The sequence below is a fragment of the Eurosta solidaginis genome, chromosome 4, assembly GCF_040869045.1.
Source record: "Eurosta solidaginis isolate ZX-2024a chromosome 4, ASM4086904v1, whole genome shotgun sequence".
Lineage (NCBI taxonomy): Eukaryota > Metazoa > Arthropoda > Insecta > Diptera > Tephritidae > Eurosta > Eurosta solidaginis.
The window spans coordinates 277287475-277343753 of record NC_090322.1 but is presented as its reverse complement, the minus strand read 5'-3'; the positions used below and the strand labels follow the sequence as shown (position 1 = coordinate 277343753).

General features: G+C 40.4%; 2 protein-coding genes and 1 pseudogene across 3 annotated transcripts; 1 reads left to right on the top strand and 2 right to left on the bottom strand.

The window, feature by feature from the left end:
• Positions 1 to 7953: 7953 nt before the first annotated feature.
• On the top strand, positions 7954 to 37861 carry nod (no distributive disjunction). 2 transcript variants are annotated; one of them, XM_067778446.1, is made up of 11 exons: positions 7954 to 14314; positions 14381 to 14566; positions 14640 to 14823; positions 14893 to 15264; positions 15323 to 15477; positions 34458 to 34669; positions 34741 to 34935; positions 35005 to 35332; positions 35395 to 36011; positions 37491 to 37575; positions 37642 to 37861. In XM_067778446.1, the coding sequence occupies exons 1-11, from the start codon at positions 14186 to 14188 to the stop codon at positions 37660 to 37662; spliced, it is 2484 nt and encodes an 827-aa protein (XP_067634547.1). In that variant the 5' UTR covers positions 7954 to 14185; the 3' UTR covers positions 37663 to 37861. The 2 variants fall into 2 exon arrangements, with proteins under 2 accessions (XP_067634547.1, XP_067634548.1); XM_067778447.1 differs by having other exon boundaries at positions 14191 to 14326.
• Positions 23026 to 24378, bottom strand: LOC137247497 (uncharacterized; annotated as a pseudogene).
• LOC137247496 (myosin-1-like) lies at positions 30097 to 49169 on the bottom strand. The gene is made up of 2 exons (XM_067778449.1): positions 48423 to 49169; positions 30097 to 33566 (listed from the first exon to the last, which is right to left on the bottom strand). The coding sequence occupies exon 2, from the start codon at positions 33451 to 33453 to the stop codon at positions 31036 to 31038; it is 2418 nt and encodes an 805-aa protein (XP_067634550.1). The 5' UTR covers positions 33454 to 33566; positions 48423 to 49169; the 3' UTR covers positions 30097 to 31035.
• Between the last annotated feature and the right edge of the window lie 7110 nt (positions 49170 to 56279).

Genomic DNA, 56279 nt, shown 5'->3' with positions numbered 1-56279 from the left:
CGGAGTTTATTTATTTATTTAACACTTTTCTCACATGTCTCTTGAGCTTTTTTCATTGCCTTAATTCTTTCAGCAAATGCTGTTTCTACCGCCTTCAGTACTTGCTTAATTTCATCTTCATTTTTATTCAGAGAAATATCGAACTCGTTTCTATATTCAACTAGCCTTTCGCCATTTTGTTTCACAACCATTTGCATATCTTTAAGGATGCCATCAACGTTACTTATGTACTGCAAACAATCATCGCACATAAACCTAAGCATCGGAACCTCAAGCTGGAGACATTGGTGCTTTATCGGTAACCGTATCGGTAACCTTTTAACAGCTGATTCGACCAACCTTATGAGAATCAATGCAATCGATTATTGGTGCCGCTAAGGTCGTAACCGTATCGTAGCCAACCAATTGGGTTTTGGTTTACCGTCGTAACGATAAACAGCTGATTACGTTAGGGATACGGATACAGCGATACGACTAAAGCCGGAGTCATTGGTGCCGTATGTCGTATCGCTGTATCCGTATCCCTAACGTAATCAGCTGTTTATCGTTACGACGGTAAACCAAACCCCAATTGGTTGGCTACGATACGGTTACGACCTAGAGGCACCAATAATCGATTGCATTGATTCTCATAAGGTTGGTCGAATCAGCTGTTAAAAGGTTACCGATACGGTTACCGATAAAGCACCAATGTCTCCAGCTTAAAGCTGGAGTCATTGGTGCCGTATGTCGTATCGCTGTATCCGTATCCCTAACGTAATCAGCTGTTTATCGTTACGATGGTAAACCAAACCCCAATTGGTTGGCTACGATACGGTTACGACCTTAGTGGCACCAATAATCGATTGCATTGATTCTCATAAGATTGGTCGAATCAGCTGTTATAAGGTTACATATACGGTTACCGATAAAGCACCAATGTCTCCAGCTATACGGCACCAATGACTCCAGCTTCACTCAGATTATCTATGCTGTATTCATGGTTCAATTATATGGTTGGCTCATCTCATCAGCTGATTTTATTTATTTCATTGCATAGCCGATTAGATTGTTAAAAGGAGATGGCAAACTCAAAATGAAACCAACACATTGGCAACATTTTCTTACACATACAAAAACTGCTAAGTTTTAAAGCCCCGACACATAAGCACTTTTTCATATAGATGAGCTTAACACAAGCTTATGCATTATGAGTAGATCGCACGCATTTTTATAGAGAACGAAAGAATGAGCGACACTGGCGCCATCTGATATTTATTTTTATTAGCATATATATTCATCCTGACACAACAATTTTGAAAAATTATTTAACAGTGCCAGTTACGTGTGATACAATAAGGTATTCTGATAATTAAAAATACTTAACATAAAAAAGGGGAGAAGTAAGAAAAATGAGAAATAGGGATACATTATAAAATGAAACACAAAGGGAGAAAAAAAATGAGGTATAAATATTTTGAAAAAATGAAATATAATATGTAAAAGTTCACATTCAATAATATAGAAGGTAATAAAATAGAGTTGTAGTGGTTAACAATCATTTTAAAAACTAAACACTTTATTTGTAAATTGTATTAGTAATAGTCCTTAAACTAACTGGAAGTGAGTTCCAAAGAAGTACCGCGTAGATAAAAATTGACGTTCAGATGTCAGAGTTTTGTGTCTAGTGTAAATAAGCAGTGCCGACCTTGACGATTGAAGAAACTGAAGCCTCTGGTATAAATAGTTTGGTTCCTGCGTATGAATAACCTTATGTATGAACAACACTGTTCTGAATTTTAACAAATTTTCAAAAGAAATATTTAACAACTTTACCGCATACGCAGGCACATGGTCAAGTCGTTTTAGCCTAAATACGTATCTGGCAATGTTGGTATAAACAACATTAAGCTTAGTTTTGCATACAGAGTCGCAATTTGCATAAATCTCACAGCCATACAGTAGCGTAGGTATTATTAAGGGCGAATTAATGGTGACTTATAACCATAAAGCCATAACCAGATAAATCAGCTGATCGAACCTACCTTATGGAAAGGAATGTAATCGATTAATGGTGCCATACTATAACGCTAACGCCATAGCCAATCAATTGGTTTTTGGTTTCTCGCCATATCCATAACCTAAAAATATTTGAGTTGGTGAATTTAATAATTTTTTTTAGATTTTCTTCATTGTTTTGGATACGTTATGACTAAGATACTTATTTTTTGTGGAACATGTTTGGAATTTTTTGCGTTTTCATCATTTTTATGAAATTTTCACGATTTTTAGGTTAAGGCACCATTAATCGACCACATTGAGATGGTTATGGATATGGGTATGGTTACGACTATGGCGTTAGGGTTAAGGAAGTTTAATTTGGCCGGAGTCATTGGTGCCGTATGTCGTATCGTTGTATCCGTATCCCTAACGTAATCAGCTGTTTATCGTTACGACCGTAAACCAAAACCCAATTGGTTGGCTACGATACGGTTACGACCTTAGCGGCACCAATAATCGATTGAATTGATTCTCATAAGGTTGGTCGAATCAGCTGTTAAAAGGTTACCGATACGGTTACCGATAAAGCACCAATGTCTCCAGCTTTAAGTACGCTTTTGCAAGAAGAAGTCTAATGTGTAAAGGAGTGAAATACTGTGTTAGCCATAGTGTACGAAGCATTCCATACACTTTACCTACTCTACTAATGATATGATTATTCCATGTCAGAGTTTGATTAAATACCAAACCAAGGTTTTTCACTGAGTCAACATATTCAATAACTGCACCGTTTAGCATTACCTTGTCTAAGTTTCGTGTATCGAAGGCTTTTCTGCGAATGACAATACATTTAGATTTGGCAGGATTAATTGGTAAGCCATTTGCAGATGCCCATGCACTTACATTCGTCAATTCAGAGTTAATATCATGAATACACATGCCAACACGACCAAGAGGACAGCACACATATAGTTGAACATCATCAGCATAAATATGAACATTACAATATCTTAGCGAATTGGGTAAGTCATTAACATACAACACAAACAACAAAGGGCCAAAGTAGCCATCTCCCAAATTTTGTTACAAGCAAAGCATAAGAAGAAGAATGTGACATTTGTTTTGGTTAAGGGTGTTAACACACTTTGCAAGTGAAATTATTTTTCCCACTGGTTGGTAAATTTTCTAACATTCTTCGCAGGTAAAAACTGTAATATAACAAATGAATACGACACAAAATATATTAGCAAGTATCTTTGTTGTAAGGGGATAATGTTTACACCAGTGCTTCGCGAAATTTTGTATGTGAATGGGCAAGGCGTAATAAACTTCAATTGCTACGTCTGGTGTTCCTTCATATTTACAAACGCAACATCTTGGTTGATTGTGGCGATGTTTTTGGAATGCATAAGCTTGTGTTAAACTCATCTATATGAAAAATGTCATTGTGGCACCGCCTTTATGTTTCCATTCCATACCATTCGCACCAACACCAGTACACAGATTTTGACAATTTGAACAGACATATTTTGTTGCTTTATAGATGAGCCAACCATATAGTTGAACCATGGCTGTATTGGTCCAAGCCAGCGCATTTGCTAGTTAAATGGAAATATTTCCCTCACACGCCTTGACAGCGGATTTTTGCCACTTCTGTCCGACTGGTGTCTTTGCACCTGTCACATCTTGCTTCCATCCTTCCTCACCAGCTACATCAATTGCTTCCTTATACCTGTGCTTATTTTCAATTAGTACACTAGTTTTTAAGCAAGATAATTTCTATATAACAATTTATTTAATAATTTAACAAAATTTTCGCAAGAGCATCCAAAATTTACGTCTTTCTCTTTTCAGAGTTGCCTACTTTTTCTCTTTCTGCGTCGTGCTCCTCTTGATTTTCCCTACAAATTGGCCGGACGGGACCTACTTGTTTTATGCCGACTCCGAACGGCATCTGCAATGCAGATGAGTTTTCACTGAGAGCTTTCATGGCAGAAATACACTCGGAGCGCTTGCCAAACACTGCCGAGGGGCGGTCCCGCCTAGAAAAATTTTCTTCTAATTGAAAAACCTTATTTCTAACATTTTTATGTTGCTACGGTGTGGCAGGCGGAGCACGCTACCATCACACCACGGTGGCCGCCGTATGTGCAGTTAAAAAAATAAGAGGAACAACTAAAAAAAAGGAAAATGTAAAATAAAATTTTATGGATCGTCTGCCGTAAGTTTTCATAGCTTCCAGCAAAGCGGTGCCGCTGAAAACGGTGAGTATACCGGGCCTTTAGCGATCATAATAAAGCGACACCGCTTTCCTAGGGAACCAAGCCTTTACTGAATGCCCTTGGTCCTTTTACTTTTTTTCATTTGGTCCCAAACGAAAATATAGAGTGGCAGCCGTCTTCATGGAATGTCATATTCCAAGGCGAATTCAATAAGGTGGTGATATTCCAACAGCTGATTGCTTCTTCTTGATAATTTTTCCTACAACGCCTGGTACTACAATATGTTAGTTAATCGAAATCAATGAAAATTTTCTTTTGACTTGACATTCTTCTTTGACAAATTTCTGCACTGGAGTCGAAAGTGTCGTTGACACATCCAGGCTACGGTGCGTGCTTTCTAAGACGCAAACAGATATTAGCTTTCTGCGGAGACCGAATGGTACCTGGACTAGCACAGAAGGGAGACTCTAGAGCTGCTCCTGGACACACATTTCCCGGGAAATATGACCAACGCACCGGAAGTACCTGCAGCAAACCAAGCTGTGAATATACCCATCACTGAGGAGAGGGTGAGGTGGGCAGTCAAAAGTTTTAAACCTTTTAAGGCTGCTGGACCAGACGGGATTGTACCCGCTCAACTTATCTACTCTTTGGAGTTATCAGCCAACTGGCTGCGGCACATATATACCGCTTGTTTGCTATGAACTATATTCCGTGTGCATGGAGGAGCGCCACAGTCATATTCATTCCTAAGGCAGGCAAAGCCTCTCACTACTAGCCGAAGGACTACAGACCTATCAGCCTTTCATCCTTCGTACTCAAGACCCTAGGGAGAATAGTTAGCGATTTTCTCACTACAAGCATTGATAGGAATCTCATTTCGGGCTATCAATACGCGTACACCAAAGGTAAATCTGCAGAGACTGCGCTACACAGCCTAGTCTCTACTATAGAAACATCCTTGTTCGAAAAGGATTATTGTATTGTGGCCTTCCTAGGCATTGAAGGAGCATTAAACAATATAAGTCCAGACGCCGTTAACAATGCTTTAACTGATCTGGACGTAAATAGACCCCTAGTGGGACTGATTGATCAACTGCTAAGGGGAAGGAAAGTGCTTTCCTCACTGGGGAAGGTTGATATAACACGATTTTTCGCAAGGTTGGTGTCCTTTCCCCTTTACTATGCAACCTAACGGTAAACTCGCTATTAAGAGATACTAGTTGGGGGAGCGGGAAAGTCGTGGCATATGCTGATGACCTAGCGATTGTCTACAGAGGCTAGTTCCCTCAAACTTTATGCAACTTGATGCAGGTAGCATTTCGAGAGGTTTCCCTGTGGGCTTCCCGATGTCGACTCAGCGTCAACTCCGATAAAGTAGAGCTTGTCTTATATACCAAATGATACAAAATACCATCGTTGAACCTACCAGAACTAAATGGGGTGCGCCTAAGCCTGGCAGATAAAGCCAAATTTCAAGGCGTAGTTTTAGACAAAAAGCTGAACTGGAAGGACAACGTTATTCAGCGACAAAAGAAAGCGTACATTGCATTATATACGTGTAAAAGAGCCATTGGCAAAAAATGGGAACTCACCCCCAACATATGCAGATGGATTTATACCGCGATTATCAGACCCATACTGCTGTATGGGGTAGTCGTATGATGGCCAGCCTTGAGCAAAGCGTCAAACCTAAACTTGTTGGGTAAAGTCCACAGATCCAGCATGATAAGCATAAGCGGGGCTCTAAGAACAACGCCTAGCGATGCTCTTCAGGTCATTCTTGACATCCTTCCATTGGATCTGGCTGGTCATCGAGCAGCGGCAACGCCAGCCCTGCGTCTAAGGGAGTTGTCGTGTTGGAACAACAAGACCACAGGACACTCAAGTATACTAAACAAATACAGTTTTCTCCCTCCTAGCACGGATCGCTGTGCGACCACAACAGTTGCGGAAACCAACTTTAAGATAAACATACCCAGCAGGGATGACTGGACGGAGTCGGATAAGTGCCTTGCTATGAGCAACAGCATTTCCATATACACGGACGGCTCCAAGCTAAACGTTAGAGTTGGAGGTGGAGTATACTCAAGGGACCTTGACCTCCAGCTCTCATTCAGGCTACCCGACCACTGCAGTGTATTCCAGGCAGAAGTTGCAGCCATAATGGAAGCCGCAGCTAGGATAGGGACATACAATGTCGGCAAAGAAATTGTTATCTTATCTACAATTTCCACACTTGTGGGGCACTAACGGGTCATTGCCTCATAGGTAGGCATGCAGAAAGGTTAGGAGTGCCTTATCGTCGTTGCTGTAGGAGTTGTAAAGAGGATGAGGAGAAGGAAAAGGTGGTTCACCTCATTTGCAACTGCCCAGCACTAAGCGGAGCACGGCAGCGCTTTCTGGGAGCTCCATTTCTTGATATCTGAGTCAGGTTGTGGAGCATGACGTCAAAGACCTGGTAGCTTTCATAAGGTCCTCAAAATGGTTCGAAGAGGAAAGGTAACTGTGTTTTTTCGTGCTATCACAACGGGCCTAGTACTACTGGCCTAAGTGTGCCCTCGGGCAGCCACCCTAACCTAACCTAACCCTAACCTGACATTCTTCTGCACGGCGAATTGGTTGACCAAGGCGAATACATACCAGGTGGTGGCAAAGCGAATTAAACCAATTCACCGTGCAGAAAAAGTCAAGTCAAAAGAAAATTTTCATTGGTTTCGATTAACTGACATATGTAGTATCAGGCGATGTATGGAAAATTATCAAGAAGAAGCAATCAGCTGTTGGGATAACACCATGGTTCAACTATATACAGGTTGGCTCATCTGTAAAGCAACGAAATATGTCTGTTCAAATTGTCAAAATCTCTGTATTGGTGTTGGTGCGAATGGTATGGAATGAAAACATAAAACTTAGCAGTTTTTGGATGTGTGTGGTGCCAATGTGTTGGTTTCATTTTGAGTTTGCCATCTCCTTTTGACAATCCCTTCGACCATGCAATGACATAAATAAAATCAGCTGATGAGATGAGCCAACCTGTACATAATTGAACCATGGATAACACTACCTTACTGAATTCGCATTGGCCTTGGTCATATTCTGTGAATTGAAGAATGGCAGAACGATACAAGGTGGAAGCATGGTGACATACCTACAAACCATGGTACAAACATATATAAAAATCCCATGTACTTTGTTTTTGTAAATTCGATGGACAAATATCAAAATTGTACTGCGGCGGTTGATGTATCAATTCAAATAAAAAAAAGTTTATAATCAGCTGTTCCATGCTGCCACCTTGTGTCGTTCCGCCATGAATTGAAGAAAACAAATTCCACATTCGTCAAAGTAAATAATCAGTTTTAATAGATTTGATTGGGATAGTTGTAATGGCTGATAATTTGTCACATATTCCACCACCTTCTAAACCATTCCCAGGTATTTAGGTTCACGAGTTTCACATTTTGTTTTTACCAATGTTGATTTGTTTATAGGATCGCTTACACCAGGGTGGAATGATCCTCCAGCTGTTAACAGTGAAACACCGTCACAAGGCCGACCTAAACTTTATTTGCACAAAAGAGTTGCCTTTCCAGTTCAGGGAATGTCAACAGAAAGTTATTCAGGCACAAACCCTCGTCCAATGGCATGTGCAGCGCCATCCCATCATCAAACAATCGTGCCTCCCTTCAACCTTGAATTATCTAACTCTACACTGGATGCAACCGTATTCGAGCCAAGCAACTAATTGATGATGGTGAATTAAAAGTATAAGTTATTAGACATAATTTATATGAAAATAGCTAAAGCTACATTATTTATAAATGTTTATGTTTTAAATCCATACAACTAAGGCTGTGTAACTCTGCGTGTCTTCAGTTACTGAGTTGACGATTGAGATATTATGAACTCGGCAGATACAATCCGTCATCTCACGACATACGCAATTTTCCACTCACAGCACGTATGTACGTGGGCGTAAAGTGAAACAACGCCTGATTTAAATACTTTTATTAGCAATAAAGCTCGTGGCAACCATGCCATATCCATGTAAAACAGTTAATCCAACCAACCTTATGGAAAACAATGTAATTGGCCAATGATGCCATGCCATAACGCCCTAGCCATAACCGTACATAGCCAACCAATTGGCTTTTGGTTTTTCGCCAAATCCGTAACTTTGAGTTGGTGAATTTATTACTTTTCGGATATATAATTGTATGTTTTTGATAAGTTTTGAATACGTAACCTATTATTGGTCAAATTTGTTATTAACTTTTTGTATTTTCTTCCCTTTTATGAAACAGTCTCACTTCTAAAAATATCGAAAAATGCCCCCGCACCGCTCCGAAACCGGTGGTGGGATCCATAGTATTTTTGCGCAGAATACCTTTCTGCATTGGCGGCCTTCGGCTTCGCTTATTAAAAACCACCCTGGGTGGGTCCAACACCGGTTTGGAGATCAAAACCTAATCCGCACAAAACACTTGTTCAAAACTTTTTTGGTGGGGACAAAAAAATCATCGAAATTACAACTCATATATGTAATACTCCTATATTGCTAATAGAAAATGCTATTGTTGTTGTTGTTGTAGCAGTGCTTTTTTGAGTATGACCGTCCTAAAAAGATTCTTTTCCGGCAGATACAGATAGAGAATGCTCGCAAATGTTTTGAATTCGAAATCAAAACAAGAGCCTACAAAATTTTTCTGATTGTAGCAGCATAAGAGTGACAAGAAAAAATTTCAGTTTAGGTGCATTCGATTATTGAATACAAAAACAAGAACGTGTAAACAGCAATATATCGGCACTCTGATATTTGGGAATGTACCTAGCCTTTTGTAGGAATATAGAGGAGTATTACATATATATGCAAGAACCAAATGAAAGTTTTTATTTTCTTTTGCAAATATCTCTTGACAGACATAAAGTTTTCATCTTTTCGGACTCGCGATCCTGGGTTCAAAACGCGTCTTTCGACACCTCATTCGATAGTTTTTTTATGCTGTCGTATAGAATTACCATTAATTTTATAGGTTAACCTATCGTCAGTTTGGCACAACTGCTGCTTTCAACCCAGTTTGCTTAGTTTCTTGGTAATTTTATACTTTAACTCACAACTGCTATAACTCTTTCAAAAATATCAAGGGAGGTGTCAAAAGACGAGCTTTAGACCCAGGACCACGAATCCGCAACTGAAAAACCTACTTCTGTCAAGAGATATTTGCAAAAGAAAATGAAAATTTGCATGTGGTTGTAATTTCGATGGTTTTGTAATATCCCAAAAAAAAAAATGTGAGGAAGTGTTTAGTAAGGATATAGTTTTGATCTCCGAAAATGTGTTGGGCCCAGCCAGGGTAATTTTCAAAAAGCGTGGCCGAAGGCTACTAGTTTAACAAAAATTCTTATTTCAGCCTAATGTTTTAAAAATAGTTCAATACAAGTTTTATAAACAAATAAAAAATTACACCTTTTCCAGTTTAAGTTCAGAAATTTACAATTCTAGTTCAGAAAATTGCAATTCAAGTTCAGACAATTACAATTCAAGTTCAGAATTTCCAATTCAAGTTCAGAAAATTACAATTCATGATCAGAATTTCCAATTCAAGTTCAGAAAATTCCAATTAAAGTTCAGAAACTCCAATTTAAATTCAGAAAAATACAATTCAAGTTCAGGAAATTACATTTCAAGTTCAGAAAATTACAATTCAAATTCAGAAAGTTATAAGTAGGGTGTATTTTTCAAAAGTTATTTCAATTCATACTGCGTAATGTTATTTGTACTTACATGTTATTTGCGGAAGTGTTGATGCTTCGTTTACAATTGTGGCTTGGATATACTGTACCCCAAGTTTTCTCCTAGGCGCATACATCCCGAGCTAAGAAATCAAACGGAGCATAACTCTTTGCAACAAGTGCAAGAGGACACTCCGGCTATGAAAGTCTTTCAGTCGACACCGCAGTTTGGAAGCAGTGGGGAAGACCTCCACAGAGTTGCGAGAGGCAGGTGGGGGAAGACTTGACCTGTGCACACAGTACTTATAGTTACTTGCGGGATTGTGGACGCTCCGTTGATTTCGTCATCACTGCTGTCATAATGCAGATCAATGCTTGTGACCTTTACAATATAGCTGGATGTCCTTGTAACCTCTTATGAGAGGAGGAGAGAGAAGAGAGGAAAGGGGGGTTTTTCTTAGCTATATCCTTCATGTGAGCAAAATTGATTTGATGATTAAAAATTTGCTTGATTTTATTGAGTTAAGAAGTCCAACGCTTCCTTAACAAATAGTAGGCCTTCATATCCTTGTATCAAATTATTAGCGCAAACATACTTTAATTTCCATTGCATGATAGAAACAATTCCTGACAAACTTTCTGAACTTGAAATGTAATTTTCTGAACTTAAATTGGAATTTCTGAACTTGAATTGTTACTTTCTGAATTTGAATTGTAAATTTCTTAATTTAAATTGAAATATCTGAACATGAGTTCTAATTTTCTGAACATAAACTGGAAAAGGTGTAGTTTCGTTTCATTCAAAAATAAATAATTTGTTTTGAACACTTTCACACATGTGTTACATACGAAATCTCAACCAATTCAAAACACTTTATTTTAAAAAATGTCCTCGCTGTTGTTGTTGTAGCAATAAGGACGAAGGCCTTGGTGAGTGTTATCGATGTTGATGGTCCTTTGCCGGATGCATATCCGGTACGTTCCGGTACCAAGCCCGACCATCTCCGGAACGGTTTTGGTGTGACCACATGCGACCTTTTAGGCCATCCCGCCCTCCCACTTCCTAGATCCATGAGAAGTTCGGGGTCGCCAGAGCCTCGATTGTAAATGAGACAGGATTTGCCACTGATAGATGAGATTGACAATTAGGTTGAAGAAGCTATATATTGCGCTGGCAACTCCTTGAAAGGTTTGCGCTACACAACCCCTTGAATATATTTGGTATTTTAGTCGCCTCTTACGACAGGCATACATACCGCGGGTATATTCTAACCCCTAACCAGCTGGGGTAAAAAAAAAAATGTCCTTAACATATTAGAGCACCTAAGTATCATCTGAAAGGCCAGATATAACAGGCAGTTGAAAACCATCTTTCACATAATACACCGCTTATACGTGTACACAGCGGCAAGGCTCCACAAGGACCTAGCCAAAGAGCAGAGAGAGATTAATCTAGCAATTAAGCTCCCAGACGGTACCTATACCGGGACGGTGGAGGAGCGAGCGAAGGCCCTGCTGCAAGCGCATTTTCCTGATGCCTCTCCGCAAGTGCCGGAACCTGTATTCCCCCAGTGTGAGACCAACCCATCAGACTGGCCTCTTTTGTGAGGCCAGAGTCGGATGGACAGTGGAATCCTTTAAGAAATACAAATATCCGGGGGTGGATGGCACGTATCAGGCGCTAATGTAGCAAGGGACACAGATTAACCCACATCTCGCCAGGATCATGAGAGATAGCCTGGCACTGGGATTCCCATGGTGTTGAGAAGAGAAAAGGTGGTTTTCATACCAAAAGAAGGAAAAAAGCAGTAAGAAGCAAAGTCCATCAGACTAATAAATGCTTTGTACTTTTCTTGATATCGAGGGTGCCTTTGACAACACATCTCACGAAAGCGTAAATATGGCACTGCGGAGAAGAGGAATTAGATGCCTATCCAGAGATGGATTGACAATCTGCTCCGTACAAGAATCGCTGATGTAGGCAACAGTGCAGTCAATACCACGAGGGGGTGACCCCAAGGAGGTGTTCTGTCACCCCTTCTGTGGACCCTAGTAGTGGGTGAACTGCAAAAGCTATCAAACAGTGGCATAAGTTGCAAGGGGTAAATTCGAGAGTACGCTCTGTGACATAATACAGAGAGCATTGAACATTACAAGGGGATGGTGCGCCAGTGTGGGGCTTAACATCAATCCATCTATGACGACCATCATCCCCTTCACCAGAAGAAGGGTCCTACCAGCCTTCAGAGCAATAAAAATAATGGCGTTGCACTAGAATATGGAACCGCTGTGAAATTCTTGGGGGGCCATCTTTGACACCAAGCTCCTCTGGAAACAACACTTCGACTCCATGAAAAATAGGGCTACGAAGTCCATCATGGTATGCAAACGTCTAGCAGGCAAATCATGGGGCTGTAGCCCACATGTACTATGATGGATGTATACCATGATAGTAAAACCTATGATAACATATGGCTCGATAGCCTTGGCATGGAGAACAACTCGGGCGACGACGAGGTAAGCACTGTCAAAACTTCAGCGACTGGCATGTGTGTGCATCGCGGGAGGTATGCGCACATGCCCTACAAAAGCGCTGGAAGCTATCCTCGATCTAACCCTGCTGCATATATAGATAGAGCAGTCAGTCAAGTGAACCCTCCTGAATATCGCCAAGGAGGGCAAAGGTAAAGTCCATATCGTCGCGAAGCATGGAGGAATTGAGAGAGAAGATCCTAATCCCTCAACTCCCAAGGAATGATATCCTCAGGCAGATAGTTTTTGAGAAAAGGTATAATGTAGAATTGGGAGACAAGAAAGGAAAGCAGAATGGAGAGCATTCAGCAGCGACATAAAATAGTATGGTACACCGATGACTCGGATACACCAGAGCGGATTGGATCTGGAGTCTTTGGACCCAGAGCCAAGATATCAATACCCCTGGGAGCCTACCCGAGCATTTTTCAAGCGGACGTATTCGCCATAAGCCAGCGCGCTGACCTGAACCCTCAGCGCGAATACTCCAATGAAACAATCGCCATACTCAGTGACAGTGAGGCCGCCCTTAAGACGATCTCGGCGTGCGTTGTAAATCTAAATCAACTAGGAGCACACAAAGAACTACTGTTCGCCTGGGTTCCTGGCCACACGGGAGTTGAGGTAATAAGCAGGCGGATAGCATGACCAGAGGCAGCAACTGCACGACCCATTGGTCCCGAGCCGTTCCTGCCAGTAGGCCCGCAGGAAATTGGGGCCATTTATTAGTAGAAGAGAGGGAAAAGAAGGAATAACACTGGTGCAATATGCCAGGCCTGAGACAATTTAAGTTACTGTTAGGGGTTACAGCACAACTTGATATAGGGCATTAATAGGCCTCTCGAAAGATAACCGAAGAATCCTTACAGCTATTCCTACAGGGCACTGTAGATTGAAAAGCCACATGCAGAAGCTGGGCATACTATCGAACAACACATGCCGATGTTCGGAAACGGCGGATCATATCGTCTTGGAGTGTGACGGAGTTATGGGCACACCATAGCCAGAGCATTCTCGCATTAAATCCCTCAATGCAGGTGAACTGCTAAGGTTCATCAGAAATGTCGGCTTGGATGAGGTGCCGTGAAGAAGCTGAGGGCACATTAGAGCAATGGTCGCAGTGCGATCCTCAATTAATTATCTATCTACGTGTACACCACGAGATCCACCAAATAAAAAAATTTATATTTTATTTGAAATCCGGTAATTGAAATTCTTAACATCTAAAAAATACTGTGCTTTACCAGGAAACGAGGATTTCCTGCGATTTGAATTGGAACTCGAAAAAATAAAAAAACAATTACAATTATGGATGTTTATATTAGCAGCATAAGCTCTCGAGAAAGTCCTGAAATCCCAGGAGTCTAAAAAAAATTATTCCGCGATTTCGGGATGGAAAAATGGCTCGGGATTCTGGGATTCGTGATTCTCAGGACTCGATGCCATACTTGTATCCCAAGAGGTATCAGACTCTTTTCCGAATGGGTCACCACCAAAACTTGATCGTGTAGCCACATGTTATTTCTATATATGCCACTGAAATGCAACCCTATAATTTATATATACAAGTTCGCCGCAAAATTTAAAAAGGAGAACACAGCGTCTTTTGTTTTACATTTTATTTTTATACATTTTATTTAATAATTTCAAGCATTCTCAAGATAATTTTAAAAACATTACGAGTTATTACAAATAATTTTTGAAATCTTTTAATCATGTCAAATAATGATGAACGCAATGAAGATGGTGCTGTGCGGGTGATAGTGCGGGAGAGGCCTTTCAGAGATTTTCTTGGAGATGGGGAAACTGGTAGCATCATATCATATTTGGAACTTTGCCCTAATGTATAAACAGACGTACATACATGTCTCTAAGGAAGCGTTTATAGCAAATAAGTTGTTTATTCTTAGGTATTAGTTGTCGACGGTAGGCCATTTACTTTTGATAAGGTGTTGAAACCAACGGCTACTCAGGAGCAGTTGTTCTTGGATGTTCGCCCCCTTGTTGGCAAGGTAAAGCAAGGATACAACTGCACAGCTTTGGCTTATGGGCAAACAGGAACTGGGAAATCGTATTCAATGGGACTAAATTCGAATGTAGGACAATTTGATAGATATGACTAAATATACCTGTTCTAAGGTGTTAATTATTTTCTGATATGTATTACAGTGCCCTGAAGGTGGGAATGTAGGAATTATACCACGATGTTTCAGTGAAATACTTAGCTCAGACCCTAACGCCGAAACTGATAAAGCGAATAAGGTTGGAATATATGCCTCGTTTATTGAAATTTATAATGAAAAGGTATTTGATTTACTGAGTGACAATACTACGGAACCAATTATATCGCGTGGTAAGATAGAACAATTTTTCAAATACCATTTATAGTGACAATTCTTATACTTGGTATACACATCCATAGGTTATAAATATACAGGTGGCACCCGAAAGCAGCTAGAAACTGTTGATGATTGCTACAGCGTTTTACAACAAGGCAATAAAAATCGACATGTACGGCCAACAAAAATGAATTCTCAAAGTTCACGTTCACACGCAATTTTTACAATTCATGTAAGCACTGTCTGCGAAAAGGGCCTTCTTAATACAAGACTGAATTTAGTCGATTTAGCTGGTTCGGAGGGTGTACGTCGTACTGGTCATCAAGGAGTGGCGATGTCTGAAGGAGTAAACATAAATCAAGGTCTTCTATCCATTGGCAAGGTACTGCAGGCAAAAGCTCTTGGTTACAAAGTAATTCCTTATCGTGATAGTGTTTTAACATTAGTCTTACAAGGTATTCATTGTTCATATTGAGAGAAAGGCCTCCATTAATCGTCTACTTTCATATCTAGACTCACTAAACGAAAACTCTTATTTAACTCTTTTGGCATGCATAAGTCCCCATCGTGCAGATTTAAGTGAAACTCTATCGACACTTCGTTTCGCACAAAGCGTAAAGCAATTAAAACATTCGCCACATATTAATGTAATACTTGCAGAATCAAAGGTAATTGCATGAAAAAAAAAAAATGTATTACTTTTTTATTTAAGATTCAAAAACAGTACATATGTATCGCTAGTTTAATTACACAAAGGCCTTAACCAACAACTTTTAAATTTTACAGAAGCAAAAACGTATGTTTTTTCACATTCACTAGATGTAGAAATTGCTTTTTAAAAGTGGCATAACTCCCTTGCTATTGGCTCTAACACTTACATGTTTCTACGGGTGTATTTTGGCGTATCATATCAAAATCTGAGAAAAAGAAGTTTAGAAAAATCTGTTGATCAGAGCTTTTGTGAATTAAGCTAACGATATAATCAGCCCTATTCTGCATTTCGACTTGGATTGGAATTTTTTCGATTTGGTAATTTTGGTATTCTGTGTTCCAATCTCTTTCGATCCAACTTCGAATCGTTCGATTTTTTGTATTCTGCATTTCGATCGTAGTTGCGTTTTTCTAAGTTGTAAATTAGTTGGCGGAAAAATATTTTCCTTTTATTTTTTTTATTAATTTATAACAGAATTTTAACAAAAACGTCAGTAAAACTTGTTAAGAAACGTAGAAGGCTTGATGATGATTGTTTTTTATATGTTTCCAGGTCAAAAACAACATGTCGATGTCGAAGTCCTTGGACGTATTTGCCCCGCAAAAGTATCTAACACATACTTGAAAGCATCCTTGTTAAGTCGAAAGTTTTTTCTGAACCTAGATAAGAAAATATGTCATTAAACTTTACCACTTTTAAGTTCAATTTCTTACAATTCGTCACTCATCCCAAATAGATTACACAAATCTCGCAGTATTTGCCTTTCCATTCTCGCCTGGCCATTTTCGTATGCGTTGCTTTCCAACTCCACAAATAACGCCGCGGCTATTGATTCCATTATAATAGACAGCTATAATTTGTGTCTGTTTGTTGGGTCCAGTTTTATGCCAAAGCAAGCTGCCGGCGTAGAGGAAGGTGAAGCGAAAACGTAAACAATCCTTGCGGAAAGAATAAATAAACCTTTATAAAGTAATTTAGGCCAGTGCAATGAAATTAGCATCCTTAAAATTCAGAAAATGTTAACTATATTCGTGCAGGAATCCGTTTTAACAAAACTCGGTGGCCACGGCAGGGAATTGGCCAAAAGAACGACAAAAACACACTTACAATTATGAAAGCACTTCACTCAAAAAAATATAACACTGCGGCAATATATTCTATTGCTTTTTTTTTGTACAAAATGGCGTGGACAATAAAATATAAACGTTTTTCAGTGTTTTTTTACAAATTTTCTTTAATTTATTTTGTTCCAATGTTCACACATTCCGTACCAACAGCTGATTTCGAAAAATCATTTGCTCTTCTCTTTACGATTCCGTCGTAATGCAGAATACCAAACTTCGATTAAAGCGGAGCGTAGAACGGGAACGTAATCGAAATGCAGAATAGGGGTGAATATATAGTATATAATATGCTAACAATATCCCTCACTAGGGTGGGCACCTTGTCGTTGGTGTGAGGGCTTAGCCGATCTCCATAGTGGCCGACTATGAGGCGGAGCTGTTTAGGACTGGCATCTACGCCGTTTCGCCTCATAGGAGGGTGGCGGGATGTCGGTGACCAAGAACTGCCAACCCCTCTAATCCAGGGTGTTATGCGGATAGTGCCTATTGGACGATTTGCAGCCAGGGGATCAATTCGGCTGTATTCGAACAGAGCCTTCCCGATACCGGGCCACCTCGGGAAGTATTGATGGCCTTACCACAGGGAAGGGCGCTCTTGAGGCTGACGGTTCTTTCCCTGTATATAATACTGGACCGCTGAGCCCGCCTTGTAGGGCAGGTGGTCGTACGACCAAGATGAACGACTCATTACCAAATTGTAATAAGGAGGATGATAAAAGGAGGACTGAGTCGCAAGCCAAGGACGACGAATACGCATTAAGCCATGCTTCCGACTCGGGGAGCGAGAGTAGTGCTGATTCAATGAACTCCATGTTGCAAAAGCACACAAATGAAAACGGAGTAGAATAGTGGAGAAGGGTACGGAGCAGAGGAAGTAAAAGATCTTTCCCGCAGTACCGTGCAGCACTAAGAATTGTCCAACGTCTGGGAGCAGTGGTCGACCCAACAGAAGTGGAGATCGAGCACTTGGAATGGGCCCATGAGGCGGTAGAAGTAGGTCGAAGGCAGTTCAAAAGGTTGGTGCTAGAAACCCTCGGTTCTGCAACCGGTACGAGCAGGAAGAAGCGTCGAATGGCAGAAAGAAAAGGCAACGGTCGGCGAAAGGCGACAAGCCTGCTTTCAAGAGGCAGAAGGGACCCAGTCCCAGAGCTGCGAGGCAGGGCAGTCGCATAGTCAAGTAAGCCCAAAGCTGTAAGACAGATGGGCCCCAATAGCGAGGTAGCAACTACCTTGAAAGCTGCGAGTCAGAGGGAAGTTCCAACTACGGAAGTACGAGATAAGCCAAAGATAGATAACGCTATGACTCCGGCTTTCTCTGAGGTGCCAAAGGGAGTTAACACTAAGACTCAGGCTCTTCCCGAGAAGATGAGTGATGTGGTATAGAAGTCACTGTGGCGCTGGTTGATCGTAGCAGTCCTTTCGGACAGATGACTACTGAAAGGCGGAGATCTGTAGAAAGGGACCTTATTAGCTTATTGCTTAAGATGATGCGGGAACAACCAAGTAAGCCCCTTCCAACCCTTGATTCGGGCGGATGGTATAATGGTGTGAAGATGATAGCGTGCGACAACATCGCGAGCTTCCGGTGGCTGGAGGAAGTGGTTCCAAACCTTCAAAGCCAAGGCACGAACGCGCGGTTTGAGGTGGTGGATAAAGCGTAAATCTCCAAGGTACCAAAAGTTAAGGTATGGATACCATGCGTAATGAAGTCGGAGGATACACTGCGACTTCTGCAGAATCAGAATCCGAACATACCGACACAGGATTTGAGGTTACTTACTGTATCTCGGCCGCCGGAGGAAGGTCAGTTCTACATCTTCCAAATAAACAAGCAGGCGGAGGATATATTGTACACGCAGCTAGGAAAAATGTCCTTTGATACAGGCAAAATTTACATGCGACTCAGGAAAAGAAGTCCCGAGAATAAAAATCCAAACACGCTGGAAGTGGGCGAAGTCGAAAAGGACCTCAAACGCCTAAGGGAAAAAAGAGGTGGAGGTAGCCGACGTCACCACGAAGGTGTTAGAAGAGGACCAACAGCCAGATAGTGCTGTGAGTCGCGCAGATGAACACCCGGCACAACAGTTGCAAGAGGCTGAAGGGGGCTTCTAACACTCTAAACTAAATGGGCAAGGGGAGGACGACGACGTCACGACGAAGGTGCTGGCGGGGGGGGGGGGGGGGGACAAACAGCCCAATGGTACTGCGAGTTCTACAGATAAACCTCCAACACAGTAAAGTGGCGTCGAGCAAACTCCTCCTAACCTTGAGGAGGGTTCGTTTGACGTGGCGCTTGTCCAGGAGCCGTGGCTCTCATCGGGAGGAAAGGTTTCTGGACTTAGCGCGCGGATTTGGCGTTTACTATGCGCAAACGGAAGGACGATTGCGAGCTGTAGTAATGGTAAGGAAACAGCTGCATTCATATATGCTGCCTAATTACACTATTGAAGACTTCGTAATGGTGGCCTTTGAGCAAAGGAATAAGCAGGCACTTATCCTGGCATCCTGCTACATGGCCCTTCCTGCGGAGGTTCCACCGATGGCGTGCAAGAGGCTAGTACAGGACGAAGGGCGCAAAGGGTTGGTCATAGGCGCGGATGCAAATGCGCACCACAATGCTTGGGGAGGATCAGATACGAACGAGAGAGGCGAATCTCTATTTTGCTACATCCTGCAAACCAATTTGCAGATAGCCAACAGGGGAAATGTCCCTACATACATTGGTCCAACATCCAGCAATGTTTTGGATACTACACTGAGCTCCGAACGTGATATATCAAGATATGATTGGATGGTTCTTGATAGACCATCCTTCACCGACCATGCGTATATCAGCCTCAGCATCCCCCTAAAGAGGGTAGAGAAGGGAGGAACCTTTAGAAACCCTAGGTCAAAAACTGGACTAAATTCCAGAAACAGGTAAAACGAGACTGGGACAAAGAGGTTGCCAATGTGGAAGAACTGGAGGAGTCTAATGAATTCCTAACTAGGACGCTTATGACTGCGTATAACAAGAGAAAGCCCTGGAATATGAGGAATATGCTCTAGGAGTCTTCTTAGACATTGCCGGGGCTTTCAGTAATGTCTCTAAATGGGCGATTATGGATGGTCTTAATTACATTAGTGTACATCCAGCCTTAACCAGATGGATCGTCTGCATGTTAAATTGCAGGAAGATTACACATCTCAGTGGGGATTGTACGAGGCCACGAAATCAGTGGACAGGGGAACGCCGCAGGGAGGGGTGCTATCACCTCTGCTGTGGACGCTGCTCATCAACCAACTACTCAGGCGATTTGATGAGTGACCCGTAAAACTTACGGCTTACGCGGATGACGTTGCAATTGTCATAAGTGGAAAGTGCCTTTCAATGATTAGCTGTTTGATGGATCGAGCGCTTCGGGATATTCATACCTGGGCATCAAATGTCGGGTTGAAAGTCAACGCGGATAAGACGGATATGGTCTTGTTTACAAAGAGGTACAAGGTCCCAAATTGGATCAGGCCTAAATTAGGAGGGGTGACTCTACAGGAGAAACCTTGCTCAAAGTATCTAGGAATCATCCTAGACAGTAAGCTGTCATGGAAGCTCAACGTGGAGGAGAGGGTGAAGAAGGCCTCAACCAAACAATTCCTGTTGAATAACCAGAAACCTGCGAATCCCAACATACATCTGATTGATGAACCAGCACCGCCTAGGGGCTTAAGGAGTCATCTCTGTAAGCATTTTGAGGAAATACGGCACCTGAGAACCCAGCTGTATGAAGCGAAAAAACACAAGCAGGCCCTTGGTGAACTCCATAAACAGGCGTCGGACCTTTATGCCGGGAATTGCCCGGTGAATCCAGTACTCAAAGAAAAGTATCCAAAACTCGCGGAAGAGGAACGCATACTCCCCAGGGAAACGCGTGTCACTCTTGCTCAACTTCGTTCTGGATACTGTAACAGGTTAAACTCTTACCTATCCAGAATCAACCCCGACATACAAAATGTATGCCCCGCTTGCAATGTGTCTCCACATGACACCAACCATCTCTTTAATTGTAATGTGGAACCAACGCCTCTAACACCCCTTTCCTTATGGTCAACCCCTGTTGAAACAGCAAGTTTCCTTGGACTCCCGTTAGAGGATATTGATGACAATTTGTGATCGGTCGCGGCTGTTAGGTGGGGCGAAGCATTGCTACAACAACAACAAGGCCTCAACGGCACTATGCATGTAAAAGAATGCTGGGATGTACGTGGGGCTTGTCGCCCTCTCTTTCTCATTGGGGTTTTACAGCGATTGTAAGCCCTATCCTATACTATGGAGTTCTTGTTTGGTGGAAAGCCACACAAAAAACAACATATCTCTAAAAATTAGAGGGGGTATGCAGACTATCGATGCTTATCATTACGGGAGCCCTGAAAACAACCCCGACGGCTACACTGTATGCCATTCTGCACATTCCACCTGTAGACCTGGTAGCAAAGAACATAGCATTAACAACCGCAACCAGGCTCGGTGCCTCGGGGCAGCTTGAGCGCCGACCATATGGCCATAGTAGTATAGCGTCATCAATCACAAGACGCACAGACTACCTGATTCCCTATCTGCGCTTCGAGGGAGATCTTAAGGCCACAATAGAGGTGCAAATGGCGGAGGAGGCGATACATGTGTACAACGATGGTTTCAAAGTAGTGGAAGGAGTAGGGTCTGCGGTATACTGTGCTGATCCGGAAATAAACAGATCCTACAGGCTGCCGGATTACTGTAGCGTTTTCCAAGCGGAAATAGTAGCCGTAACCAAAGCAGTAGAAACCCTGGAAGAAAATAGCCCAAGCTGCAATCGTGTTAACTTTTATATTGACAGTCAAGCAGCAATTAAGGCAATAATCTCGCATACCACAGCATCTAAATGCGTGTTAGAATGTAAGCAGTCCCTGGAGAGAATCGGGACAGGGAGAAGCATACATCTATATTGGGCATATGGGAATAGATGGGAATGAAAAAGCGGATGAATCAGCTAAAAAGGGCGCATCCCTTGAAGCTTGCTCCGTAGACGTCCCAATAAGACTGAGCGAGATTAAGCGAAGGCGAGAGGTGCACATGATCGACCAAGCTGAATAGGCGTGGGTTCAAGCGCGGGGCTGTTAAGTGTCGAAGATTATGTGCAGGTCTTACAACCTTAGACTAACAAAGTTGCTTCTGTCATTAAAAAGAGAAGACTGTAGACTCATGACGGGTATTCTGACTAGACACTGCCTTGTGGCGTCACATGCCTTTAAATTAGGCTTGGTCAGTGATAGCAGATGTAGGAAGTGTGGGCTGGAGGAGGAACCGATCCCTGCAAAAATCGTGAGTACTCGCTATGGACCAACCGAGCGCTCCAAAATTAACACCAATTCATACAAAAAATATGGTCCAATTAACTTTGCGATGTCCTAGGACTGGACCATATACTCCTGCTCCGCATTACATCAGAGTAATCCATGGAGTACCCACAGTCCAATAAACATCGTGTAGTGATTACAATCGTTAAAAACGAGCAATGATCGGCTTACAGTATGATCGTGTAGAAACATGAGTTGGTTCATTGCTGCATTACTGTGGAGTATAATGGTAAGTACTCCAGTGGACCACATGACCCAACGATTTTTGCAGGGATTTAGCACGTTCTGTGCTCTTGCCCTGTTATTGCCAGGCTAAGACTCCAGCTATTAGGAGTGATACAGCTGTCAGATCTAGAAGCAGCAAGTGGCTTAAATCCTAGGAAGCTTCTAGTATTTTCCAAGAGGACGGAGTTATTTTATAACATAGGTCCTTGTTTTTGATAGGGTTTTTCAGTTTGGTCGTTAAAACAAACTTCTGATAACACTACGGACTTATTCAGTCTATGTGAGGTCCTCATGGACCGGCCAGTTTAACCTAACCTATGCTAACGATATATGTAACATGTAAATACAACACGTTTTGTCATACCCAGACGTTTTCTGGATTTAAATGTTTTTTATGAAATTTGTATTATTTTAAAGATAGGGACGGGAGAAGGGAAATAATAATTTTGAATATTTGATGATTGAATAAAAGGTCCGATTAGGCGAATGAAGACAGATTTACTTAAACGCTTTGGCACATATGCGGCGTTATATTTTTGTTTTATGGCTATTAAATTTAAGTAACTTGTACAAAGCTTTAACGGGAATCAGCCTCAAGTGTCACTATAAAACATTCAGCTGTGAATGAAGAAATGGAAAACGTAAACGTTGATCTTTTCTAATGGAAATCTGCAAATTTTTAAAATATAATAAAATAAAAAAAAAATCCTAAGTTAAACGGTTTTATTGAAAACAATACTTACATGAAGTAATAATAATACTAAAAGCTAGAAAATAATTAGGTAGGTCCTAGGTACTAGTCATCACACTCGTCATCAATCTTAGGCGTTGATCAGACAATTAAAGCTTTGGGCGCGTGAAATTAATAAGATAAGAAAATATTTATTTCATTTTCGGACGAATGGTCACTTCCTTATAAATACATATGTATCTACCTGCTAATATGCTGAGACAATTCCTCATAATATACATATGATATCGCCGTAGTACTTTTTTCGAAATTCCTTCGAAGTGCATGTAAAAATGAAGTACATGAGGTCTGTGATAGGCGATGCGTATCGTAACAGCTGCCAATCAAGCAAATGTATTCGAGTCGATATTTTCATGCTTGTATAATTTTATCAAAGAGCAAATATGTGTGTATACGTATATTTTCTATATTTTTATATTAACGAACAATCGTTACCTTAAATTTAAACATGATATTATTGCTCCAACAGTCTCCATGACATACTACAGCATATGGCTCTGATTTCTTCCCATCAATAAAGTCCAAATATATATCGAAAAAAGAACGTTTAAAGAATCTTAATAGAATTTCTTTGTACATGCTGTTTTCAGCATACGTACAAGATTCAGTACTTTTTTTTTAATCCCTCAAAATAACGAATCAGATTGGGATCCATTTTGCGTTGTTCAAAAATATCCTCGATTACTTGAAAATTTTCTAGTTGTTCAGGATTCTGATCCTTAATTGCGAAAGATACGGCATGCAATTTGCATAATTCGTATAACATGTTCATAACTAAAATCGTCGAAACGATCGAGCAAGCGAAAGTCCTGAAAGCCTAAATCTTCTAAAAATATTGCCTCATCAAATTCATCTGTTATAGTATATAAGCACTTAACAACCTCGTGAAATCCATTCTCTTTAGTCACACCTTTGCTATTTTGAAAACGTTCTACCATCGGTGTTTAGGCCACAAGCCTAAATATGGCGGTGCACCCTCGTATCGCTTTACTTTTCCTTTTCATTTATTCATATCGGTTTATACCGATAACCGTTTACCCCGCCGGATAATAGTTAAGCCTAGGATTCGGCGGTGACCGCGAACTAAAGTCTTTTTACCTTTTTCACTTCTTTTGCGAACGTTTAAGAAACCGCCAGCAGCCAAGCCACCGAAGGTAAGTCCTTTTTAATCAAAATTATAAAGTTCATTCTATACACTTCCGCAATCTGAAATCTTGAATTGTGATTAATTGGATTAACTCTGAATTTGCATTTACTTTCACTTTAATAAACATTATTGTATATCCCTTTATAACGAATTCGTTTGTGTTTTTTCCTTTATTTTCTCCCCATCACTATTGCGCGCCTTATATCTGGTCTTGCCGCCGTAACAATCGGCAAAAACTAAAAAAAAAACAAGTAAAATAAATTCTTTTATGCTGTAAAATCATAATTATCAACAGGCTCATATATGACCTCTTCATATGCTAGTGATTCTCTTAGAAAGCATGGCCTAACAAAAAATTGCTTACGCCTTATAAGTGGTATTTTAAGTAGCAAACTTGATAGAGATGTTCCCAAATTTGTTTCGACTTTAACAACGACCCGGTAAACTATTCCGATGTAATTTTCCCCCTTTTCGGTAGCAGGTGCATTGTGCTGGAAATTTCGCTTCAAGCAATTGTTGTAGTATTTTTAAAACGGCACAGCTTGGATAGTCGCCCATTGGACTATAAGTGATTTGATTAGCGTTATCCATTTTTAACTGATATAACCTATATAAATATACTATTGGTTTTATGTTAATTTTTGAATACATTGATTGTAAGCTATAAGTTCGCTCTGATCAAAATCGCAATTGAAAATATTAAATTTTGCGGTATTATAAATATTTCTATTTCTAACAAAAACAATTATTTCTAGTATTGTTGGTAGTTAAAGGTGATCTGACATAACTTCATGTGCGCAGTAACTTCATACGGTCTTTTTTTGAGGTAGCCTACCATACCAAAGGTCAGTTTTTGGCCTACCATAGTGCAGGGGTTTGGCTATCCAGGCCTACGAATGTTGCCATGAAAATCTTTTCAGCAAAAAATTCATCCGGCATTACCAAAGCTGTTTGGAATCGGAGGTCTTGTAGAGAAAAATAATAAGCAATTCGGTATCCGACGGTTTCTTTGCGGGTATGGTGCGGATCGATTCCTGAAAAAATAGTTGCGGATTTGAACTTTAAAAAAGGAATCTATAAATTTCGCATTCGTCGAATACCGCAATAGAGGCGCTTATTCCTGGAAAAACATTTGTTTTTGCAGCAAAATTGCAATAAAGCTTTCCGTTTTCCCCCAATGCCTCTAGGAAATATGGCCATACCGATCTTCTGGTGGTATTTTTAATCAAAAGTGTAACTAAAGCCATTGTGAACTTATTGTGTATGGTATTTTTACATGCACTGCACAACAAATTTTAATACGAATAAAATTGAAAATTCAACAAATAAATGTAAGGCGCGATAACCTCCGAAGAGATTTTAGGCCGAGCTGCTCTTCCAATTTGAGACGTGCTGCTTTTAATCTTTCCTACAAATTGGCGGGGCATGACCTACTTGTATAATGCCGACTCCGAACGGCTTCTGCAAGCCAGATGAGTTCTCACGGCAGAAATACACTCGGATTGCTTGCCAAACACTGCCGAGGGTCGACTCCGCTTAGAAAATTTTTCTTTTATTTTATTTATTTATTTATTTATTTATTTATTTATTTATTTGTAGTCATATATGACGAGAGTGCACTTACAGACTAATGACAAAACTTTGGATTTTTTTTTGTTTTTTTGTTTTTGCTTAGTATAAATAATAAATGTTAAGTGATCAATATAAATATTACACGATTATACAATTACAACATTAATCAAAACTTACATGTAGTGAAGCTTTTAGAGCTAAATAAATCAGATGTAAAAGAACCCGATGGAGTGTTAAGTTCCCTTAAAGTTCTATAGATAGGTGCATTGCTAGCATAAGTACTTCTGACTTGTTTTAAGGAAAAAATATCGTTATTCCTAAGACAACGCTGCGGGACATGGAAAAATACACGTTCAAGTAAAAGAGGGCAATCTATTATACCATTTATAATGCCGAACACTGTAGAGAGGGAGAGAATAGTTCTTCTGGAGTTTAACGATTTCAGGTTGATTAATTTGCATCTGGCAATATATGGCGGAAGTGGGTCTATAAAATTTAATGAGCGTAGAGGATAGTGCAAAAACACCTTTTGAACACCTTTTGAAAGTCGTTTGATATGACAATCAAAATAAGGTATCCAAATGAAGACCGCATATTCAAGTTTGGAACGAACAAGTGACGTGTATAAGAGCTTCAGCGTATACGGATCACTAAAGTCCGAACTAAACCGACGAATGAAAGCAAGCATAGCATACGAATTTGCTATAGTGCTGTTGATATGGCTCAAGAATGAAAACTTAGCATCGATAATAACACCCAGGTCGGATATTTCATTCAGGGTGGATAGATTGGAGTTGCCAATGGAATAGGAGGTGGGAATAGAGGAACGAGACTTCGCAAACGACACATGGAAACATTTACTAACATTAAGAAGAAGTCGATTTTTTCACACCACAAAACAACGTTGTTTATATCATTCTGAATTTTAGATGAATCAGACAGAGAACGAACAGAGGAATAAATTTTAAGATCGTCAGCGTATAGCAGAAAATTGGAGAAGGTAAAACACTCACAAATATCATTAATAAAAATGATAAAGAGTAAGGGTGCCAGAATGCTACCTTGAGGCACACCAGAGGAGGCAATAAAGTCATAAGATGATAAATTGTCAACAATTACAATGCAGTTCCGAGAAGAAAGGTACGATTTTATCCAAGATAAAAAAGTAGAGTGAAAGCCCAGATGCGCCAACTTATCAACTAAAAGTGTGTGACTCACTGTCAAAGGCCTTGGAAAAGTCAGTATAAATAGTGTAAACTTGCAGGTGATCATTAAAAGCAGATGTACAGAATTCGGAAAAAACGGCAAGGTTGGTAACCGTGGATCGACCAGACATGAAGCCATGTTGGTTGATAGAAATATATCTCTTGATGAAAAAAAAACATTTTTCACACAATTTAGATACGGTTGACAATTTTGAAATTGGCCTGTGGTTGGCAATATCATTTTTATTACCTTTTTTGAAAACAGGCGTGATAGAGGTAAATTTCCAGGCATCAATAAAAACTCGCGAATGAAGTGATTTATTAAAAATTATCATAAGAAGATAAGCAACAGCAGCGCAGTTTTTGAAAAGGTAAGATGAGAAACCATCAACATCCGAACTCGTAGACGACTTAATATGCAGAATACCATCGAGCACATCATCAAGCGATAGGGAAAGTGATCCAAAATTAATTGGTGAATTGGTATCTGGGAAATAGTTGTCATCGAGCGGCTCAGACGACGACTCGAAATTTACCCCAGCGGGTAAGGGGGTCAGAATATACCCGCGGTAGGTATGCCTGTCGTAAGAGGCGACTAAAATACCAGATTCAAGGGGTGTAGCGCAACCCTTCAGGTTGCCAGCGCAATATATAGCTTCTCCAAACCCAATTGTCAACCTCACCTATCCGCGGCGAATCCTATTTCACTAACAGATGAGGCTCTGGCGACCCCAAGCTCCTCATGGAACTTGAGGGTGGGGAGGGAGGGGATGGCCTGAAGGTTTAATGTGGCCACATAAATCGTTCCCGAGATGGTCGGGCTAGCACCTTAATGGTGCTGTGGTACCGGAGCGTACCGGATCTGTATCCGGCAAAGGACCATCACATCGATAACACTCCCCAAACCCCTCGGGGAGCAACCTTATCGCTACAACAACAACAACGACTCGAAATTAGAGCTGAAAAAGTCAGCAAAAAGATTAGCAGCCTCTTGCGGGGAGGATGCACTGGTTCCATTTAGAACACATCCGATGGTATGCTAGAACACATTCTTTTGGATTTAACAAAACGCCAAAAAGACTTTGGATTTTGCTTGATGTCAGATTCAAAATTATGAACATAATCTCGGTATAGTCCTTATTTAGGGATTTAAACTCTGCGATAGCGGTGAAACTTTTCTTTATGAGAAACAGAGTTAGAATATTTGTACTTTTTGTAAAACTTGTTTCTTAGATTCTTTAACCTCTTTAATTTCGCTGTATACCATGGTATCCTATGGCATTTCTTCCCAAAAACTGGAACATGTTTTGTACAGAATGTTTGAAATTCTATTTCTAAATACTTCAAAGCATTGATATTAGCAAGTATGGAGTCCCAATCTAAGGCAGCTATATCCAAATTAACATTATGCAAGTTTCCACGTTTGAAATTGAAACTTGAACAATCACTTTTAAGCGAAACTTCTCTAAAATTATAGAACTCAATAAGTATAATAAGAGGAATATGATGAATGGTAGTCTTAGAAATGGGATCCAAACATTCGGTTATAGAAAAATTTATATTATCATTAACGAAAATAAGATCAAGATATCTAGAGAGACTATTGGAAAAATGGTTAACCTGAGAAAGACCTAAGCTTGCCATGTTGTCGACTACGTAAGACTCTGGAAAACTAATAACAGTTTTTGGAAAGAATGTAAAGTTGTTATCACAGGAAATCCACTCTAAATTCCTTAAATTAAAATCACCCAGAATGCAGAAATTACAATTAGAATTCTTAGAAACTAAGCCTACAATGTTGTCCACGTGCATTTTATAGATGACGTCAGCGCTTGCTGGCGGTATGTAGGAAGCACAGATTAGGAGATCAGACGCACCACGTACACTGATACAAAGCTGATCAAGAAGAGAATCCCCATTATCCAATGGAACAACGGAGGCTCGATACCTCCTACTGACAGCAATCAAAATGCCGCCACCCCTTAACAGACCAGTTTTTTTAGGGTCTCGATCCTTGCGGAAGACATTATAAAGATTGGAATCAAAGTATTCATTATCGTAAAAGTCAGAGTTCGGCCAGGTCTCAACAAGTACAAAACATCATATTCCAAGTCAGCACTCAAATTAAAAATGTCTTAAATTTTGTCCTGATCCCAGAGACATTCTGGAAGTAGATTTGGATATTCTTCGCAAGCAACTTATTGTCAGCATTTAAATATGAACTGGCTGAGGCGCGGCGATATTCCCAAAAGGGCGAATCTTAACATTCACTGGCCAGATACATGGATTTAAAACTTTATCGTGTAAACCCTCAGATACACCTAGTTTAAAGTTGATTTTCCGCAGATCTGAGACTTGTGTATCCTTTTTTACCAAACAGAAGCAAACCAGGTATTTTAGGATATCAATACTAGCTTATGTGGACACGTACGATAAGATGTCAATAGTAACATTAGAAGAAACCGATGATAAGTGTAGCCATTTCATTGTTGAAACTACATTTAGCTCACTATTGGTATTAGAGCCGATGAATAAGGGTGGGCTAAGTTTCTTACGTGAAGTTTTAGAAGCAGTATTGAAATCAGGCATGCCACCTTTATTTGATGATCCCAAATCAGATCGTACAGGTGAAACAGCAGGCTGGAGGGTATGCTGAGTGGCAGTAATACTGGTATAACTTTTTTGGCTTGTTTATTATTAATTACACTGCCAGCAAGTGCAGCAGTAGGAGAGCGAGTATCACTAATTAACGATATTTTGGCTTGTTTGTTGTTAGAAGAGCCAGCATTCGCAGTAGCGGGAGGTGTTGAAACGGCAGCTGATAATGACTTTGAACTAGTCGCATTGGCATTGAGATCATTTGCATTATAACAATTATACGTACCAATAGACGTAGCATTGGCCGTAGCAGCATTCGAACAAGAAGGAGAAGGCAGAAAGGAGATTAAACAGTCAGCATCGTTGTTGGCAGCCGAAAATTGGTGATGAGCATTCGTGATATCACTACAGCGTGGCTTATTTACATCCGAAGTAAGCTTAGATAGTGCATTGTTTTTATCAGAAATTAGAGTGCGCATGGCGCAAAGCTCACTATGCATGTCATTAAATTTTTTTAGCAAGTGTTTATAGTCATCACATACTGTACTCAAAATGGAAAGAATACGAGCATTCTCTTCCCTTAGATCAGTAATTTCTTTAATGATAGTAGCGGAATGTATTTTGCAGTTGTTTTCACACTCAATAGAATGGCCTGTCGATGCATTGTTGTTGGTAGCGGAAAAGAGTGGAGGCGAACGAATTGATTTACGACGTTCAGACAAACAAGACTTGCAAAATAATTATCTATTAGAATTTAAGAGAAAATCCGCATCAGCGGAAGATAAGTCAACGCACTCCAAATGGAAATACTATTTGCATTGAGCACAAGATATTTTTGGTTTACCGCGGTCAACTTTATGCCCGCACACACACGGCATCACACAAATATATATGTTTATTAAAAGTTAAATCCCCAAATTTAAAGTCAATATTGTAAGGAATTTACTTGCAAACCCTCTTATTTGCAATCCTCCGCTAAGTTCGAATCACTAAACTGTTGAATAAAAAACTCCAATATTGAACAATGGAAAAATGGCCTTTATTAAAGTACTTCACAATAACACTTATACTTTGCTACTCGCTGGCTTAATAACCAAACTGATTGATAACTCAAATGAAACTCTACTATTGGCCGCCAGATCGCGTACTTAATCAAACTGATTGATAGCTCAACTCAAACTGAATTACGTTTTACTCGCTTGTGCCGCTTTTATAGTTTACGCTGCATACATCTAGGCTCTTCTATTTCCAGAACTTACCAATTATTTCGAGTGTTTATAGTTCTCATATAGTTTCTACTTGTTTACAATTTTCTACTTTTCAGCGTCTCTCAGATGTATGTGAGTTTGTAGTTTACAGTCTCTCGCACACACATAGGCGTATAAGTAAATGCATCTGTGTGACATATCTCGGCTGCCTTTTATATGTGTATACATGATTTGATTATTGACGTAAACACTGCATGGCCTTAGTGATGGTATAGCTTAGTGATGCTAATATCCGTGACACTGCCCTCCACCTAAGTCTGATCGTCTCGATCAGACAAATCTCCCGATCTAACTGCCGCTAGCATCTCCAAATGTACCACTCTTCTAATCCGTGGTTTCCCAGTGGTTTGTATGCGGTAGATGGTATCACTGATCTTCTTCACAACTTTGTACGGGCCTTCCCAAGTGCACCGAAATTTGGCTGGAACACCTTTCCGCCGGTGAGGGTTGTTTAACAGTACCAAATCTCCTGCCAAGAAACCTTCCGAATTAAAGTTCTTGTCATGCCAGTGTTTCATCTTACTACTCGTTACCCTGGGCCGTTCCTTCACATTCTGTTGTTTGGTCAATGAACCACTTCGTAGAGCTTGCGCTGGACGGATTTGCTTTGCATAATCGGTATCGTTCCCACATTTCACAACAGTAGTGTGCCTTGGCTTGAAACCACCCTTGCATTCTTTCTTCGGTTTAGTACGTCCGTTAGGGCTTTTCAATACCAGTGTTTCTCTCACAGGTACCTTCGGTTTTGATTTGTTTGGCCCATTTGTTCCATCAACCTTTACCTTTGAATTTCGTGGCCTTCGTCGAGTCTTCTCCACCAGTACCCGATTACTGCTGAACCCTTTTTCCAAACTAAAGTTAAGTGGCACACCTTGGTTCTCATAACGCATCACCCTTCTCTGAATATCGATCTTGATGTCATGGTCAACCAAGACATCCACTCCCAATATAACTTCATCAACAATCTCCGCCACAACAAATTTGTGTAGAACCATGACCTTCCCAATCAATACTTCACATATCACTTCTCCCTGAACTTGGTTATACTCGCCAGTGACCGTACGCAACTTTGCTCCAGGTAACGATTTTACTCTCCTGTTGACCAAGTCAGATCGGATCAAGGAATGAGATGCGCCCGTATCTACAGTCAGTACTCGTTCTTTGCCATCCACATTCCCTCTGACGGTAAGACTGCTCGATTTTCTACCAATTTGCGACACAGATATCACAGGGCATTCAATAGCTGGATCTAGCTCTCTGCCTCTTACTCGCTCTTGCTCATCTCCTCCAGCTTTGCGTTTACGGCCACCCACATTGTTGGAACTATTAAGACCAAGATCGCAATGACGTGTTATGTGACCGGACTTCCCGCATTTGAAGCATTTGATAACTTTTTCACTTCGCTTTTGCGATCCTTTCAGTGCCTCCAATATTGCGTCTACCCACTCTGGCCTTTCTACTTCCACACGGCGTGCTTTGAAAACTGGCTTACACAGAAGCGACGCTGTTTCCTGAATCAGAGCTTGTGACACCGTTTCTGCGAATGTTGGCTTTGGGTTTGCGTATGTAGCTCGCTTTGTTTCGACGTCCCGTATGCCATTTATAAAGCTCTGAATCTTTACCCTTTCAGTGTATTCCACGGGTGCATCCGCATTCGCTAAATGTGCTAGCCTTTCAATATCCGACGCAAACTCTTGTAATGTTTCACCAGGCCTCTGGAAGCGGTTCAGCAACTCCATTTGGTATATCTGTCTCCTATGCTCAGTTCCGTATCGTCTCTCTAGAGCGCCCATCAATGCTTCATAACAGTTCCGTTCGCCCTCTGGAATGGTTTGTAAAATCTCAGCTGCAGGCCCCTTCAATGCCATGAACAGTGCAGCAACTTTATCTTCCACATTCCAGTTGTTCACTGCTGCGGTCTTCTCAAACTGTTGCTTAAAGGCCTGGAAAGGAACAGAACCGTCAAAGGATGGAGTTCTTACTTTCGTATTATTCGCTGAAGCAGCCGGCCGATTAAGTTGCAATTCCTGTATACGACCTCTCAAAGCATCCACCTCTGCCTCGAATTTTTCCTCAAACTGCGTTATTTTCTCGTCCATACGCGCTTCGAGTTTTGATGATATACGCGCCTCTTGCTCTTTCAGTTGTGTTTCCATCTTTGATGTAATCTGTGTCGACATTTCTGAAATACGTATCTCATGTGATTCCAGCTGGGATGCCATATATGTCTTCTGCTCTTCCAGTTGAGATGACATTTGCGATGACATTTCTGAAATACGTGCCTCCTGTGCTTCCATCTTGGATGTTATTCGGTTCTCCTGCGATTCTAGTTGTGATGCCATATGTGTCTTCTGCTCTTCCAGTTGAGATGACATTTCTGAAATTTGTGACGACATTGATGCTACTGTCGATGTTTGTGCAGATATTGCAGCCAATATCATGTTCAAGTCTGTGCTGGTAACCGTTTGCGATGTTTCGTTTTTCTCTTCAATTTTTGTTGTCTCCTCGCCATCAAGATGAAAGACATACTCTTCCACATCAATTCCTTCTGCTTCCATTGCCTCTCGTAGCCGTGCCTGAAATTCAAGTTTAACGCCGCTTGTATTCAATCCACGGCTCCCCAACTCCTTCTTTAGTTGCTGGATCTTCAATTCACTGAACTTTGCCATGTCCTTGTTGTCCTCTGGAATTTATTCAACAATTCCTCTTCTGACACCAATTGTAACGAATTTACTTGCAAACCCTCTTATTTGCAATCCTCCGCTAAGTTCGAATCACTAAACTGTTGAATAAATAACTCCAATATTGAACAATGGAAAAATGGCCTTTATTAAAGTACTTCACAATAACACTTATACTTTGCTATTCGCTGGCTTAATAACCAAACTGATTGATAACTCAAATGAAACTCTACTATTGGCCGCCAGATAGCGTGCTTAATCAAACTGATTTATAGCTCAACTCAAACTGAATTACGTTTTACTCGCTTGTGCCGCTTTTATAGTTTACGCTGCATACATCTAGGCTCTTCTATTTCCAGAACTTACCAATTATTTCGAGTGTTTATAGTTCTCATATAGTTTCTACTTGTTTACAATTTTCTACTTTTCAGCGTCTCTCAGATGTATGTGAGTTTGTAGTTTACAGTCTCTCGCACACACATAGGCGTATAAGTAAATGCATCTCGGCTGCCTTATATATGTGTATACATGATTTGATTATTGACGTAAACACCTCTTAGCATGGCCTTAGTGATGGTATAGCTTAGTGATGCTAATATCCGTGACAATATCAATAATTGTAAAATGAAAATGGCTTTTCGATATAAGAAAACCAATAAATATGTACTTTTACATATTAAAACTCAAAAACAGTGAAAAATTCGTAAAAAACCCGAAAAAAGAGCAGAGCGCAAAAAAGACCTCCGCATTCCTCGACTGCCCAACTAGAATTTGAAAAAACTTGTTTCTAAAATTTTGATGTTGCTTTGCCCAGTGCGTGAACCCTGCATTTGCGGTGTGGTAGGCGGAGCAGGCACCATCACACCACGGCGGCCGGCAACAAATGCAAAAAGAAAATCCAAGACCCGTCTCAATAAGCAAAACTAATAAGTTTGAATCTATTTTGGCCATTAGTTGAAATATTTGTAATCTCTACCGTTTTCTATTATTAGAAACCCCGAATGAAAACTCCCAAGAGACTGGTGAGGACTCCGACTACTGTCAAGCGACCATATTCTAAGGCTAGCGTGGACGTTGGTTTTAAGGCCGCCAAGCCCATATATCACAGTAACACATTTTGTACTCCAAGCAAATTGAAACGCAATCCTGTTCTGGATAAACTTAATCGCTCTGAAATGGGCCTTACACCTAAACAAAAAGAAAAGTAGGTAAATGGAATTGCCACTGTATCAAGATATCAATTCATAAATATGTATTATTATATAATATTTAAAGAGAGCAAAGCAGCCTAATTCCTTCCTTAGTACCTGTTCCACGTTCTACGATGCACTCAAACGCCCCACACGGAAAACGAGAATCCAGCGTTTTATTGGATCAATCTCTTGATTCCCGAGCTTCAATTTTAAGTATAAATGTATCGTCATCAACAATATTTGGGAATGACGGAACAACTTCAAGTAAATTTATGAGGTATAATATAAAAATAATAACAAAGGAGCTATCAGTATTTAAAATTATTTTTTTTTTTACTATTAACAGTTATAGTCCAGTTGTGCGGAAGTGTATGGTAGAAATTGAAAATGTTATGGAGAACAAAATGTCTCAGCTCATGGAGACTTTAAAAGATCTAAATAAAGAAAATTTTCAACAGCGAACTATAATGACAGAAAACACGCCGTGCTCTACACCATGGGCAGCAAATAATAATGTAACCTCATTACCCCTAGCGCTAAGACAAGAATTGAAGAGTATTATACAAGAGGCATTGAATGAGAATACCGATCCAAAAAGCACACCCTTGGAGAATAGAAATGATTCACCAATACTGGAGTCATCGATCTTAGACACAAATCCAAAATGTCAACTGGTAAGACATTTTTTTTTTTAATTTGGGAATCATTTCATACGAAATTTATGTATATTTTAAAGTTCATCACAAGTAGTCCAGTCTTCAAAGTACCAGCTGTGCCTAATAGAGAATTAGTTAGTGCTGAGTCGACTATGGGAATAGCTTCCGATGAGTTAGAAGAGTCAAAGCGCACTAAAAATCAAAAGCGCCGCTCACGCCGTATATCTCACCGCCTGCAGCACGGTTCGCTTATAGATGTTAATTGCGAATCGGATAAGGCTTTACGTCGTTCCAGCCGACTTTCGATAATGACTGAAGGAATGGAAATATCAAGCGAATCCTTATCCGAATTATCAAGTAGAAGAAAATCAATTAGACAGTTGGATAATAAAATGCGGCAAAGTGTGCGTCATGCTGCGCATGTAAAAGAATTACAATCAGACAAAGGAAAATGCAATTCAAACTCAAAACGAACTAAAAATGTGCAAAACTGCATCGCAGCTTTGAACAATAGTACTATAGAAGGCTACTTTGACCATGATTCTAATAGTTTGGATTCAGACTTAAAATCCAAGAAACAAAACATTAAGAAACATAGAAAAGCCATATTAGATCTTCTGAATACAGGATCTATGAAGGAATTACAAATACTGCCACAGATTGGGCAAAAAACTGCATTTCAGTTGATTACGCAGAGGTAATTAACAAACCAATAAACGAAGTATGAGTGTGTTCGAGCTTCAGTTGTTGCAGCAGAGTTACTTTTTATGACAGAGTATGACGTTCTTCGCCAAAGTTTGGTCAGTTCTGGCAACGTCGTGCGTTCGTTGAGTGAAACCTACTGATTGTCACCACCTGATTAAACGCAACATACAAATTTTCACTGCACAAACGCAGCATATTATCAGCTTGAGTATAAGCGGCATATTATCAATTAAGTAGCGGTGTAGCAATACTGCTGTAATTCTTTGATAGCTCGAACACACGCTGTCTCTACTATACTTTGGGGTGCCTTAACAAATAAAATCTTGAGTGCCTTTTGTAAGGGTTTTGTCCAGGCATGCTTAACCAACGAAACGATATCATTTCGTTACGATAATCAACGTTAATAAACGAAACGAAGTCATTTCGTTTCGTTTATTAACGTTAAGATCGTCAAATTAACGAAATGATTTCGTTTCGTTTTCTGCCATATCAAAACGAAATCAAATCGTTTATGTTGATTATTAATTTCAAACTATGCTGGCAAAGCTGATTGATGGCGGAGTCATTAAAGGTGAAAGCATTATCCCAGCTGATTGCAACTTTTCTCATGAATTTTGACAGTACGAACATTTCTCAGAGTATTTTTGACATTACCACCAACGAATTACACAAACAAATTACATAGAGTTTGTGTGTGTATGTGCGCTCGTTGTTGCCACCTTACGGCTTCACCATGGCTATAGCATTGCCAGCACAATTCAAACATAAAGTATCACGTTTTCGTTAACGTTTTTAACGTTAACGAAAGCTTTTCGTTTCGGTTAAAAACGAGATACAATTTATCTTGATAATTTCTTTATCGATAATATTTCGAAGTGTTTCAACGGAAACGGTGGAAATTTTTTGATAAACGATTAGCTTAACGTTAAGGTGCATCCCTGGTTTTGTCAAAATATTATGCAGCACTTATATTTAGATATACGGATGGAATTTGTGTGTGTTTGTAGAATGACTGGTGAATCCTACAGAAATCCGTCATATCTCAGGTGGTTGCAACTAAAAAAATAAAAGTTTATGACAGAAGTGATATGAAGTTTTAATTCCTTTTCACAATCAGCCCATTTATGCATATAAATTAATTAATATATCGCTTTTTTATTATAGTTTACTGAATTAAGGCGTTTGCGAAAAGGAAAAAAACTTCATTTATTTCCTGTTAAAAACTTACTTTTTTAGTTACAAACATTCATGATATACGACTTTGTTACTCATTTCGCTGAAATACGACAAGTGTGTGGGATACGTCCTTGTTAACAGAAGAATATATAACACCTGCCGAGTGGGATGTCCTCATGCTTCGATACTGTTGAAGAAGGTACTTTCGTACATATCGAACCGCAAACAAGCACCACCAACCCAGCCATTTATATGCATAATAATTCCATGTCTAAAACTTGTTTTTAACTTATAGAACATTGAGCGGAAAATTTAAAAATCTCACACAACTCGAGAAACTTCCAATATGGCGTGGAAATTCATGGGCACGCTTTGCACAGGTATTTAAATACGTCAAATCCATTTTCAGTAGTTTGAATACTAATTAAAATTATTTGTTTTTGCAGGCTAATTTACTCGTAGACTGAAAAAATGAATGATTGACATATTTTTCCGTAGCAATGTTTTATACAATCTTTTTTTTTAATATAAGAGATTTTGTTAACTTCAATGGTTTTAATTATTAATAGTTGCAAAAATAATCCATTGAGTGGACATACAGATGGACATACAGCAATGTTTTATACAATCTTTTTTTTTTAATATAAGAGATTTTGTTAACTTCAATGGTTTTAATTATTAATAGTTGCAAAAATAATCCATTGAGTGGACATACAGATTACAAATCATCCGAAAACCTCTGTTTAGCCGAAACGACCCCCTTGAAGGCCTACAAAGAAGTCAACGAAAGTTGTGCTACGGTTTAAATAATCACCGTAGTAATTCGAAAAGAAGATAACGACCGTCGATAAATTGAAACAAAGGTTGTTGCTTTTGTTACGTAATTATAACTTCTTTATAAGAACACTAGCAAACCCGGTCGTGCTTCGCTGAGGCTCCACCATTTTAAAATATTAAAATAACTAAAAATAATCTAAACATTTTATTGTCGACGAATCCGGTACTATATTCGTTGGTGGATTTGGCCACAGTTGGTGCAGACGGTGAATACAACAAAAACGATGAAGTGGGAACCGAGTCCAATGGTAGAGCCGATGAGTGAAACACAATCGTTGAATGAGGTCAATGTGTTACGCTGGTGGTGAGGCAGTAAACGTGACCTCTGATGGATGCACCCGTAACTGGTGAGCCCAAAGGATTTAATTTATTTTTGTATTTTATTTGTTGAAATTTTTCCTCGGGAAAACAATTTAACATACATTATTTTAACGTGCCAGTCAGGAACGTTATGATAATAACCCCTCAAACATTCACGGAGCGCTCTTAATTTAGAAATCTGATAAGAGACCGACGAAGTATGGAGCCGCATGCCGAAAGTTTATATTTAACGAAGCAACTTTGGAACAAATATTCATATTTTATTACGAAATAATGTTCATTTAAAGCAAACATCAATTACATAAAGCGTTACTTATAACGTTCTTTCTGTTCGTGGTTAACATATCATGGATGTTATTCCTTTTGTTGTTGCTGACCAACATCATTAGATCTGAAAAATATCAGTATTTCATTCATCTTCCAATCGATTTTCACTGCAGAATCACCTCAATCGGTATGCCCCACTAAAGCAAGTTGTTCATTTAGTTCCGAGGACTCGCTTCGAAATGCCTGTGTAGACAGACCTCAATAATGACAAAAACTTTTCCAATATTTGCTCCGAAATGTTTCCCGTATTTGGATTTCCCTATTCCAATGCCTAAAAGTTGTCATTTGGAAACAAAAAGCACAAAATGAGGCTTGTTGAGAGTCATAAATGACACCAAAAACCCTCCCAAAGGAGTAATTTCGGAGCCCAATAAGAGCTGAAATTTAGCTGTTTATGAATAAATTTGGTCTCATAACTGACTCTTATTTAAGCCCATACGATACATGAAAAACGGATCATAAAGGCGTGAACGCTCTGATTTCGGACACCTTTAAGATACCTTTATGACTCCAAATGTTTGCTGGGAACAAAATATATATCCATATGTACATTTTTAGGTTGTTGTTGTTGTAGCAATGTCCGCCCCACCTAATAGCCGCGACCGATCACAAATTGTCATCAATATCCTCTAACGGGAGTCCAAGGAAACTTGCCGTTTCAACAGGGGTGGACCATAAGGAAAGGGGTGTTAGAGGCGTTGGTTCCACATTACAATTGAAAAGATGGTTGGTGTCATGTGGGGACACATTGCAAGCGGGGCATACATTTTGTATGTCGGGGTTGATTCTGGATAGGTAAGAGTTTAACCTGTTACAGTATCCAGAACGAAGTTGAGCAAGAGTGACACGCGTCTCCCTGGGGAGTATGCGTTCCTCTTCCGCAAGTTTTGGATAATTTTCGTTCAGTACTGGATTCACCGGGCAATTCCCGGCATAAAGGTCCGACGCCTGTTTATGGAGTTCACCAAGGACCTGCTTGTGTTTTTTCACTTTATACGGCTGGGTTCTCAGGTGCCGTATTTCCTTAAAATGCTTACGGAGATGACTCCTTAAGCCCCTAGGCGGTGCTGGTTCATCAATCAGATGTCTGTTGGGATGCCCAGGTTTCTGGGTATTCAACAGGAACTGTATGGTCAGCATCTCAATTCTCTCCCTGATGGGGAGTATTCTCGCCTCATTGTGCAGATGGTGTTCTGGGGACATAAGAAGACAGTCCGTGGCGATTCTGAGAGCAGTATTTTGGCAGGCCTGTAGTTTCTTCCAGTGGGTGGTTTTTAGGCTTGGCGAACATATGGGTGACGCGTAGCACGTAATCGGCTGGCTAATTGCTTTGTATGTAGTCATGAGCGTTTCTTTATCTTTTCCCCAAGTACTGCCAGCGAGGGGTTTGAGGATTTTATTACGGCTCTGAATTCTCGGAACAATTGCGGCTGCGTGCTCACCAAAATGTAGATCCTGATCAAACGTCACACCCAAGATTTTGGGGTGTCGGACAGTCGGTAGCGTAGTGCCATCGACGTGGATGTTCAAAATGGTCGACATTTGGGGCGTCCATGTTGTAAATAAGGTCGCGGAAGATTTAGTCGGTGATAATGCCAGGTTTCGCGAGGCGAAAAAACTGGAGAGATCAGGGAGGCAGCCGTTTATTTTATTGCAAAGCGCATCGATCTTTGGGCCTGGGCATATGGCCATTATTGTGCAGTCATCGGCGTAGGAAACGATTGTGACTCCTTCCGGTGGTGAAGGTAGCTTAGATATGTAGAAATTAAACAAAAGTGGGGATAGGACACCACCCTGTGGCACCCCTGTTTAATTCTCCTTGGTTTTGATGTTTCGTTTCTAAATTGCACCGATGCCTGCCGACCACCCAGATAATTTGCGGTCCACCTTTTAAGACATGGGGGAAGGGTAGACCCTTCCAGGTCCTGCAGTAACGAGCCATGGTTGACCGTATCAAAAGCTTTTGATAGGTCTAGCGCTACGAGTACTGTTCTATGGTGGGGGTATTGATTTAAACCGCAATTTATCTGAGTGCTAATGGCATTCAGCGCGTTGGTAGTGCTATGGAGTTTTCTGAAGCCATGCTGATGAGGGGCTAGCTGCAAATTTGCTTGGAAATAAGGGAGCAGAATGGCTTCAAGCGTCTTTGCCACTGGCGATAGGAGAGATATCGGACGATACGACTCACCTATGTTAGCTGGTTTCCCAGGCTTTAGTAGCGGGACCACCTTGGCCATTTTCCATTTCTCAGGTATGACAAAGGTGGAAAGAGACAGATTGAAGACATGTGCTAAATATTTGAACCCTCTTTCCCTAGGTTTGTAAGCATCGGCATGGCTATGCCGTCTGGGCCCACTGCTTTGGATGGTTTAGCACGACCAATGGCGTCCTCAACCTCTTTAGCGGTGATGGTGATTGGTGACGCGCTGAATTTGTGTTTATGTGCGCGTCTATTGGCTCTCCGTCTATCTTTGTCGACCGTAGGATGCATTATATATTGTCGGCAGAAAGCGCTCGCGCATTTTTTCGCGTCCGACAGCACTTTGTCGCCAAAGGCGATAGAAACTTTGTGTTTGTGCTTAGTCGGATTCGATAGGGACTTTACGGTGGACCAAAGTTTACCCACACCGGTAGAGAGGTTACAACCTCTTAGGTGCTCCTCCCATTTCGCCCGCTTGTGTTCATCTACAAGCAATCTGATGCGTTGGTTTATATCCCTTATTTGGGGGTCACCTGGGTCAAGCTGTCTTATAAGGTCACGTTCTCTCGCTAAGTTTGCGGCCTCCGCAAGTTTTGGATAATTTTCGTTCAGTACTGGATTCACCGGGCAATTCCCGGCATAAAGGTCCGACGCCTGTTTATGGAGTTCACCAAGGACCTGCTTGTGTTTTTTCACTTCATACGGCTGGGTTCTCAGGTGCCGTATTTCCTCAAAATGCTTACGGAGATGACTCCTTAAGCCCCTAGGCGGTGCTGGTTCATCAATCAGATGTCTATCGGGATGCCCAGGTTTCTGGGTATTCAACAGGAACTGTTTGGTCAGCATCTCATTTCTCTCCCTGATGGGGAGTATTCTCGCCTCATTGTGCAGATGGTGTTCTGGGGACATAAGAAGACAGCACGTGGCGATTCTGAGAGCAGTATTTTGGCAGGCCTGTAGTTTCTTCCAGTGGGTGGTTTTTAGGCTTAGCGACCATATGAGTGACGCGTAGCACGTAATCGGCTGGCTAATTGCTTTGTATGTAGTCATGAGCGTTTCTTTATCTTTTCCCCAAGTACTGCCAGCGAGCGATTTGAGGATTTTATTACGGCTCTGAATTCTCGGAACAATTGCGGCTGCGTGCTCACCAAAATGTAGATCCTGATCAAACGTCACACCCAAGATTTTGGTGTGTCGGGCAGTCGGTAGCGTAGTGCCGTCGACGTGGATGGGCAGGTGGTCGGATGCCAATGTTACCATCGGCTGCCAGTTGACGCAGTTTACGAGTACTGCGCTCACGATTGAGATATCTGGCGAGCTGTGACAGCTTCCTACCATACGTGTGGGGGCGTCTCCGTTTATTGTGCAGAACGTCGTTTCTTCTATTTGTTCCGCCAACATCTCACCCCTACTGTCCGCCCGCAAGTTTGAATGCCATAGATCATGATGGGCATTGAAATCGCCTAAGATAATGCGATTGTTGCCAGTGAGTAAGGCCCTGATATTACGGAGGTATTCTCTGGGGCAACAGGTGGCAGGAGGGATGTAGATGTTGATGATTTCTAGGTTTGCATCGCCTGACCGGACAGATAGTCCTTGACGTTCTAAGACATTGTCCCTGCGGTCGATGCCAGGATCAAATATACAATATTGCACAGAGTGGTGTATGATAAACGCAAGACCGCCTCCATTTCCGCTCTCGCGGTCTTTCCTGTGGACGTTATACCCAGAGCAGGTCTGCAATGCAGATCTTGCTGTGAGTTAAGTTTCTTGAATCGCAGCAATGCGGATGTTGTGCCGCTTCATGAAATCGACTATCTCCGTAATCTTCCCAGTTAGTCCATTACAGTTTAACTGCAGAATTCTGAACTGCATAAGGGGAGACGTCGCCACTCTGGGGGTAAGTGACGGGTGACTACGCCTGGGTTGGGGAAGGCTACGACGCAATTGCTGTTGTGGCCCTTGGACTGGGCGTCCTTGGGCAAGCATTGGGGTACCCGGATGATTTGGGTTTGCGGCCTGGCAAAATGGCGCGATGAAACCCGTCGGGGGGTTGCCGTCGCGGAGACCAGAACATCTAGGGAAGTGGCACCACCCAAGGCAGGAGCTGCATTGGGCGGATGTCGCAAACATATATATTCTGTGCTGGCAAACGGTGCAAACGGAGGTAGGGACTAAGAGTCTGTTTCCCTGACCTACACGATTGCTGCTGGAAAAGAGGGGGGAGAAGACGGGGGCAGGGGCTGCGGCTCAGCATTGCTTCCGACTCTACAACGAAGATTGTAGTTATGAGTGGTAGCAGCGGGTACTTGTTGTGGCTTGCTGAGCAGCGGGGCTGCTGGAAGGTAGTGGGGGCGCTTAGACGTAGACTACGGGACGCCCTTGGGCGTGAACAGCAAGGAGCCACAAAAGATTTATAAAAGTTACGTGGACGTCGGGTTTTGGGATCAAGCCCAGAACAACCTGTCCGATGCAACCATCCCTTGCACGAGACACACTGAACAGAGTATGCCCGTCCTAAAAAGATTCATTTCCGGCAGATGCAGCAAAACCATTTCTCAGGACCGGGGTCAGGAGACGGACCCGGATTGGATTCGATGCCTTCCCGGAGTAAGAGAATATGGAGCAGTCCTGCTGCAAGGAGCTGCTGGGAGGATGACAATTTGTGGGAGGGACGAAACAAATTAGATGGGGTCACACTGAAATGACAGTCCTTGGTCAGGAAAAATCCCGAGTCGCTCCGGTACATAGAACCGACTGCCTTGGGAAGCGCACATTTTTAGGTCAACATTAAAATAAAACTGAACCATACAATGAAGTTAAAAGAAATTAAGTTTAATATAAAATAACTATGTACAAAACAGAATGATGAAATAAAAACAAATCAGAGAGAGTAGAGAGTAGTAGTAAATAAAATATAGGAGCAAAGTGGAGCAAACCAAAGTAAAATTTAATAACTGCATTCAATTAATAAAATTATATGTTGAACTATGTAGTAAAACATACGATAAAATGAACTATATCAACTACTCTGCAGAAATCTCATCTCCAAATCCAATATAAGAAACTATGCCTTAAATTTGTTCCACACATACTGCATTTGTTCGTAGCGATCAAGGACGTAGAGTACAAAAACAAGGGAATATCGAAAAGTTAAAAAACGTTTGTGAATGTGGCAATTCTTTACTTAAGTTCACAACTGCTAAAACTCGTCTAAAAATATTGGGAGAGGTGTCAAAAGACGAGTTTTGGACCCAGGGCGACGAATCCGACAGCGGAAATTAAAATTTTTATTTCTGTCAAATTTCTAAAAAAACTGAAAATGCCCCGGAGTGCTCCGAAACCGGGGGTGGATCCATAGTATTTTTGCGCAGAACACCTTTTCGCATTGGCGGCTTTCGGCCGCGATTATAAAAAATTAACCTGGGTGGGCGCAACACCGGTTTAGAGATCAAAACTAAATCAGCGCAAAACACTTTTACCCACATTTTTTTTTGTGGGTACCCCAAAATCATCAAAACTACGACAGCCACATGTAAATGTTCAATTTTGTTCAATTTTCCAAAGCGCGTCCTTGGACACCTCACCAGCGCAAAACACTTTTACCCACATTTTTTTTGTGGGTACCCCAAAATCATCAAAACTACGACAGCCACATGAAAATGTTCAATTTTGTTCAATTTTCCAAAGCGCGTCCTTGGACACCTCACCTTCAGATTTTGAAAACCAAAGACCTTTCTAAAAGAAATGAGTTCTGGGTGTAGACTTTTTTCAATTGCCTCTTAGGTCCGGTTTTTCAGTACAAGTTCAACTCAGTTTGTCAGTTAAACTACGCTTAAACTTATTCTGCAGTTTTTCAGTCTACTTTAACTGAAGTTTAAGCTGAGCTTAAGCGGCCGATCTGGCAGGATAAAACTCTAGTTAACCTAACGGTGATTTTTGTTCATTCGAAATGGCGTCGAATATACCCAACAAGCATTCGGGCTTGAGTACAATTGGAGCTCATGTTGATAACTAGGCATACTTCTAAAATCTCAAGAGTTGGTTCGAAACAGTGGCTCAACTCGAGAATCCTTGCATACTCAGCAAAAGAGGGAATTTTTTATAAAGCAAAAAGTGCTATTACTTAAGTTGAAAAAATTTAATTAACAACTTGTAGTTCTTTAACTGGACTCACATGTAAGATTCCATACTACAGTATATAAAGTATATACATACAGTATATTCACGAAACTAAAATGAAATATATATATGTAATTTAAAAAAAATATATAAATTTGACACGCTAAGCTCCGAAGAGATTTTAGGCTGAGCTTCTCTTCCAATTTGCGTCGTGCTCCTTTTAATTCCTACAAATTGACGGGACGGGACCTACTTGTTTTATGCCGTCTCCGAACGGCATCGGCAAAGCAGATGAGTTTTCACTTATAGCTTTTCATGGCAGAGATACAAACAGAGTGCTTACCAAACACTGCCGAGGGGCAACCCCGCTTAGAAAAACTTTCTACTAATTGAAAAACCTTGTTTCTAAAATTTTGATTTTGTTTTGCCCGGGGCCTGAACGCAGGACCCGAATCGTAACATACGACCACGGATCGGCAACTATACGAAAAAAATTACGTGATACGTCAAACGTATAAACAAAATGGGATTATAACATACGGTAGCAAACGGAACGTAATTTATTTTCAAGTCACAAATTCTACGATCCACATTAGGTTGGATTGTATTTTTATTTCGAGCTTTGCTAAAAATAACGGTTTGAAATTTGTTATTATATTTGACTTATTCATATATTTTAAAAATTTTCTTACATTTTCAATGAAATTTGTGTGTATACGATCGCCAGTTTGTGTTCGAATAAAAGTGGAACGGAACGTGTACGTTCAGTCACTCGTCACGTATGTTGCGATCCAAAATTACGATCGAAGTAGTATGTTGACGTATGTCATAATCCGAAAATCATTATTACGTGACGATTCGATAAGGGGCCATCAAAACTTACGGCTTACGCAGAAGACGTTGCAATTGTCATAAGTGGAAAGTGCCTTCCAACGATTAGTTCTTTGATGGATCGGGCGTTTCGGGATATTCATACCTGGGCATCTAATATCGGGTTGAAAACCAATGCGGATAAGACGGATATGGTCTTGTTTATAAAGAGGTACAAGGTGCCAAATTGGACCAGGCCTAAGTTAGGAGGGGTGACCTTATAGGAGAAACCTTGCACAAAATATCTAGGAATCATCCTAGACAGTAAGCTGTCATGGAAGCTCAACGTGGTGGAGAGGGTCAAGAAGGCCTCAACGGGACTCTATGCATGTAAAAGAATGCTGGGGTGTACGTGGGGTTTATCGCCCTCTCTTTCTCATTGGGTTTTTACAGCGATTGCAAGCCCTATTCTATACTATGGAGTTCGTGTTTGGTGGAAAGCCACACAAAAAACAACATACCTCAAAAAATTAGAGGGGGTATGCAGACTATCGTGGCTTAGCATTACGGTAGCCCTGAAAACAACCATTCTGCACATTCCACCTGTAGACCTGGTAGCAAGGAACATAGCATTAACAACCGCAACCAGGCTCGGTGCCTCGGGGCAGCTTGAGCGCCGACCATATGGCCATAGGGTGATCGAGGGTGATCTCAAGGCCACAATAGAGGTGGACGGTTGGCGCAAGGGTGCGCAAATGGCGGACGAGGCGATACATGTGTTAACAGATGCTTCCAAAGTAGTGGAAGGTGTAGGGTCTGCGGTATACTGTGCTGATCCGGAAATAAGCAGATCCTAAAGGCTGCCGGGTTACTGTAGCGTGTTCCAAGCGGAAATATTAGCCGTAACCAAAGCAGTAGAAACCCTGGAAGAGAATAGCTTTAGCTGCAACTGTGTTAACTTTTATATTGACGCAGTAATTAAGGCAATAATCTCGCATAACACAGCATCTAAATGCGTGTTAGAGTGTAATCAGTCTCTGGAGAGAATCGGGACAGGGAGAAGCATACATCTATATTGGGTCCCAGGGCATATGGGAATAGATGGGAATGAAAAAGCGGACGAACTAGCTAAAAAGGGCGCATCCCTTGAAGCTTGCTCCGTAGACGTCCCAATTAGACTGGACGAGATTAAGCGAAGGAGAGAGGTTCACATGATCGACCAAGCGGGAAAAGGTTCAAGCGCGGGGCTGTAAAGTGTCGAAGATTATGTGTAGGTCTTACAACCTTAGACTAACAAAGTTGCTTCTATCATTAAAAAGAGAGGACTGTAGACTCATGACGGGTATTCTGAATGGACACTGCCTTGTGGCGTCACATGCCTTTAAATTAGGCTTGGTCAGTGATAGCAGATGTAGGAAGTGCGGGTTGGAGGAGGAAACGATCGAGCACGTTCTGTGCTCGTGCCCTGCACTTGCCAGGCTAAGACTCCAGCTATTAGGAGTGATAGAGCTGCCAGATCTAGAAGCAGCAAGTGGCTTAAGTCCTAGTATTTGCCAAGAGGACGGGGTTATTTTATAACAGGTCCTGGTTTTTGATAGGTTTTTTCAGTTTGGTCGTTAAAACAAACTTCTGGTAACACTACGGACTCAATCAGTCTATGTGAGGTCCTCATGGACCGGCCAGTTCAACCTAGCCTAACCTACGTGACGAGTTATACGATCACGGATGTTACGATTTGGCCCCAGGATCTTCGGTGTGGTAGGTGGAGCACGCTACCATCACACCACGGCGGCCGCCTATATAATTTATTTTTGATTACTTATACTATGTACAAACACACACCAAATTGGCAATTTATACCATTTGGGCAATTTATTACGGAATTTATCATATAATAAATTACCAATTTAAAAAAAGCGTAATAAATTGTTTTTTTTCCAGTTTTGGGAATTGAATCTTTCAATTCCAATAAATGGCAAGAGGACCTTTAAATTGCCTCTTAAATCGCCAGGTTAACAAACGTATAAGGGTAATATGTAATATACTTGCAACATTTAGTCGTGCGTAAGCAGCTAACATATGTCACAAAGTAAAAACCCGTAGCACAATTTTTCTCCTTATAATTGCTAAATATATGGCCTATTTGCCATGTGCTTTTTCAAAATTTGCAATTCATCGTGAATTATATTTTTATGTATGTATCATAATTTCACTCCCATCCAGCAAGTGATACCCCCATCATGCCCAAGCCAGAGGCTTCAGGCATCCTCCCATTGTAATAATATTAAAATAGTCATCTTGTGCCATGTTATTTGTTAAATAATTCAGCTTTTTGGGTAATTTCCAGTGGTGACTTGTTTTCTTTATGTGGATTATTAATTTTTTAATTGTAACGTTGTAGCTCCAATCGTAGAAATTTGCTTAATTTTAAAGTTGAAAACAGGTTAGACAAGGTATATTATAATGCGCTTATTATAATTGTTATGCTATGCTTATTTACTAATATTTACACTTCAATGCGCTTGTTATAGTTATTATTTTATACTTTTTTGCCAATATTTACTTAAACTTATTTTTTCAAATGTATATTCTTCATATAAGGTGTCATACTTTCCACTTTGTCACATCATTTTATCATACAATTATGATCGTAAAAATTGAGTTTATTTGTATTTTTTGTCCACTTTAATTTGTTTATCTTTTTCATAATTTTTTATACAACTTTTTCGCCTTTAGCATAATTCTCCTCACTACCATTTATATGTCAGGTATAATTCATCATGTATACAAGACTGTACATTAAAAAATACAGACGTTTTCTATTCCGTTATATGTCCTCAGTGATTTTGTATGTATCTTTGTAAATTGTATATGAGGTAATTCTACCCCGTTACATGTACCGTTTCTTGCATACTTTTATGTTCCAATTTTATGCAAAATCTGATTATATGTACATATGTATGTTCCGTTATTTGCACTTAAATTTTATCACAGTTATGTATATATGTAATGAATCTTCATCATTTCCATTGTCATATTTTATTGAATTTATATTAATTTTGTCCACTTTAGTTTACATCTTTTCAATTTATCTTTAATGTCAAATATGTATTAATTTTACTTTTTTTCCTTTTCCCTTTATTAATCATGAGAATATAATCTTTTTATATTGCACAAAATTGCATTTTTAATAAACGAGAGTAGTAAATTTTCTTAATCATAAACGAACGTTTATTTATTTAACACATAACTCTTCCACAAAACATTTTTTTTTTTCTTTGTACAAAAATACTACATTAACCGAAAATGTAATAATTACACGACACTTTACATATTTAACATTTTACACAAACACGATGTTGCTTCTTCAGCGATATACTTGCGACTCTAATAATAACATTGTAAATTTTACCAAGTAGCGCAACTAACAGCTGATCGGTGAAAATTCGCACATTCCCACGCACAGTTCTCGACTCAGTTTCAAAAAAAAACTTTATATTATTTAATTCAAATTTTAAATTTAGATAATCCTTGCCAAATAATATATACAGAATATATATGGCGTTTTTGTTGTTATTAAAACAATAGTTTTATTTATATTAAAGCTTTTATCATTTTTTTTTTAACTTTGAAAAAACTCTGAACACCATTCCTTCATTATATGACATTCGACTGCCTAGTCCATTGTACAGGTTTACAAGTATGATATGTATGAGAGGGAAACAATTTCTTTCCCTTTCTAACACACGGCAGTTTGACACTTCGGTTAGTGTCAAACTAGCGTGGAACCCAGTGGAACCTGCGTGGAACATGAGTTTTGACACTGAACGAAGTGTCAAAATTACCGGGGTTGCTTCGTCGAAAGCGACACAGGGAAGCACAAAAGGGATCGGAATATCAGATATGGGTTGCTGTGATGGTAAATTTCTTTTAACGAATTTAGTAGGAAATTTTAAGTTAACCCATGTGGGTCCTTCAGAAAATTATAAAAAAGTCTTCAATTGGGGTATCTGAGGACGCGTAGTTATTTCAGTAGTAAGAATACAAACACGGGAGTTAAGTTTTTCTACCCGTTCAAAAGTTCTCCGCGAAAAACAGTTTGAAACCGAGGTCGACTGCAATAACCCGTCCAAAAAAGCGGAAAGAAAAATGAATAGACGCGTTTTGTCCTGTTGTCAATAGTCCGAAGATAAAAAGTATTCGAATTATTGGAAGCGAGGCAAAAACGCGTCTATTAATACTTCCCCCGACGGTTTTGGTCGTGTTTTAGCAATCGTCCCCGTAAAAAAGTATCACAATTTGTTAATTAAAATTGTCCAAAATATATGGTTATTAAAGAGAGATGTAATTAAGTGCTCGTTTGAAAGTAAATAAGTATATTTCTTTGTAATATAAGAAAAAAAAATTTTAAGCAGTTTTCGATAGCAGCTACTAAACTTTGTTTGGTCCTAAGAAGTACAACAGTGCCAAATAGCATCCACAAAAAAAACGAACAAGAACAAGCATTTTATCAGGTGAGCGTGGCTGTGTATGTGCATGCTGCTACATATCCTACTTGTAGATCTGTACAATGGCCTAGTCCACTGCCTTCCACTCTATTCGCAACATAACCTCTACTTAAGCTGCCAAGCTATATAGTAAACAATAGGGCGACTCATGTAACCGTATAAATGCCTTATAAAGTGTGTAAACGTATAAATTTATCTAGTTTACGCACGAGCTGTCAAATTTTGTATGAAATCTCATTTACACAATTTGTATAAATTTACGCGCACATTTCATTGTGTAAACGCGGTAAACTCAAAGGAATGCAACCTTGCAGACATTACAGACGGCATTTTCATCAAAAATCTCCAACATCAGCAAGTAAAGGCGTTTTAGTTTTGATTTTTCACTTAATCTTGGTATTTTTTAATTTGTATAACAATAAAAAAAATTTTTTTGGAAATAATACAGCTGAAAAACAATCAAGTTTATCAAGAGTATTACTAGGTGCGTTCATATAACCGCGTGTGTAAATGGATATAATTTTACACCTTATAAGTTTATATGCTATCATGAGCCCCTAATGAATAATAAATTGTTTCAAACTGTAGATTTAAACGTCAGTTACGCATGGCTCAACTATATGGTATGGCTGGCTCATCTTATCAGCTGATTTTATTTTTTTCATTTCACTGGAGTAGTGATTGTCAAAAGAAGATGGCAAACTCAAAATGAAACCAAAACATCGAACACATTTTCTTACAACACATAAAAATTTCAAAGTTTTATGTTTTCATTCCATTCCATTCGCCTAATACCCACACGCACATTTTGACAGTCTGAACAAAGGTGTGTTGTTGCTGTAGAGATGAGCCAACCAGCCATCAAATTACTATTGTGTAAGCTAAATTGAGTTGTATGAACACCACTCAATTTAAATCGAAATTGCCTCAATTTATTTTTATTTTTGAACATAGAATTACGCTTCATTACTGCTATCAACCAAGTGTTTATTTCTCACAATAAACAGCGGTTGATTTTCGTGGTACCACCTTGGAGATTTTTTTCAACTCCACCTCAACTCGATATGCAATGTAGGATATCAACTGGAGAAATGTGTTGAATGTTCATTTGAGAACTGTACATTTCTCAAGATCCCTCGAAATTAGGATATTAATTGGAATATATTGTAACGAATGTTAGCAGCACTGAGCGATGCTATCGTCTCTAAGCCGATGCTAAGCAGTGACGTGAGTGCACATCAATAATTCAATCATTATGTATCTACATAAACGAAACAATAACTGCGTCTACATATATGTACCATGTACGTATACGAACAGCGGAGAGTCAATGCACTAACACATGCATATATCTGAGAAGTTTTAAAGCTACTGGACTAGTAGATTCTGGAAGCGCCTAAAAGATGTATAAAATTGTGCAATTTTAGTTATAGCTGAGAAGTTTGAGAGCTCATGTACAATGCTAGTATATTCTAGAAAAATGCGAACGAGGAAACCAAAGAGTATAAAAGGCGACAGATGTAGAGGCGCTGAAATTCAGTTTGAGTTGAGCTATTAATCAGTTTGATTAAGCACGCGATCTGGCGGCCAATAGTAGAGTTTAATTTGAGTTATCAATCAGTTTGGTTATTAAGCCAGCAAGTAGCAAAGTATAAGTGTTATTGTGAAGTACTTTAATAAAGGCCATTTTTCAATTCTTCAATATTGGAGTTATTTATTCAACAGTTTAGGGACTCGAACTTAGCAGAGGATTGCAAATAAGAGGATTTGCAGCAAATTCGTTACAATTGGTGTCAGAAGAGGAATTGTTGAATAAATTCCAGAGGACAACAAGGACATGGCAAAGTTCAGTGAATTGAAGATTCAGCAACCAAAGAAGGAGTTGGAGAGCCGTGGATTGAATACAAGCGGCGTTAAACTCGAACTTCAGGCACGGCTACGAGAGGCAATGGAAGCAGAAGGAATTGATGTGGACGAGTATGTCTTTTATCCTGATGAGGACGAGACAACAGCAAAAATTGAAGAGAAAAATGAAACACCGCAGACAATGGCGAACACAGACCTGAACATGATGTTGGCTGCAATATCGGCACAAATGTCCGAAATGTCATCACAAATATCTACCAACATGTCGTCACAATTGGCATCCCAACTGGAATCGCAAAAGACAGAAATAATATCTCAAATGTCATCTCAGCTGGAATCGCAGTCGACACAGATAACATCCAAGATGGAAACACAGCTCGAAGAACAGAAGACATATATGGCATCCCAACTGGAATCACAGGAGGCACGTATTTCAGAAATGACGTCGCAAGTGTCATCTCAACTGGAAGACCAAAAGACATATATGGCATCTCAATTGGAAGCGCAAGCGGCACGTATATCTGAAATGTCGGCAGAAATTTTGGGACAGGTATCATCAAAACTGGAAGCGCAGGATGCAAAAATGGCTCAATTTCAGGCAGAAGTAGATGATTTAAAAGGTCGTATGGAGCAGTTACAACTAAATCGCCCAGCTGTTTCAGCGAGTAATCCAAAGGTAAAGACACCATCCTTTGACGGTTCTGCTCCTTTTCAGGTCTTTAAGCTACAGTTTGAGAAGACCGCAGCAGTGAACCAATGGAATGCTGAAGATAAAGTTGCTGCATTGTTCGTAGCTTTAAAAGGACCAGCTGCGGAAATCTTACAGACCATCCCAGAGTACGAGCGGAATCACTACGAAACATTGATGAGCGCTTTAGAGAGACGTTACGGAAGCGAGCATAGGAAACAGATATTCCAAATTGAGTTGCAAAACCGCCACCAAAGAGCGAATGAGACTTTGCAGCAGTTTGCCTCGGATGTTGAATGTTTGGCACATTTGGCAAATGCGGACGCACCCGTGGAGTACACCGAGAGGGTAAAAATCCAGAGTTTTATAAATCGCATACGGGACGTAGAAACGAAGCGAGCGACATATGCAAACCCAAAACCCACATTTGCAGAAACGGTATCCTATGCACTGACTCAAGAAACAGCGTCGCTATTGAGTAAACCAGCATGCAAAGCTCATCGTGTGGAAGTGGAAAGGACAGAGTGGGTAGACACAATTTTGGAAGCACTGAAGGGATCACAACAGAAAAATGCCGGAGTTATTAAATGTTTCAAGTGCGGCAACCCAGGTCACATTGCACGTCATTGCGATCTTGGTCCTAATAGTTCCAACAATGTGGGTGGCCGTAAACGCAAAGCTGGCGGAAATGAGCAAGAGCGTGTCGAATGTAAAGAACGAAAACTTGCCCCGGCTATTGAATGTCCTGTGATATCTGTGTCGCGGATTGGAAGGAAATCAAGCAGTCTTACCATCAGAGGGAATGTGGATGGTAAAGAGCGTGTACTGACTGTATCTACGGGGGCATCTCATTCCTTGATTCGATCTGATTTGGTCTACAGGAGAGTAAAGTCATTACCTGGAGCAAGATTGCGTAAGGTCACAGGCGAGTATAACCAAGTCCGGGGAGAAGTGATCTGTGAAGTCTTAATTGGGAAGGTCATGGTTGTAGACAAATTTGTTGTGGCGGAGATTGTTGATGAAGTTATATTGGGAGTGGATTTCTTGGTTGACCATGACATCAAGATCGATATGCAGAGAAGGGTGATGCGTTATGAGAACCAAGATGTGCCACTTAACTTTAGTTTGGAAAAAGGGTTCAGCAGTAATCGGGTACTGGTGGAGAAGACTCGACGAAGGCCACGAAATTCAAAGGTAAAGGTTGATGGAACAAATGGGCCAAACAAATCAAAACCGAAGGTACCTGTGAGCTAAACACTGGCATTGAAAAGCCCTAACGGACGTACTAAAACGAAGAAAGAATGCAAGGGTGGTTTCAAGCCAAGGCACACTACTGTTGTGAAGCGTCGGAACGATACTGATTATGCAAAGCAAATCCGTCCAGCGCAAGCTCTGCGAAGTAGTTCTTCATTGGCCGAGCAACAGAGTGCGAGGGAACGATCCAGGATAATGAGTAGTAAGATGAAACACAGGTACGGCAAGGAAAATAATTCGGAAGGTTTCCGGGAGGGAGATTTGGTACTGTTATACAACCCTCACCGGCGGAAAGGTGTTCCATCCAAATATCGGTGCAGTTGGGAAGGCCCGTACAGAGTTGTGAAGACGATCAGTGATGTCATCTACCGCATACAAGCAATTGGGAAATCACGAAATAGAAGAGTGGCACATTTGGCGATGCTAGCAGCGTTTAGATCGAGAGATTTGTCTGATCGGGACGATCAGACTTAGGTGGAGAGCAGTGTAACGAATGTTAGCAGCACTGAGCGATGCTATCGTCTCTAAGCCGATGCTAAGCAATGACGTGAGTGCACATCAATAATTCAATCATTATGTATCTACATAAACGAAACAATAACTGCGTCTACATATATGTACCATGTACGTATACGAGTAGCGGAGAGTCAATGCACTAACACATGCATATATCTGAGAAGTTTGAGAGCTACTGGACTAGTAGATTCTGGAAGCGCCTAAAAGATGTATAAAATTGTGCAATTTTAGTTATAGCTGAGAAGTTTGACAGCTCATGGACAATGCTAGTAGATTCTAGAAAAATGCGAACGAGGAAACCAAAGAGTATAAAAGGCGACAGATATAGAGGCGCTGAAATTCAGTTTGAGTTGAGCTATCAATCAGTTTGATAAAGCACGCGATCTGGCGGCCAATAGTAGAGTTTAATTTGAGTTATCAATCAGTTTGGTTATTAAGCCAGCGAGTAGCAAAGTATAAGTGTTATTGTGAAGTACTTTAATAAAGGCCATTTTTCAATTCTTCAATATTGGAGTTATTTATTCAACAGTTTAGTGATTCGAACTTAGCAGAGGATTGCAAATAAGAGGATTTGCAGAAAATTCGTTACAATATTAATGACGTTGGAGATAAACTCGAAAACTTTTAATTTTACAAAATTTCTCAAAGGTTGGATAGTGATTGGAGAATGAAGTTGGATATCAACTCGAGAATTATGTTTGTATGTATATGGTTTAAATATAATTAAATAATGTTGTTGGATATCACTTCCGGAACTATATACATATATATATCGCTGGATAATTTTTTTCCATGTTTGTTGGGTAAACAAAATCCAGCTGTTGCCGTATCTATAAATTATCTAGATAGTAAAAAAACCAACGTTGCCGCACAAAAAAGCATACCCCGAAGGCGGCATTAAACTGCTCAGTAGTAAAACACTGGAGACATACCGTCCGTCTATCACAACTTGATCGATCTGATTGCGAGTATTTCGATCAGGAGACAGCCATGTAGCTTGATGTATCTTTTTATCATGAACCTCGTGCTGGATATGACCGTGTTTCGAGCACCGGCAAAGTCAATCAGTTTCAGTCCGTTAGGAGAAGTTTCATTGTGTAGGCTGAACTTTCCGACTGTAGGGCCAAAAATACCTTCTTTTCCCACCCTGGCGTGAAAGTCGCCAAGCATAACTTGTATATCATGACGGGGGCAGCGCTCGTATGTGCGTTCTAATTGTTCATAAAAAGTGTGTTTCACCTCGTCGTCTTTCTCCTCTGTCGGCGCATGGGCGCAGATGAATGATATATTAAAAAAAATTGCTTTTATTCGGATAGCGGCGAGACGCTCGTTCACAGGCGTTAACGCCAGAACTTGGCGACAAAATTCGCTCTCCCACCACAAATCTGACGCCGAAACTGCGCTTATTCGTATGGCCACTCCAATAGATGTCACACTTTTTGATCTTCTTTCTTCCTTGCTTCGTCCAACGCATTTCTTGGATGGCGGTGATGTCAGATTTTGCTTTGACGAGGACATCAACCAGCCGCGCATCTGCACCAATCCCATTCAGGGAGCGGACGTTCCAGGTGCATGCCCTCAATTCATTGTCCTTCAAACGTTTGCCATGGTCGTCATCAATAGAGTGTATTTATC

Bases quoted from the DNA above. Each gene is read 5' to 3' on its own strand.
- LOC137247496 (XM_067778449.1), bottom strand. From the start codon at position 33,453: ATGGCAAAGTTCAGTGAATTGAAGATCCAGCAACTAAAGAAGGAGTTG.
- nod (XM_067778446.1), top strand. From the start codon at position 14,186: ATGTCAAATAATGATGAACGCAATGAAGATGGTGCTGTGCGGGTGATA. The intron at 34,670-34,740 runs GTAGGTAAATGG...TAATATTTAAAG, and splicing joins ACACCTAAACAAAAAGAAAA to AGAGCAAAGCAGCCTAATTC. The intron at 34,936-35,004 runs GTATAATATAAA...TACTATTAACAG, and splicing joins ACTTCAAGTAAATTTATGAG to TTATAGTCCAGTTGTGCGGA.